Below are 72089 nucleotides of genomic sequence, written 5' to 3' on the forward strand. Positions count from 1 at the left end.
TCCCCTATTTCACTGTTTGACAGTTCTGACCTCTCGTCACTAAAAATTAATTTTCTCATTGTACATATTTCATATGGTGCTTCTGCTTGTTGCTACTGAAAATAGACTCACCAAGAAATCAATATGAGTTAAATTATAACTCATAATTCTTTCTTTACAATTGTTAATGATTTTCTAAATTCAAAATAGTGGACTTCAGAAACCATTCTGGTCCTATCACACTAAAATTCAAATATCTCATAATATAAAATTTCTTTGCCTACAATGTTTCTTTCATATGAAATTAGACTCAATAAGATTTAATTCTATATCTCATTAACTCTATAATTCCATTTCTACTAATTTTGGTGAATTTTCAAAATCACGTCATTGCTGCTGTCCAAAAATTGTACCATTGCAAATTTTTACTCTTTTATTATTTCTTTGTATTAACTATCATTTAGGCATACATAACATCAAACATACTCCTAATTAGCCATTTCAATAGCTAATTGTTATCGAATATTTTCATGTCATTCATTAGCCATAACATAAAGACACACACACAAAATGACTAAGTCCCTATACATGCCATAACTTAAAACGTTTGTCAATGAAAATACCCATTTGGTAACTTGATAGTTGATAGTGTGAAGCGATCTTCCATGACCTCCAACCCGAGCTTGTTTGATAAGACTCTGGAACAAAGGAAAGGAAAGAGTTTAGCTTATAAAGCTTAGTAAGTTCACATGCAAAATAACAATCATTAGTAATGAATTTAGCTTATTACTAAGCTTTCATAATTTGCATAAGTAATGCTAAGTTCAAACTTTCCCATCTTACTCATCGGTAACCTTACCAAAAGCTCAGAAAAAATAAAGCACCTTACTTAATAGATTGCTTACGTACCTGCAACATCTCATTTAACACATTAATACTCTTCCATAATATAAGCATATTGCCAATCGTGTCACAAAGCGTCATAAGTATAACTGAAAACTTATCACTTAATACTTGAATATACTCATTAAAATACTTTTAATATCATCGACTTATATCCTCAATATTATTAAGCCTTATGTACATACCTGTACTCTTTCCCCATGATCTTACCTTGTCATCTCTTTGAATTATTCTTTGGATTACTCAAGTACGTTTCCTTTTGAAACTTACCATTGCCATGTCTTGACATGGTCTTACGTGGTATCCGTGCCTTATGAACTCATCAATGCCATGCCTTGGAATGGTCTTACATGGGATGTTTCCTGTACTGCCAATGCCATATCCCAGATATGGTCTTACATAGGATCACATATTGGTGCCGATGCCATGCCCCAGATGTGGTCTTACACTGACACTCATCTCGAGCAGATGCCATGTCCCAGACATGGTCTTACACTGACTCTTCTCTATCCATGCCGATGCCATGTCCCAGACATGGTCTTACACTAGCACTCCTCGGACTGTGCCGATATCATGTCCCAAACATGGTCTTACACTGGCACACTCACTGCCATGGTCCAACCATGGTCTTTTCCGTCAATTCTTTATTAATTGCCATGTTATAAACATGGACCTTGAGATATCAATGCCTTGACAAATCATCGCTGAAACATACTTGCTCAAATTCTCAAGGTTAGTGACATAACTCAATAATAATAGCAACAATTGCATAATAATAAAATGCTACTCAACTTACATACTTAAATTCTCAATCTCACCATATCCTCAATTTATCTTACTCTCCTAAAATTATGCTATTCAATACTTTCTTGATCTTATACAAAGCCACATTACAACTATGGTCTTATATGTAAACTTATTCGAATTCTCATTTTTAATGTCGAATCATTATCGAACATTTCTCAACTATTATCATTATATTCAAAAATCAATACTAAAGCATTTATAACTAATATATAAATTTAGGATTCAAACATGCTTAATTAAATGCATATTAAACACATTAACTTACCTCGATACTAAAACGGCCATTTGATCAACTTTCTTGATTTTCAGTTTTTCTCTCGTTCTAGGTCTAAATGTCATTTTTCGGGATCTAAAACATCATATTTCACTTATTTAATCAATTTACTAACCATTTCGGACCTAAAACATATTTTGACAAAATTTACATTTTTACCCCTAAACTTTTGCATAATTACGATTTTTCCACTAAGCTTGGAAATTAAACTTTATTCCTTTTTCTTATGTTTTATGACATTATGGACATTTTTACCTTCTATGAAAAAAATCAAATTCTTACTCTAATATGCAATTATGAACAATAATATTTTTTTACCGATTATGCCGTTTCACTTGTTTTCACTGAAAATCGCTTAGCAAAAATCGTTTAACATAATTCTGAGCTTCATATTCTATCATGAAACATAAAAAAAACACTTTTCATCTATGGATAATTTTCCAAATATAAACGTAGCTCGAATTAATGGTAGAATTAGCTTAAGCGAGTTACCGGGATTCTAAAAATCTAAAGAACATGAAAAACGGGGCTAGAATAGACTTACTATGAAGCTTGGAAGATGAAAAAACCCTAGCCATGGTGTTCCCTTACTACATTAGGCCATGGAGAAAAGAAATGAAGAAGATGATAGCTTATTTCATGTTATTTTGTCTTTATTCATTAATTAAGGCATTTTACCAAAATGCCCTTAAATACCTTACTAACCATGTCTATTTTTGTCCATCAAACTTTAATGATCTAATTACTATTGAAGGACCTCTACTTTAAACCCCTATTTCAATTAAGTACTTTGTGAACTAGAACACATATTTTGCAACTTTTGCAAATAATCCCTCATAGACAAATTAAACATGCAATCTATAAAATTTCTTATCGGCAATCTAACACATGCATCCAATCAATCGGTAAATCATGATAATTCATTGTAAGAAACTTTTCTATTTCATATTTATGGTTTCGTAACCACTATTTCATTTAGGCCTTATTTCGGGATGTTACAAGAAGAAGCTACATGAAACCATGAGTACAAGGTTGAACTTCAGTACTGCGCTCCATCCTCAGACGGGCGGTCAGTCAGAGAGGGTGATTCAGATACTGGAGGACATGTTAAGGAGTTGCGTGATTGATCTTCGAGGCAGTTGGGAGGATTACTTGCCGCTAGCAGAATTTACTTATAACAACAGCTATCAGTCTAGCATTCAGATGGCACCTTACGAGGCATTATATGGTCGTAGGTGTCGCACACCTTCATGTTGGACTGAGTTGGGCGAGCGACGTATTCTGGGCCCTGAGCTAGTTTCTGATACCGAAGATAAAGTTAGGTTGATTCAAGACCAACTAAAAGTGGCATCTGATAGACAGAAGTCCTACGCCAACCTGAAATGTCGAGAGATTGAGTTTACAGTGGGAGACTTCATTTTTCTTAAGGTCTCACCGTGGAAGAAGGTACTGAGATTTGGTCGCAAGGGCAAGTTGAGCCCTAGATTTATTGGACCTTACCGTGTGCTTAAACGAGTAGGACCAGTTGCTTACCAGCTGGAATTACCTCTAGAATTGGATCAGATTCATAATGTATTCCACGTCTCTATGTTGAGGCACTGCCGCTCTAATCTCATGCATATTGTTCTTATTGAGAATATCGAGGTTAGACCAAATTTGACCTTTGAGGAGGAGCCAGTTTAGATTTTAGAGGGTGATGTAAAGGTTCTAAGAAGAAATTTCATTCCACTGGTTAAGGTTTTTTGGTGTAATCATAGCTCTGAGGAGGCCACGTGATGCGACAGTAGTATCCTCATCTGTTCTAATCAGGTAAAATTTCGAGGCTAAAAATTTCTTTTAGGGGGTAAAGTTGTAACACCCTAAAAATCCTTTACATATTTATTTTTGTATGTTTGTGACACAAATATCAGTCAGTTTTAGTGGTTATGTGTTCTTGGAGTGTTTGGGAAGTCCCAAGCTCAAGCCTTAGCTTGGGCAAATTTTTGTTTTTAAATGAATAAACCTCTATCTCTAGTCAGTAGGCTTATAAATAAATATTGGTAAAATATGTCAGAATGGGTCTGTTGTCTGGTCGTTAAATGGATTGCAATTGAGTAGGAGGTTTGGAGTTCGACTCCTTGCACAAACATGGGATTTATTTTTACTGCTTGTGCCGTGAAGGTGGTGTAGTTTGATCGAAATTTTGAAGAGTTTGAGTGGGGTTTGAATTTGGTGGTTGAGGGGATTGTGGTGGACAGTTGGGGAGTGAAATTAGGGAAAGGGGAGTTAATTAAGGGATTTACGGGGTAGTGGTGATTGAGTGGAATTCTATGCTTCCCAAATTTTTACTTTTCAGAGAAAAAGGTGAGCAAACGTCCCCCTCCTCCCTTGGCCAAATCTTCTCCCACTTTTCATCTTTCCCCTTCATTTTTTTCTTTACCGATTCTTTTCTCTCCCTTGCAGTCGATTGTTTTTTCTCCTCTATTTTTTTCCTGGCTATTATTCTTTCTGCGAATTGTGCCCTTGGCCTTTCTTTTCTCCTCTTTTTGTTTATTGTCGACTACTACTAAAAATTTCCTTCTCTCCCTACTTTGGTTTTTCTAGTAGTTCATTTCCTTCTCAAATCTTTGTTGCGGCAATTTGTTATCTCCGTTTTGCCTTTGCGCGTTGGTGGTAAGTTTTGTAACTGTGGTGTTATTTGGTTTATGGATTTTTGGTGATACGTCGACTGTTTCTTTGATGAAGGTTAAGGACTAGAACGATTCGATTAGTATTGGAGCGGTGTGGTTCTGCCGTTACTTGTTTAGTACGTAAGGTGATTGTGTTTGGTGAATTAAGGGAAGCTTTTCTATTCTTTTAAGCTTTGAAGATGTGAATTGTTGTCTTATTGGGTCTTTCAGATTTGTCAACAGCAAATTGTGGGAGTGGTGACCTATCTCGTTTGGATCCATAGTTGGGGGTTGCTCGATTTTGAAGGTATGTAACGAATGGATTGAACGAATCATTTTCAATATTTTGGTTTCGATTTAACTATGAATTAGGACTAATTGTGGGGTTTGGTTGTTGACCATAGGTGCTGGGGATCTCGAAAGTGTTTTTACGTCACAAACAAACCAGGTGTGCAAACACAACTCTGAAAACAAAAATCGACGAAAAGCCAAAAAATATGATTGTCGACGCCATACGGGCATGTGGCCGCTCGTATGGTAGGCCGTGTGATCAAACATGGATGTGTGATCTACGAGGCTAGCCATGTACGAATCATGGGCCGGGGCAAATTGGGCTGTGTGGGCCACACATGTGCGTGGGCACCACACAGGTTAACCATACGAGCATGTGAGAATATTGGACCAGACCGTGTGAACCACACGGTCAAAGCCATTTTGGGCACTGTGGGCCTCACGAGCGTGTGGGCCTACTTAGGCTTGCAACATTGGCCTGTGGGCCCATTTTTATTGTTTGACTGCTAATGTTGCACATATCGTCAAAGTCGACTGTGAACCTACTGAAGGGTCAGTAAGTTTACCTACACCCCTAATTGACTGAAATGACTGAAAGACTGTTATATGCCTATATGAGATAGATATGTATGTTTGTACTTTGAGCGTGTTGTATACTCTATACTGTTTATACATTATACCATGACATGACTGTATGATGCATTGCATTGGGTTGGGGATTTATATTGATTGGAGGAAGTGTACTGAAAGGCTTCGAGCCTAACTTACTGGCAACTCAGCTGCAACTACTGTCTAGTGCCGCATTTGGTACTACTTTAGGGTGTAGGGATGGGTGGGTTGATTATATCTCCACATGGAGTGTAGGGTTGGACGGAGTCCGTGTAGGGTTGGATGGAGTTGGAGTGTAATGGTTGGCTGGGTAGGACCTGTATACTGTATAATCTGTTATTGTACTGATTACTGTTATTGTAATGCGCCAAGGCCAAACACATGATTCCTTTTGTGCTGAGATGGGCTAAAGCCCAAACTGGTATTGTCTCTAACACTGAAAAGGGTTAGGCCCAGACTGTGATTGCTTTCTGTCTGTTTGCTTTATTTGTGATTACACATTGAGTTTCATAAACTCACCCTTCTGATTTGACTGTACAGGTAATCCCCAGACATAGGCGGATCGGTGCAACGGAGGACTCAGTGGTGGCCACACGACCTATTTAATTCGACTTAGTACTTAATTATAATTTTGATTTTATTTTAGGGGTATTTTACTGTAATAACAGCCTCTTTGGATTTTTATTTTTAATTTTGGATTTCTATTGCTTTGGTTTATAACTGTCAGTGATAGGAATAATCGAGTTTTCAAAATGAATCAAACGTTTTAACAAAATATACACAAATACGCAAACTGTCTTAAAAGCTTCCGCAGAGATTAAACGTTTTGAAAATTTTTGACTGATTAATTAACTCGACTTTAGAATTAATAAGAAATTCTTAAAAGTTTCTAAGTGGAAATTATTTTAAGCAAAGTTACGGTTTTCCAACATAATCTACAGTTTTCAATCACACTACCATGAGACATCACCAGGTTCGACAATAACGTCCAAGCTGAGTTTGGGGTATTACATTTTTTGGTTGAGATGTCTTATAGACTTCGAAGATCTATGTCTTAACTTCAAAATGCACTTTGAATCACCTGATTTCGAGTTTAGGAGCTCAAGTTATGACCATTTTAATAAAGACTACGCAAGTAGAATTTTTGGACAGGATTATTACGGGAAATTATGCGTTTCGGGCTATAATTTGAGTTTAAATCATATTGGATTCGAGTTTAAGGTCTAATTTTGATTATATTGAGCCCAATATTGTATCCATTAGGTTTTATTATTTATTTATTTCTAATTTTAGGATATTTTTAAGTATTTAAAGTTGTTTAGGAGTTTTATGTTTCTTAGTTAACAAGAAAGTTTAGTTTTACTAAAACTACTTCATGTTTAGATTAATTAGAGTTTCATTATACTTGAAAGTTTTATTTGGATATAATTATTTAATCTATATAAAGGTCTCTTCATTATTCATTAAAGGAAAATTGATTCATTCATTAATAAAATTTTCAACTCTTAGAGATAATTTCTTTCGTGCAAGATTATTCTTGTAATTTTTAGAAGCGATTTTTCTTCTTGATTTTCTTCAAGGAGTCGTGAGATTTTATGTTGGAAAAAATTCAGTTCAAAAATGGTTTTCTTGCACAATAGAAAATAAGGAATTTTGAAAACCAAGCTAATTTGTGATATTTATAGCAATAAGTCCTTTACCAGAATCGCACTTGTGTTTTCGACTAGACGGATGCTTGTCGTTACTAGCTTTCAACCAAACGACCTTCTCAATTATTCTCATACTATGAACAAATTCAAGTGTGGACTCAAATGATTGAAATCAAACATAGAACCATAAATAGTTTTCTTTACTTTTAGTGTGAAAGCAAAACTTCTATTAATAGAAACTGTCAGAATTGTTATTCCAAAATTAATACTTAGAGTTAAACTCTCACTATATTCGGAAGGAATAACAATATTTCAAAGTTTTATATTTGACCCTACCAATGTCATCTATTTATAGGGACAAGAGGTAAAACCCTTATTAAATTGTAGAAGTCCACCTCAATAGAAAAACGAACTCCTAGTCTAACTAGGAGTAGGTAGGGCGGCAACCCTAATTAAACAAACTAGGGTTTTTCGCCCCTCTTTAAACATGAGGGGCTTTTAGGCCTCTCTCATATCGGGTTCAATTACAAGTACTTCTTAGACTTTTAACTTAGTACTTTATAATTTGATCCAACCCAATATTTGTTTTTCTATTTCCAAAAATAAACATCTTAAATTAATTTATTTTCCCAATTAAATAATTTTCTCAACCCAATTCTAATTCTGTTAAAATCATGACAACTTTATCGTAAAAGAATATATGAGAAAATATATTTAATTTTTCTACATTCAACGAATTCACTATGACCAAATAATTTATTTTCATTTTTGAACTTCATCTAATTCAAAAACCATAAACTCATTTCCAAGTCATTTTCATTTTGGAAAAAACCACATTCATTTCCAAATGTTTCTCATTTTTCTATTTTACCATTTATATCCATTTATGTTGATTTAATTCAACATGCAATTCATTTCTGGTTTCAACGAGCTAGCAGAGGGACTGATTGGACATATGTGATTAAGACTCAAATGATTTATAATTAAGTTCTAGCTTTTCTTCTATTAATTATAAACTCATTTAATCATGAAGTCATTCTACTATAGAATCGTGACTGAACTCTCCCCAATGGCATATCATTACGAAAGCAACTCGATTAGTGCTCGTCTAATGACCTTATCATAAGTGTGTTAACCTCATAAGATATCCTTAATCTCTTTGGGATAAATTCGTTCTCCTAATATGATTCTATTTTATCTCATGGTAATTATTACATCTTCCTTCATGAAAAGTTAATTAATATCAAATAGTAATCAAGTCATTCATCACAAAGACAAATGACTTGTGGCATGTAATGTCAATGGGAGGGTATCATTTACCCATTTCTTGGGCTATGAATTCCACTATTGTGAATGATGCTACATATTACAAAAGTCGTATACTCAATGCACTAGCTGTTGTTCATTATATATTTGAACTTAGACTTTTACTTACATTAAAGTATACAAGTCACGCCTAATGCCCTCCACCCGACCCGATCAACTAGATTCATGTATTGGGTGTTACGCCTAAGGACAAACAGAGTACTACGAAATGTACAAAATGTACTAGCTGTTGTTCATTATGTACAAAATGTGTTTGTCTTTACATTTTTAATAATACAGCTATCGTTTTTGCCTTACTGTTGTTAAGTATACAAACAGAGTACTACAACTTATGTGGAGCCTTGATTTCACCTTATAACTTTTTGTACAACTTGTATTTTTATAGCCTTTCTTGGAATAAACTATGACTTCTCATCTTACTCTTTGTGTAGGTTTCTCTCTCATAAACTTCTCTTCTTTATATTCATATCAGCACAAACCGTTGCTCTACTAGTGTAACCTTGGCATCGTCCCTCTGCACGAAATTCTTTGCAACCTAAAATAGGAAATAACTTATGTAAGTTCTTGAGAACTTGGTAAATTTCTATTATATGTTTCATTACTCTGTAGTATGCTAAACACTTTGCGTTTTTTTTGGCCTATGTCCATCTTTAGCGGGTATTTTGCTTTACCATTCTTTATTATACAGTTCAAACAAAATCGACCAAGACTTCCTTAAGAGCGTAATACTTGCACATTCATTACTTCTGCATCTTGTTATCCATATTGAGTCCTTACTCTTTTCGTGTTCGCCACATATTTCATTCTGGCCCCTTTCACATTACTGACCATTTCTCCCTTTCGTTTCTACAGAGTCCGCCTCATTCTTAACATTCAAAACATTTCTAACTTAATTCATTAATACCTTATTTTCCCTAGATCATCACTTTGTCTTTCCTGACACTTGCCATGTTTCTGATACCATATATTTACTTTTCTTTCAGAGAGTCATTTACTAAGACTTTGCCGTGTTGGTATTTTGTTCACAGAGTTCACCATAAAGATTTCCTTTACCAGATGATCACGAAGGCCTGCTCTTCCTTTGACATAGATAACCATAAAAGTCTTCCTTACATAATAGATAGACAGCCACAAAGGCATCCAAACATATACATAAAATAGCCATAGAGGCGCCCATACAGATAAATAACCACAAAGGCATCCAGATACATACAGAAGACTTCACCACGAAGGCGCTTTCAACAGAATCAACCATGAAGGCTCAAATGTAACAGAGAATAGCCACAAAGGCTTTCACATGTGTTAGGTTCCACCATTAGGGCTCACATATAACAGAGAATAGCAACAATGCTTCCACATATAAAAGGATCAACTACAAAGGCATCCAGTTTAACATACTTCGCCACAAAGGCATATTCAAAGAGTCGGCCATGAAGGCTCCATATAACAAATATCGGCGTAAAGGCTTACGTATAACAGAGAATAGCCACAGAGGCTTCCACTTATCAGAGAATAGCCACAAAGGCTTTCACATTTCGGTAAATGGTGTTTTTGACGATAGGGATTTTCCTAAACTCAACGTCTTGAGGTTACCCGTCATCACCTAGTACTCGCCCAACCGTCCTTTACTTTTATCCCCATATGACGTCATAGTCCCAGACTAGGTCTTACACTATGTGGTCTTCATTTCCCCATATGATGTCATAGCCACCATGACTAGGTCTTACACTATATGGTCTTCACTTCCCCATATGGTGTAATAGTCCCAGACTAAGTATTACACTATATGGTCTTCTTGCCATGGCAATGGACTTCTATATCAGAATTTGTGTTTATTGTCCCGACAGACTCACGCACAAGCATACTCTTTATGTGGACTCATACTTAACAAACTTACTCTTTCAAACTTCTTTACACTGATGCATTAAATTTTCAGACACATAACTCATGCAATTGAACTTCATTCAGAGACTTGCTCATGACAGAATCATACTTTCTGACACATCCATGCGTGTAAATACTTTCTTCATAACAGAGACACATTATCTTCAAGCATCACATTTGCATATCTTACGTTTTTTTTTCACATATTAGCCTTGCAAAACAGATAAGACTATCATGCAATATCCAAGTAAGAGTCAGTTCAGAGACTCACCTGTTAGCCTCAAATGTAGCTTAAACTTCAAACTCGGGCTTCCATCAAGTAGATTAGAAGCCCCTAACGATAAAAAAAACTCGTCAAGATCTGTCTACTTAACTTATTCACTTTTAAACACCAGAATCACTAAGTAAAGCTTTACCATACTTGCTTCATCAGGTTAAACAAATATGCTTTTTAGTAGTATAACATGTAAGGTCAGGAAACTTACCTTACAAGTGGCATCTCAGAGATGATTCTCTTATTCTTGGCTCATCCTTATATAGACAGATAATACTTCTCGAGGAAGTAATGAACAGTCCTCAGCACTTACCCGATCAATTAGATAATTTTCTTTGTTTCAGTGGATGTTCGACATGTGTATTAATCCATGTGACCACTAGTTTGATGTATGAAAACTGTAAAGACTTGCATACGAAAACACATACGAGACTCACCCTTGGGTCTCAGCTTGTCCCTTATCATTAGTCATTTCATCAGAGCATATTTGATGGCGTAACAATTCACGCTTTGACGCATCACACCTTCTTCGCGGCGACTCCATTATCTGGGTCTCCTCAATGCCTCGCTAGGTGTTCTCTTCTATATTAGTTATGCATCTACATATATGCTAAGAGCTTTAGTGGGGCGGATAAAATCTTATTACTCAAGGTTCGCCTATATGCCCTGCGTCACCCTACTTTTAACTTTCCTAGAGGAGCTTTCTTATCTTTCCTTGGTTCTGCTCTCCCGAGGAGAGAGATAAGATATCTTTCTTACCTTAAACACTTTGACTTGACCCTTGACTTTATTAAGATTCAATAAACGTATTATCAGTCAATTGGAATTTTTATCCAAATCTTCACAATTCTAAGAATACTAATCAAATGCTTATTGGGAAATGTGCACATATTGTAGTAAACATGTATTTAGCTTGGATCGAATCGACAGAAATCAATCCAGCTCGAGGTGTCGGCCAGTGGCCAAAAAATGATTGGTGGTGGTGGGTCTTCGACGGTTGAGCAGTGGAAGAATTACACTCCTACTGGAACTCTACCGGAGAATTTGATTTCAAATTAACTATTCCAAAAATAATATTATTTTAATAGATTTAATATTAAATTAAATTTAATAATTATATTAATATTTTTTTATTAATTTAATATTAAAGTGATTATCTTAATATTAAATTTAATTATTATTTGTCTTGTAAATAAATAATCTATTAATTTAATATTAAAGTGATTAAGTTTAATCATATTTGAACTCTCTAAATTCTTCCTATAAAAAGAGAACATTGGATCTTTATTTTACATACACTTGAATTCAAGAGAAAGTTGTAGAGAGAAAATTCTTTGAAGAAATTATTTCAGAAAATTTATAGAGATATTTTTCTGATTTACAACTTGACCCAAAAGTTTAGAGAAATTGTGAAATTACCCCATTGGTAATTTTGTGAAAAAAAATTTGATTCAAAACAAGCCCACACTCGGCATACGTGAGCTTGAGGATAGCAAAGAAGACTACTTGATCGAAGCGTGCATCCTATATAAATTGAAAGGGTACAATTTTGATTAAATGTTTATTACTTTAGATATTACAACCAAGTTCTAGTTTTGGGAAAAAAATTTAAAACTCTAGTTTTTCCCCAAATTTATTTTCTGCTGCATTTTCCAAACATGATTTTCCAATAGTGTTTTCTTTTGGTTCTTAACTATTTAGTTCACATTCAGTTAATCCCTAACCATCTTTTCCTCATATCTGAACCGACTCAAGGCCAACGTTACTAGGTGCATTTCTTGCTGACATAAGCTTTCCATCATAAGGTTCTATCTCTTATAACATATTTCACCCAAACTATGCACACAAACCAAAGGCTCCTAGGGCGAATCCTTCCTTATTAGGCTCACTACATGCTTACCCAATGTTCACCAATCTTGAGCATGGGTGTACATAGAAAATTTTGATTCTCACACTTATAGGCTTTTATACTCATCGAATCTCACTTGTTCTTAGGATGATATTCACATACTAAGACTTCATCGGGCAGGATTTTACATACGCATACATTGTCCATCATCCACTCAGGATTAAGGCATGCTACACTATGAATGTCACAAGTGAATAAATCCATAAACAGATTCATGATCTATTATACTTGGGTCATGTTCGATGTACTGTCAATTTAGTCAATCACATTTATGTCTCTATCTTCTGAAAGTCATCCACTCTGAGGCCCAAGACAAAGCATCTACCTAATTGGACTTAATAGACGGCATATTACTCTTTCAATCGGTTTACTTATTCCCAGTTAGATTAAGGACGTGTTGAGGTTCGTCTACTAATATAAGTTGTCTTTCCATATTAAAATCCGACCACGTAATACCGCTTAGTATTAATTTAAACATTAGACAACCAGTAAGCCAATATTTGCTTCTAATTTGCTTTGCATGCAAAAACTATACTACACTTAGGGCACCAAATCCAACAATTCGTTCTTCATCCTTCAAGTTGCCAACGATTATTTCTTAGAGGGTTGATTAGAGCTGCTAATTGAGTTTGTTGGGGGTTTATATCTCAAAAGGGTTCAATTGGACAACTATCTTCTATCAAATCCATTGATTTATCCGAACCATCTTCCATCTTCCACCTTTTAATTTTCATTTTCATTATTTATTTTTTAAATATTTATTTTTTATTATTGAATTTCTTCTTTTAGTTGTTTTTGTTTCCTTTGTTTCTAAATTTTGTTTGTTCATTCTTTCAGGTCAAATTGAATTTTTTTTTAGTCAAACAACCTGAATTTGATCTTAGTCCCCTTATCATTTGGTATCATATTTGGGCAGTTTTGAGTTGTTTCCTTATGCTAAATAAATTGTTTTCACTGATTTTGCTTAAACAGCCTCTAAAAATTGTTTTACCTTAAAATTTTTCAGAAAAATATTGATTTTAATGGGTAAACGAATTCAAATCAATCTAAAATTTTGTATATTATTTCTTAACACTTTGGTACATTGAAAAAATATTTCCCAAAAAAAAAAAGAACAGCAAAAGAATAAAAAAAATCAAGGAAAGATGAAAAGGAGAAAAAATAAAAAAATTTTGGGTTAAATTTCATGCCCAAAATTTTCAAATATGATATTTATCATATAAAAAGGCTCCAATTTAATTTTTCAGGATTTCATCACATCGAGAGCACCTTGAATGAAAAATTCAAGTTGTTTTCCATTGTTTCAGGTTCTTTGCTGGATAGTTTATTTTCTTTGATTCTAGCATTAATTTTTCATTTTTTTAGCTTTTCTTATTCTATTACACATTTTAACACATTTCTGCTTCTTGTGTTAATACATATGAAAAGTGTTGCCTCTCCTTTCTTAGCATAACCTACTTCCTTAGGAGTTGAGTTTTTCTTTGACTTCTTAAAGCCTTAGGGTTAGCTTTGTTAGAGATTTGATCCCACATCTTTTTCGAATATTATTGAGTTTGATTACTCTTTAAAAGTTATAATCAAGAAAATCTTAACTTCTTTTCTTTGCCTCTTAGAGTTGTATATTTTTATTGTGAATGCATAACGGTGAGGTTTGATTTTCTTTTATCAACTTTTCTTGTTCGAGTTTTTTTTTATTTTAGCTTCTAATAATGATACACACATGTAGCCAAGATGAGGAGCATGATACATCTTTGGTTACCATGGACAAACTTACAATAATGTTTGACAAACTTCAAAAAAAATTGATTGAGGTGAAAGAAGGTATGGGAAATAAGTTTTACACAATGCAAGCTTGTGTCCTTCATAGTGAGGTGGTTCAACAAACTTTTAGCCAAAATTTGGCTCGATTGGATGTTAACGATGATGATGATGATGATGATGATGATGAGCACCCTCTTTCCCCTAATGATAAAATTGATGATCATGATGATGGTTATGAGCCGCAATAGCCTTCTGAATGTATTAAACGTGGCTCGTGTACTCGTGATGCAACTTTCAATACTAGTACTCGTGGCCAATTTTTTGTGGCTAAACCAAAATTCAGTGTTCCACAATTTAAAAGCAAGCATGATCCTGATATATATTATGATTGGGAGAATAAAATGGTGTGCACACATAGTATAGAAAAGGAGAATAATAAACCTTTGGCAAAGCATAGATGTTATAGTTGTATAAAAAACTTGTATGAACATGTTGTCCCCAATGCCACCCAATCTTCTATTGTTTATGGGTTTATCAGGAATGATAGTGGTACAAAAGACATAGCAAGCTCTACGAGCTTAAACGACTTCTAAAAAAGCATAAAAAAAAGTTTGGTTATAAGAGAGACCACCAAGACTCAAGTTCATAAGGGTTTCCAATGTTGGATTCACTATCCACCCAGTGATGAAATTTGCGAAGAACGTACATATGACACCAAGCCTATTGACGAGTCTTCTTTTAGTACTACCATTGACTATGATTATATGAATGAGCAAAAAACTTCAAGTGACGCCAATTGTGAAGATAGCAAGTGTGATTTTGTGCCCATTGTTGAGTCTAGATCTAACATTGCATCTTGTTCCAAAGTTGATGTCAAAGAAGTTGATAGTAATAGTTAGAACTGTGATGATAGCGATAGTGCACTTTGTAAATCAGAAAAAGTTAATAGTAAGAATTGTTTCCTAGAGTCTATGAAATTGGATGAGTTAGACCTTTATTTTCCTTCTAAAGAGTTTTATTTTGATGAATTCAATGTTCAAATTTTTTGTGAAAGGTTAAGGGGAAGTGAGGATGATTCATGTAAAAAGACTAAGAGAAAAGAGACCTTAAGCGATAAAAGTCAATTTGATGGTCCAACTTTGATGAATGAAAATTCCTATGAGGTAATTAGAAAGTTCAATTCACACAAAAAAATAAAAGAGAGAAAGAAGCTATACAACGAAGAAGAATGATTATGTTTTCACTAACCTTAACTTGAATTTGTTTAGTGGACTTGTTTATTTCTTTTAGGAATTTGTTGATCCTTGTAGGAAAGCTCTAGTAAATCATTCCACCTATGATAAAGATTTTTTCTTGTTTGGACAAGGATAAGATTTGAGGATGAATCTTTTTGAGGAAATGGAGAATGATACATGCACGAATGGGATGAAATTTATTAAATTCTATTTACTGAAGTTATCAATTTTCAAGTTTGAAAAATTAGTTGACTTGCGATGACTTTTTAGATGGGATCTAGGCATTTTTGGGTTGAGATGTCTATTGGGAAATGTGTCCATATTGTAGTAAACATGTAACTTTTTTCTATTTATTTGAACGATGAATAAATAAATAAATTTAATTTCACAGTTCACTATTATGTTTTTTGTATTTCTGTCTTTTATATTATGCATGCATAGTGAAATTGTGACAAGCCAATATTAGCTCATTGATTGTCTAAGTTCAACCTGAGGATAAGTGGCATTGTAAGAACGTTTACATTGCGAGAAAGACAACTTACTTCAGTAGATAATCTAAATGAGTCCATAATCTCGTAAAAGAATCAAAGTGAGCATTTGATTCAAATGCTAAAAAGGATTATTATGTCGTCTTCAATTCCAATTGGGGAGATGACTAGTCTTGGCTATCGATGTAGTCGACTCCATGGTAGAGAATAGATGTATTCATTGGTAGAATGATACATTGGACTGGACCTAAGATGAATTAATTCTGAATCTGTATGTGAATTAATTCACTTGTGACATTCATGGTGTGATTTACCTAAATCCTAAGTTAGTTACTGACCATGTGTATGCAACTCATGTGCTTTGATATAAGTGGAGGCTTATGATCTAAAGATGATCAAACCCATAGCCGGTATGTTAGGTACATGACTTGTGTATTGCATGATTTTACTAGCAACAGTGGAATTCATAACTCAATTAAAGAGTTAATGATATCCTCTCATTGACATTGTGTGGATTGATAAATATTAAATGTGGCCACAGGTTTCTCATTCTCGAACGAGCAATTTATCACAGTCATTTGTTGACAGTGATCATATTAATCATTAAGAAGACATAATGGTGATAATGAGATGAAATAAGATTGTATTGAATGAACGGATTTAACTCAAATGAATCAAGGATATCATATGAGGGTAACGCACATATGACGAGGTCATTGGACAAAATAGTTGGATGAATTGTTTTCGTAAAGAGTGTATAATAAATAGTTTTGAATCATGGTACTTACTAGAGCCTAATTGTATATGTCCGATTGGTCTCTCTGCTAGCTCAACAAAAACTCGATCGACTGTATTTGGATTAGAAAGAAAATTTACGACTTTGAAAATAATTTAATTGAGTCGATTTATTCGATGTGGAATTAAATTAGGTAGTTGTGAGAATCGTTCAACTAGATAATTTGATTAAAGAATTTTCTTGAAAATTTAATTTGGAAAATCTAAGTGATTTTTGGGAAAATTAATTTGATCAAGTAAAATTAAATTAATCAAATTAATTAAAATTAATATAATACTTTTGGAAATTAATTTTCAAATCAGACAATTGGCCCAATGGGTAATTAAACTTGAAAATTGGACCTAAGATCGTAAATTGAGACTAGGAGCCCAAAATCGAAACCAAGACCCAAAAACTGGTTGGGCTGGGCTGACGGTCAACAGGTGGCTAGATCGAACCGATCAGATTGTCACTAACCCGGATCGACCTGACAGCAATCAAATCGGCTCAGGGTGCCGTAAGGATGTCTCACCTGCATCACCAGACATGGCAGTGCTGGCGGTGTCCTGGTGGTCAGCAGCAGTTGGTCTTTAGTGGTTAAGTAGTGAAAGAGTTACACTGCTACTAGAACTCTACCAGAGAATTTGATTTCAGATTAATTATTTCAAAAATAATATTATTTTAATATTTTAATATTAAATTTAATTTAATATTTATCTTAATAGTATTTTAGTAATTTAATATTAAAGTGATTATCTTAATATTAATTTAATTTAATGTTTATCTTGTAGATAAATATTCTATTATTTTAATAAGATTTAATATTAAATTTAATCTAATACTATATTAATTTAATATTAAAGTGATTAAGTTTAATCATAGTTGAACTCTCTAAACTCTCCCTATATAAAAGGAGCACTGGGTCATTATTTTACACACACTTGAATTCAATAGAAAGTTGTAGAGAGAATATTCTCTGAAGAGATTATTTCAAAAAATTTCTATAGATATTTTTCTGATTTACAACTTGAACCAAAAGTTTAGAAAAATTACGAAATTACCCTACTAGTAATTTTTGTAAAAAATTTTCTAATTCGAAGCGAGCCCACACTTGGTAGACGTGAGCTTGAGGATAGCGGAGAAGACTACTCGATCGAAGTGCTCATCCTAGACGAATCGAAAAGGTACAATTTTGATTAAGTGTTTATTACTTTAGATATGATACCCAAGATCTTATTTTAAAAAAATTTAAAATTTTATTTTCCCTAAATTTATTTTCCATTGCATTTTCAAACTTGTTTTTCCAACAATTGGTATAATAAGCTAGGTTGTGTTCTACCTATAAGTATAAACTGATAATCAAAATAAAATTTTCTTCTTCTTGAATTATTTGATTACCTAGAAAATAACATTCTTTAGATCTTATGCATGTTTTTAGTTATATATGATAATGGATGCGATATTATATATTTGTTATATAATTTTTTTTATTGACGAGGTTGTGGTTCTTAGGAAATAGACCGCAAACTATCATCTCCACGTAGGGTTTTTTTTTAATTCATAGGACTCTTGTGACCCGAAAACGGACGTAGGACTTACATATAATTTTTTCAAAAGGAGTCCATGATGAGGAAAAGATACGATGGCAGTTGAAAACCCAAGGAATACCTTTTGGTGAAATTTTATGTAATTTTATTTTCTTGAAATAGAACTGTGGAAACTTTGGCTGGCAATTTTATTTTAATTATCTATCTCATTATATATTTGTTTTACAATTGTTTATAATATTTATATTATGTAATGTTATAATTGTGATATATAGGAGTGAGCGTTCGATCAAATCGAATGAAAAAATTTCAAGTTAATCGAGTTGACGAATCATATTTTATCATCCTAACTCGATTTGAAATTTTCTTGAATCGAGTCGAGTGAGACGAAATTCGAATCGAATCAAATCGAATATATTTATTCAATTTAAATTTTAAAAAATAACTTTGGGTCCTTGTAACCACTGTCACCCACTATAATCAAATTTGTTATTAACTTTTATCACCTCATAATTTATTTATTAATATCTTATATATGGGTTAGCTTATTTTCTTGCTTAGTTGCTTCAATTATCTTCTGATTCTTATCACTATGTATTTTGAAATTAAAAAGTATATTAAATGTAAAAATTTGATTTTTTTTAATAAAAGTTATTTTAAAGATAAATATGAAATTGATACAAACATAAATTTTTAACATGAATATTTTTTGGCATCATTACTAATTCAATTTTAATATAAAGATTCAATATGATTAAACTATTCAACAATATAAATAGTACAAAATGTGAAATTTAATTTAATAATATAAATAGTAGATATAAATAAATTTATTACTATTTAGGTTTAGAGATTTTTTTGGATGATTTTGATTTTTGATTTGGAGGTAAAGGTGAGAAGTAAAAGTTTAGGAGGAAAATAAAAGGTTTTGGGGGGAAATAAATGGGGGAGTAAAATTTTAGAGGAAAATATTCAAAAAAAATTTAAGGGGGGGAATGGGTTTGAGATAGGTGGGGTGGGATGGGAGAGGAGTAAAAGTTTTGGAGGCAAAGTAGGAGGGAGTAAAAGTTTTAGGGGAAAATAAAAAGTTTTGAGGGTTTTTTTAGAGTAAAATTTTGGGGGAAAGTAATTGGGGGAGTAAAATTTTCGAGAGAAGATATTCAAAAAAAAAATATTTAGGGGGAAATGGGTTTGAGGTAGATGGGGGGTGGGATGGGAATGGAATAAAAGTTTTTGGGAAAAGGTAAAAAGGTTTGGGTTAAAAATGTAAAATATTATAATTTGATATTCGGTTTATTCAAATTATTCAAGTTATTCGAATTCGAAAACTCAACTTGATTCGAACTTGAAATTCGAAAAAAAATTCGAGTTGACTCGAATAACTTGATTCGTTTAACTCGAAAATCAAAAAAAAAATTAGCTTTTTGAGTTGAATTGAGCTTTGCTCATCCCCAGTGATAAATAAATGAGATGATTCATAGCTGATCGTTTAAAAAAATAAGAAGTGTGATAATGAGAAAATAGATGTGTTGTATTTTTTTATTTACTTCTTTAGGTTATTCGATAATTGTGAAAAGTGTGGTAATGAGAAGGTGTATGTCTAGGATTGGCCCTGGTTAGGAAAGACTTGGTTTTTAAGTGGTCAAATTTGACTCACCTCCCTTTCCTGGGACCCTACCTGGTGCACGGTTCACATTCACTTCTTTAGTTTAGAGAAATTACAAAATTACCTTACTAGTAACTTTTGTGAAAATTTTTTGACTCGAAGCGAGCCCACACTCGGTAAATGTGAGCTTGAGGATAGCAGAGAAGACTACTCGGTCGAAGTGCTCATCCTAAACGAATAAAAAAGGTACAATTTTGATTAAGTGTTTATTACTTTTGATATCACAACCAATATCTTGTTTTGGAAAAAAAATTTAAATTCTATTTTCCTTAAATTTATTTTCTGTTGTATTTTTCAAACCCGTTTTGTAACACCCGAACCCGAAACCGACACCGGAGTCGAACACGAGGTGTTAACTGACTTTAACCCCTTATAAAATTTATTTTCCAGACACTGCCCAATCTGTGTACTAGTCGTTTTAAAAATCATATCTTGAGTTTCGTAACTCGAAAATCAGTTTCGTAATTTTTCCCAGAAACTAGACTCATGTGCCCATCTATGTATTTTTTTCTAGAATTTTTGGTCGGGCCAATTAGTACAGTTTATTAGTCAAAGTCTCCCATGTTGCAGGGGTCGACTACACTGACCTTTGCCCATTACGACTTGGATATCTCCCTGCACGGGGCTTCAATACTGATGCCGTTTGTTTCTATGAAAACTAGACTCAGAGAGCAATCTATACATATATGGTACGACCCATAATTATCTCTGGTTAATTTATAATGAATTTCCAAATTCGGAGCAGGGAATCCAGAAACCGTTCTGGCCCTGTCCCACAAAAATCTGATTATCTCTTAATATACTGCCCATATGATCTTTTCGTTACTTCCTCATGAAAACAGACTCATCGAGCTTCGATTACATAATTTATTCATCAATTAATTCCACTCCTACTATTTTTAGTGATTTTTCAATCTCATGACACTGCTGCTGCCAGCATCTGTTACGAAAGTAACTAGGTCCATTTCATCCCTACCCTTGATCCAACTCAATCGAACATTCGTGCCATTTTCGCATGGCTTAAAGTTTACATGCCAAAGTTCAAACACAACGTAATAGCTTATACATGCCAAAATGTTCTTCTAAGCCAACTAAGAAGAAAGTACCAAAACTTGCTATCCGGTGTGATGACTTCGATGACGGCCCGATCACGCAAAAAGAGATGTGTCCAAGAAACCTAGAATAGGTGACAAGGAAACACCGAGTGAGTTTATAACTCAGTAAGTCATAAGCTATGCACTACCATCCATCAATAACATTATCACAAGAGAAAACAAAATGGAACGAGGCTAATTACTCCATCCATTTCGAACCATACCATAGTTCCTCCAACCTATCGATTCAATTTCATATCAATTCATGCATTCACATTCCATATACTCATCAATAGGACATTGAAGCATTTTCATAAATCAATTTATTTTCGTTACAATCAAACGACTAAACGGCCTTTCACCCATCCTACGATAAATTTTATGTACGTGACTTCAAGTATAGTTGTCACATAGGTTCAAACTTACCGAGCTCAACACCAAGTATAAGCATAGCACCTATTAGCCATGTACTCAAGACACTTACCCGATCCGCTGTCCGCGATCGACTCAATAGTGTCGCACACATAGTGTCCATAATGATTCACGAATGTATATTGAGTCCGCACACTCAGTGCTATATAATCAACTCGCACACTTAGTGCTACGTAATCAAATCGCACACTTAGTGCTACATAGTCAAACTCGCACACTTAGTGCCGCATGGTCAATTCGCACACTTAGTGCATCATATTCATTTCGCACACTTAGTGCAACATAGTCAAATCGCACACTTAGTGCTGTACAATTTAATCCCGCGCACTTAGCGCCAATCTCATGGTCATAAATGGTTATACCCGCACGTTTAGTGCCGAGATCAACAACTCAGTACATCTTACCTCTTTTCTTTTCATTCAACAATTTCATCATCACATACGTACATGCATATATATATGTGTATATTTATTCATTCCATTCAGCATCAATACATAAACATTATGACCATTTGAAATAATACCAACTACATGCTTAATGACTTACCTTGTGTTGGGTAAGACGGTTCCAACTCGACTACTCAGTGATCTTTTCTTTGCCTTTATCGGATCTAGTTCCCTTTTGCTCTTGAGCTTAAGTTCAACAAAATTTAAAATAGTCATTAATCGACTATTCAAGTATTACTTTCAGATTAATATATATATTGATTTGACCTTCACACACATAGATTATAGTAAGCTTTATAATAGTCAATAAATAACTCATTGGCAAATTTTCATTAATGTTTACAACAAAATCACATATTTACTACGAGCTGTTTTCCTGAGCAGTAGTCGCTAAATTGTTTATAACTGGAGCTACAAAACTCCAAATCACTAGCCGTTAATTTTCCCTGAATATAGACTCGTATATCTTCCATCCATAAAATTTTCAGAATTTTTGGCTTGGCCAATCAATACCAGATTTTTCTTAAAGTTTCCCCTGTTTCACTGTTTGACTATTCTGACCACTCTTCACTACGAATCAAATTTCTCATTTTACAGAATTCAAAATGTGTTGTATTTGATCTCATTTGAAACTAGACTCATTAAGGAGTCTAAGCATATAAATTTTATCTTATAATCATTTTTGTACAATTTATAATGATTTCCTAAAAACAGAACAGGGAATCTAGTAGTCATTTTGACTCAGCCCCACAATACTTCAAATATCTCAAGATCGGTAACTCTTTTGTTTTTATAGTTTCTTTTGTAAGAAAATAGACTCTTCAAGCTTTAATGGCATAATTCACTCAGCTTCTAATTCAACTCCTACAAATTATGGCGATTTTCCAAAATCACCTTACTGCTGCTGTCCCCAAACAGATTATTACCAAATCAAATACTAACATTAGCATTTCACCTTAATAGCTAGCTTACCAAGCCTTAATTTAACATATTAATCTTTAACATATCTTTCACTTTTCATCAACAACTATCAAAAAGCTCAAGCACTCATCAATGGCAAAACACAAAATCATCATCAATCCACAAAATTGAACCATGGGTTTTTAGAATTCAAGTCAACTACTAAAACATGCATGCATCTCAAGAACAACATCAAACATACCTTAGTCTAGCAAACCACCATAGCCGATTTTCTCAAGCTCTTCCCCTTCCTTTCTTTCCTCTATTCGGCCAAAGGTGTTCAAGAATGAACACATTTTTTTTTTGTTTTCTTTCCTCAACTCACGGCAACAAGGGGGGGTATGGATGAGACCATTTTTTTTTCATCACCCTTCCTTTTCATTGTTTAATTACCATGCTCTTTATTTTATTTTTCTTAGCATACATCACTAGCATAACATGTTGGTGACATGTTTCCACCCATAGCATGGCCAGCCACTATGCTTTAATTTGGCTAATTTGACATGCAAGGACAAACACTTTCCCACATATATTAATGGGCCACTTGAACACTTGCCTAGCATATTTCTAAATTGTCTCGCATAAGTCCCTACTAATAAATTCCACATACACTGACCAAATTAAAGTATGGAACTATCACACAAGCATTTACGCACATCATAAACACAGAATATAATCTTTAATTATTTATAAGACTCGGTTTTGTGGTCCCGAAACCACTTCCCGACTAGGGTCAATTTTGGGCTGTCACACGTTTTTCCAACAATGTCTTCATAAACTTCAAATATCTATATCTTAGCTATGCAACGCACTTTAAATCACTCGATTTCAAGTCCGGAAGCTCAAGTTATGACCATTTTAATGAAGACTACATGAGTAGAATTTTTTGACGGGATTGTTACGAGAAATTATGAGTTTGAGGCTTTAATTCGAGCTTAAACCATATTAGGTTCGATTTTAAGGCCTAAGTTTGATTACATATGAGCCCAATATTGTATCTATTAGGTTTTATTATTTATTTATACTGAATTTTAGAATATTTTTAAGTAATTAAAGTTGTTTAGGAGTTTTATATTTCTTAGTCATAAGAAAGTTTAGTTATACAAAAACTAATTCTTATTTAGATTAATTAGAGTTTCATTATACTTAACTGTTTTATTTGGATGTAATTAGCTAGTCTATATAAAGGTTTCTTCATTATTCATTAAAGGAAAATTGATACATTTATTAATAAAGTTTTCAACTATTGGAGTTAATTTCTTTCGTACAATATTGATTTCTTGTAATTTTTAGAAGCGGTTTTTCTTCTTGATTTTTTTTCAAGGAGTCATGGAAACCCATTCTTCATCCTTCAAATTGACAAGGATTATTTCTTGGAGGGTTTATTAGATCCATTAATTGAATTTATGGGGGTTTATATCTAAAAGGGTTCAGTTGGACAATTATTTTCTATCCATATCTATCAATTTATTGGATCCATCTTCCACCTTTTAATTTTCATTTTCTTTATTTATGTTCTAAATTTTTTTATTCTTGAATTCTTCTTTTAGTTGTTTTAATTTTCTTTGTTTCTTCTTTCAGGTCAGTTTCAAATCTTTTTTTCGAGTCAAACAACTTGAATTTCAATCTTGGTCCCCCCTGTCATGTAACTTTTGGTTTGGGAGTCTTTGCACTACTAACATCAACAATAGAAGGCTCCCAACTAGTCAGCAATGCTTTCTAGGCTTTCTCGTCCAACAAATTGATAAACATCCTCATCCTCATCTTCATCCCAATTGTTAGTGTTAAGTTGCTTGTTAGTTGTATGTTAAGTTGCAACTAAAGGAACAACTAAAAGAGTAAATAGTAGAGATGGACATACGACTTGGTTACTTAGTTTGGAACCCTTTCCTACGTTTGTCAAGCTTTGTCAAGAAAGTAATCTACCATGAATCAACAACAAAAGATGTTATTTAAGTTCAACTCACTCACCAAGTTACAACTTCTCTACTGCACATCAACTAAGATCACTTTTCCCACTAAGACTCTTTTCTTAAAATCTTAGCTACAAACTGAAAATGAAAAAGTTTATTTACGAGTATTCTTGTACTAAAAAAAGTTCAGCTTAATGACCAAAATTGGTGCTTTCTAATTTGCTCATAACACAATAGACAAGTGTTCTTTAAATGGGCCTTGTAGACTTGTAATCTTTAGTTAGTGTGAATGAGATATGTTGTTGGAATGGTGCTCTAATCGATCCTCTATATGGCATCAAATAAGTAGTGATCTTATGCATTTGAGCTTTTATAGATTCTGGATTTTCTTAAATATGGTAACATTATCACATTTAAATTATTCAATTTAAAGTCATTGCTTAATTAATATTCAACACGATGAAATCCTTATAATTGCTGCTCAAAATCCTTAAAAATATAAAAGAAAAACAATCACACAATTTATATTAAAATATACCAACAAGTTGCACAGTGAAACAAAAATGAGCAACTTACACCAGCAAACATGGTGTATTTCATTTAACATAATTATACTTAATATACAAAGAAGAGACTAAAAGTTTAAATCTCATCGCTTATAAAAATAATTTTAAAATAATCAAAAATTACAGAAGACTGATTTTTTACCTATTTAATTTTGATTTTGTAACAATTGAAAGTATTTTCTATTGATTCGTTGATTTCTCAATTGGTATGATATCGAATGGGCTACCGATTTCCAGAACTTAATCACTTATGCGGATGATATGGGAAAAATGAATGGGCTACCGATATTATATTCAGGATTGCATTTTAGCCTTTCTATTGAAAACTTGGACAAATTAGCCCCTCTATGTTATATGAGTGAACAAAACAACCCTTCCGTTAAAATCGCACTGTTAAATGTTTGTTTTGGTGTTTATATGTAAGGCATAATAATAAATTTAACTCTCAATCTTTACATATTTATTCAATTTGATCCCTACTTTTTTATTGGAAGTAAATTAAAAAATTTTTAAACTAATAAGGCTAAAGGGTAAAAATGGCCTTAGTAACAATTTTTTTTAAAAAAATCCCTTTTAAAATTTAAAAATTATTAAAAAGTATAAAATCATAAACAAAAATTATTTATTAAAAAATAAAAATACTGGCCCATTAAAATCTAAAAGTTATAAGATTTAAAAAGAAATTGACCCCTACTCTTTTAATGGATCGGTATTGTTATTTTTTTAATAAAAATGTAATATTTTTTTTATAATTTTTAAAATCTAGAAGGGTTTAATTGATTTTTTTTTAATTTGTTACTAAGGTTTTTTTGACCCTTTAGCCTTATTAGTTTCAAATATTTTTAATTTACTTCTAATAAAAAAATAGTGGCCAAATTAAATAAATGATTAAAAGTTGAGGGCTAAATTTATTACTATACCTTATATATAAATACCAAATTTTATTGGATAGGTTATTTTGCTCACTCATCTAATATATATGGACTAATTTACTTATTTTTTTCAAATAAAAAAAACTAAAATGTAAGTGTATAATAAGAATTTTAACAAAAGTGAAGCTTTCCATTCCCTATCAAATTCACATAATTTTTTAATTATATATATTTAGTTATTGAGATTTCTTTAGTACAACTGCTCTTGTTGATTCCAATTGTCTGGCTGCTTTAAGAGTTTCCGAGAACCAGTCAAGAATAAAAAAAGTGATCCTCAAAAATAAAACAATATTAAAAAATTATATTATATTAAAATAATTCTAAAATTTTAGTACATGAGTGTACAATAAATTTTTTATGTATTTAAAAATTCATTACATGACTGTATTTAATTGATGCCTTCAAATTAAAATTTTTAATATATCCTAATATAATTTTTTTTAAAAGAAAATTGCAAGTTTCCCGAACTAAACTTCAAATCGTAGTAAAGCTAAAATTTGTGGTTATGGTCATACTACGTTAAAATTTCATTATTTTTTTCCTGATAACAAACTTAATTATGAATTGCAAATTGGATTATGAGTATGTCATAACAATAGTCATAATATATATATATAAGACAAAGATGCTTGCTGTATTCATGCATGGCCCATAATTATTTATTTGTTAAGTAATAAAATCCCCATGGATTAATGATAGACATAGACAATTGATAATGTCCAAACTTGGGGGGGGGGGGAAGACTCGGTCTTCAGGCCATTGGCAATGACCATGATGAACTCCAAGAGTTGTTGGTTGATTGAAAATAAAATGATCGTAGCCTTCCCTAACAAAATCTCTTTTTTTTGTTTGTTTGTTTGGAGCTTGTCGTCGAAGCTAATCTATCTCTATAAAAATGAGTGTAATGCACCAAACAATCTTTGTGTTGTTACAAAGAGCTGTCTGTTAGTTGGTGCAAATCGTCTCTCCCATTTTTCATTAATCATATATAATAAAATTTCTTCCCCCCTTTTTCCTCACTCTGCCTGTCTTAATTTTTCAGAATCTCAGAGTTGTGTTGGGCTTTTTTGTCTTCACAGTTTTCCGATAAAACATGGGATCCGATACTTCCGAAGTTGCTCTTGATTTGTTTCCTTACCTTAAAGTCTACAAAGATGGAACCCTGGAGAGGATAGCAGGAGTAGAAGTAGTTCCCCCAGGGCTTGATCCCCAAACCAACGTTTTATCCAAAGATATCCTTGTCGTACCCCAAACTGGCGTCTCAGCACGGATTTACCGACCCAACTTTGTTATTAAAGATCAAAAGCTACCCTTTGTAGTGTACTTTCATGGCGGAGCCTTCTGCGTAGCTTCGCCCGCTTTTCCAAACTATCATAACAGCCTCAACAAGCTGGTTGCCGAGGCCAATATAGTAGCTCTTTCTGTCGACTATAGGTTAGTCCCTGAGCACCCTCTTCCTACCGCATATCAAGATTCATGGGCTGCACTTCAATGGGTGGCTTCCCATAAGGAAGAAGATGGCCACCACCATGAGGGTTGGATCAAGGACTATGTGGACCTTGACCAGGTGTTTTTGGTTGGTGACAGTGCTGGTGCAAACATTGCACACCACTTAGCTTTTCGGATCAAGGAATCGGATCTGGGTCAAAGCTTCAAGATTCTTGGCATTGGAATGATTCATCCTTACTTTTGGGGAACCAACCCGATTGGATCAGAGACTGCTGACGGGTTGAGGAAAGAACTGGTAGATAAGTGGTGGTTATACGTTTGTCCATCTGATAAAGGGTGTGATGATCCGTTTATCAACCCGTTTGTAGATGGATCCCCGGATCTTGCAGGGTTGGCATGCCATGGAATCCTTGTTATTGTTGCAGAGAAGGATATATTGAGAGATAGAGGGAGGTTTTATTATGATAAGTTGGTGAAATCAGGCTGGAGAGGGAAGGCAGAGATAATGGAGAATGAAGGTGAGGATCATGTGTTCCATATATTTAACCCTGATTGTGACAAGGCCCAGAGCTTGATGAAACGCTTGGCAGCTTTCCTCAACCAAGGTTCAGGGAAGGGCATTGTAGAGTGAAAAACTATGGGGTTGTTTTGTAATAAAATAATTTCATTTTCCATCCCAAATGTATCATGTGTTTGTCAAAGATTTCTTTTCCATTTTACCTTTTCTTAAAACCCTTTGTTCGCTTTATTCAATGTGGTTCTACTTCTTTTTTTTCTTTTTGTTGTAATGTGATCACTCTAACCTAAAACTGTTCAATGGCACTTTGGCTCTCTGCAAAAAAAATCCAGCTTAATTTGACAAAATTATTAAATAATGTGACTTCTTAAATCAATTCCTATAATTATAATTTTTGTGTGAACTTTCTTTTTTGGTTGTTAATATCTAAAAGTTGTGTACTCGTTAATTTATTAGGTTTCTCTGCTTTCTTATAATATTATTTTTTAACATAAAGCATTCAGAAAAACAAAAATACTGAATCTAAAATTTAACACATTTTAATGCAGTTAATTCAAGTAAAAATATCATAGAGATTGTTATATTAAGAATTGGTTTGCATTTGACTTTTTTACTTAAAAATGAGTAAATTAGTTCCTAGACATTAGATAAAAGAGTAAATTATTTTTTCTATAAAAAATTACATCTATTTCTACGGTTAAAAACTAGCGCGATTGATAGAATAACCAAACAATTACGTCACGTATATCTCAATCCAACATATATGGACCAATTTTTAATAGTAAAAATTGATGAAATTTTAACAGAACATGATTGCTCTTTCATCTAATGTACATTGACTAATTTGTCCATTTTTTTAGTAAAGAAGACAACATGCAATCCAACTTCTAGTATAAACACTCCTTGATACTTTTAGATAAATATGTAGACATCAAATATGTTTGTTATAGATTCATCACTCCATCTATTCTCATGTGTATTTATTTTTTAGATAAATATCAAAATTATAAATAAATTTTGATTCAATTTACAATGTCATTCATGAATTTTAGGTTAATACGATTTTACATGAAATTTTAACTTAATTCAATTTTCAAAAATCACTAATATTTTTAAATTAGTATCATTTTACTTTAATTTATTGCATACCAAACAACTATATTAAATTATTATAAAAATAAATTTATATATACTCATTTATTTAAATATGTACAATTGAATCCAAATTTCATGTATACATATCAACTACAATTCAAGTTTAATGTGTACAAATACACCAAATCAAAATTCATGTATCAAATTACACATTAAATCAAAATTCATATATAAATTTAATATTTGTCCTTTTTTTATTTCTTATTTCCAAGCTGCCATTTCACCTGAAGAATCTCATAACAGGGAAAATAAGTACGAACACATTAAACATGCCTAACTGCCAAATGAAACATCCTTCCACACCTACGTACACAGGGCGAATGAGAGGCATCTCGAATTTAACAAGGCAACTTGATAATCACTTGGCGCTTGACCGACAATTTGTCCTATGATATCAACATGGATGCAATTCCTGAACTTGGAAAGTGTTCAAGGAGCTAAGAGTCTAGAACACGACTGTGTCGAGCATAGTTCCCAAAGTTTGAACATGGTTCGAGGACATCAAGTTCGAAACATGTTCCTCTAAATGCTTCTTGGCATCTTGCCTCCCAACATTTGCGATTGCCAACTTCTCAGGAGGCAATTCATCTTCCTCTTGGACAGCCTTACTGTATTTTATAGCTAAATTTAGCATTTCCTGCACATCATAAATTAAATCAACATCATAAACTACCTTATGGAATATAATTTTAATATATTAAGGATATAAATTTCCCATTCATATTTGAACTCTTTGAGAAACATAAAATCATAGCCCACATACATGAGACCGCGGCTCCTTTTTATGGGCATTACTAAAATTGACACAGCAAGGGATTATTAATGGTTTTCTTCCCTTTCAAACCAAGGGTCCTCATCAAGCACCTCGCATCACTAAGGGACAACATGAAGATATGCAACACGCATCAACAGTTTAAAATCAGATGAGACATTCCCCATATAAAAGAAGCTATTCGATAAATGATAACAGCCAGAGTGCACTTTTGGCACTTACTTGGATAGAAGGCTTATTAAGATGCCCAAGATTGGATGTTGTCTGGCGTGGTTCTTGGCCAAGCATCATGGTTTGTGGGTTGATCAAACGGAATGCATCGATCACCAACTTCCCTTTAACACTCTGAATTGGGTCCACCACCACTGCTACAGCCCTTTGATTCAAAGCTTCAAAACTCTGCAAGCAGTAACAGATTTTAACAACAGATAGACTAGCTTTCATTCATCAAAACAGTTAAAAGGAAAACAAAAACCATAAATGATCTTCACTTAGAACATCAAAAAGGAAAAGATAAACTAATTGACAGAGGACAGAAAAAAAAAAAGCATCAAAAGTTTTCCGGGAAGAAGAAGAGAGGTAGGTTATAAAAGAACATTAATTACACATTAATACGGCACATTATTCAAACTCACGTCAGTCCTCTCCTATACATTACAAGACTGGAACCATTGTGCCCTAATAGTAGTAACAATTAAGGATATGATTGTCAAGTAATCACCAACCCTTGATAGACAGAGAAATAATTGAAAAGTACATAAACAAGAATCATAAGCAATAGTAATGAGTTGAATATTTCTTTGTCAGAAAAGAATGATCTGACTAATGAGTTGTATATTAAGGACTAGTTCTTCATTGCTTTTGAAAAGTGCTTTTGAGAACTGCTGTGAAAAAATACTTTTGAGAAATGCTTTTAAAAAATTTAATTTAAAATTTGAGTGCTTAGCATTGCTGTCAAAAAGTGCTTTTGAGAAAAAAAATTGTTCATTTTAAACATGTTATTATCAAGTAAAAAATATGCATTTAAATAATATTTAAATTAGTTAATATTATTATATTTTAGTAAGAATATAAAAAAAAATTATAACTTGTTGTTAATATTTTAATATATGAAATATAAATTTTAAATATTTTTAAGCAATAAATATTAATTATTTATAAAATTTAATTAAAATATATAAACTATATTTTAAATATTTAAATATAACCATTAAATATTTGTAATTAGTATTTTAAAAAAATATTTTTTATTTTTAATTAATGATTTTAACACAATTGTAATTAAGCACAAAAAAAAATAAAAATACCACGTTATTGGAGGGGTGAAAAAGTAATTAAGCACCAAAAGTGCTTTTGGAAAAAGAAAAACTAAAATTTTTATTTTCTCCTTTTCAAAAGTGCTTTTCAAAAGCAGTTCTGAAAAGCTAAAAGTTTTAGCCAAAAACAACTTGTTCTTCACAGCTTTTCTTTCAAAAGTGTTTTTTTAAGCAATAAAGAAATGGCCCTAACACCATCAGAAGGAGAAATTATAAGGTGGGCCCTTCCTACTTTATCAACCATGGTCTCCTCCAATAATATAATGCCACGCAAAGATATTCTACATGCCATTTTTACTAATAACTTCTCTCAAAATTCAAAAATTTTACTTCCAAACCCCTCTGCAATATTACAAAAAAAAAAATTAACTGCATTTTTGAAAAACCCAACCTCAATTAACTTTTCACTTCTATAATTTATCACTGCATCTCTACACCCTTACCCATCAAATGCTTAAAATGAAGAGAAATTGGCAAAGTGTAATGGACAACAACTTACCATAAAGCACGGATAAAGGAATTCATCCATTTTTTTTTCCAGTTTGGACTAAAGGAGCTCATCCCAACCTTCAAAGTATATCAAAACAAAGCAACAAATACCCATTTATCCTTCATATCCCTAAACATTAAAAACTAAAACTCTGGCAATCTGTTCTCAGTGTGCTTCTTTAACAAAAAACAAAAAAGAGAAAATTAAAAACCAAAGAGAACCCTGGTAATCTGCTCTTGGTATCTTTCTTTAACAAAAACCAAAAGAGAGAGAGAGAGAGAGAATGAAAAACCAAAGAGAACCCATAAAAGGAAAAGAGATTTAAGGAGAGAAAATGTTGTAGGTGCAGTAAAATTAGTATCAAAATCAATGGATGGAATTCATCGTCCATTAGTTCTTGCCAATTCTTCATCAATTTAAGAATTGATTTTGTGCATTATGTATGGAGAAATGGATGATTGATGGGTAATGTGTTATAAAAAAATGCAGTGATTTTTTTAAAAATTGCATAGGGGTTTGGTAGCATAGCAAGGTCAGAGAGAAGGGAAGCTCATAGGTAGGAATATGCAAAATTTCTGAATTTTGAGAGAAATTATTAGTAAATAAATTACATGTAAAAATAACCTTACTTGGCATTATATTATTGGAAGGAACCATGGCTGACATGGTAAGAAGGGCCTAACTAATAATTTCTCCAACAAAAGACATAAAGCTCATGACTGATAAGAATATATTCTAAGTTATAGTAACATAGCAAGTTGGTAGTACGTTTATGCTTTACACTATGCAAAAAGGTTATGCACCACCTGTTGTGTGTTTATGTCTACACCAGAAAGCCAACAGCCAAATCCAGGATGTGAATGGTACCAACCCACCACCATCTCTGGCCTGCAAAACCAAACAGCAGCTCACAATCTGGAGATAGTGGTCATCAAGAAGCGCAAAACCATCTAAACTTGCCATACAAATGCTCTCTCTTCAATGCTTGAGTTTTTCCACGAACTAAAATGAGTTAAATGAATAAACTAGAGAACAATTAATACCTTCCTGTTTGTTTGAGCATGTCAAGCATATTTGTTTGAAAAACATGATCCACTGCTTCCACACTTACACCTGTACCGCTCTGTGGCATTGCAAAGACGTCAACAACACGCACAGTGTACCCATCGACGAACTCTCCCAACATCAAACCCATAACTTCCATGGGAACTCCAGCTCTTCCTATAAAATATTCACATTAACCAAAAACAGAAACATGACTACAATTTTAAACTCTACATCCCAAAATTTGAAATTGAAAAACAGCTCATGTGTTCCAATAGGCAAGTAAAGGAAAGCAGATCGGAATATTAATTTTTTATTATTAAACCCTAAACAGAAAAACCAAAGTAAAATAAATCCATCGATTGTTTGTTATATTTCTAGACGAAACTACAAGGCAGCGAATCCCTAATCAGCTAAGCAAATGAAAAAAAAATAGTTTAAAAAAGCAGAAGTTGAGAAGAGGAGAGAGAAATTCACCGTGCTTGAGCATTTTGAGGAGGGCGAGAGAGGTATGTAGACTTGCTCCGAGGAGTCGAGAGTCGGGGAATCCGGTGGCGGGTGACCCAACGCGCCTCCTGCACCAGCGAACATCCTCTGTAATCTGTCCATGCTTGACATTGTAAATCGGACTTTTGGGAACCTTTACTTGGTAGCAGGACAAGGACCTCTAAATCTTTTGTTTCTTTTTCCTTGGCTGATTCTCAGCTTATCGGATATTTTTGTAATACTTGAATTTAAATTCATAAAATTGTGTATAAAAAAATGATAAAGGTTTCAATTCGAGAACTAAAGATAAAACTGTTGGGAGATATACTTTCGATCTATAACCCCAAATCCGCTTAAGTAATCCTCTTCATTATTAAAATAATATAATAAGATAATTAATGGTGAAATTTTAAATTAGTTCTTAAACTTTAAAATATTTTAATTAAATCTTTAAATTATCATCTTGTTTCAATCAAGCACTTTAGTTAACTTTTGGTTTTTCTTTATTGTTTCATTCTCTCTTTTAACTTTTTGTTATATGTTCATCGGGGACATGTATCACTATCGAATTGCTGACACATGTTACTTTTTCATTTTTTTTATTTTGCATGATAAGTGAGACACTGATAAAGAATGATGTGGATGAATGTGGAAGCGGATCGTAAAATTTGTCAAAGTCACAAATTTATCTTAGATCTCTAGACGAACGTAAACTGAAATGAGAAATAACGAAAACAGATTAGTTGTCACAAAAGAGAGTCAAACGAAATTAAAACAAAAGAAAGATGAACCGACTGGTAGAGAGTCCAAAAGAGAACGAATTAAGGTTTCTTGGATGGAAAGAAATCATTTTTAGACCTCAAGAAAATGCCCCAACCAGATCTGGAAAAATAAAACACAAACAGATTTGTAAGAAGTGATTTTAAAGACAAAAGCAAATTGTTTTGTGCAAAAATGCTTGAAACAATAAGAAAAGATTTAAACTCCTAATTTTGATTTGTTTCTTGATGGAACAAGATAGGAGAACGTCTTTCTTGAAGCAACTTTAACCTAGAACAAAAATAAATAAAAGCAGCAAGCCAAAACAGTAAGAACTAACTTAAATAAGCAAGAAACAATAAATTAAGGATAGAAAAGAGAATATGACATCCTAAGAAGCCTTGGAAACAATAAGAATCCACAACTCCTTTCAATGGCTCTAATTCCCCCTCCAAGAAAGAGATCTTGGCAAGAAAAAGCTTGAAGATGATTACCACAACCTGAAAAATTGTTAAAACAGCTTCTAAAAGAAACTCAACAACAATTCTTGAAGAAAAACTCAAAGAAAATTATTATTAACTCAAAAAAAACATAAATCAATTGTATGTGTGTAAGGGTGAACGTCCATGCTACTTATAAGCCCGCAAAATAAGTTGTAACAGTCCAGTTTTAGTTTAATCGGAACAGTGGTTTCGGGACCACAAATCCGAGTAAAAAAAATTTAATATTATTTTTGGTGTCTACAACATGTTAATTTATATGTGTGAAAATTTCATGAATTAATTTTATCGTTTGTGTGCCGATTTGTGAAAAAGAATTTAATTGTAGAAAATGCAAAAGTTATGTGCCACTTGTTAAAGTGCGGAATTGACATGGCTTTTTAAGTATGAGGTCCTTATGATGCAATTGGACCATGGAATTAATGCATGGACAAGTAAGGACATTAGTTAGTGCGATTTTAATGTTATATGGCTAAGGCTAAATTGGTAATTGTTGTATTAATATGTATTAAATAAAAGAAAACATGAAAATGGCCATGCATGTTATTTATTTTTGGCCGAATGTTGAGAAAGAAAATAAGCTTTTGAGCTTTTAGGTATTCGGCACTTTGGAGCTCAAAATTAGGTATGTTTCTTGTTCGGTTTTTGATAATTTTTACGTTTTTGAGATCGTTGCTTTGTATATTACCTGGCCCATGTTTTATTTTTTGGAATTGATGATGATTTTGAGAAGTGCCATTGTTGATAATGTGATGAAATTGTTGTTTGATAATGAAAAATAAATTTTTGATGTTAGATTATTATGTTTAATTAAGTGATTTTTAGTAAAAAAATGTGTACTAAGGATTTAATTGTGACTTTTGTATTGGCTCAACATGTGAAATAAAATGATAGAAATGGGTGGCTAGGGACCTTGGGTAGATTCGGCCTAACTAGAGTGGGTTGAAATTTTGAATATTTTGAGTTGTTTTGAAATAAGGACTAAATTGAAAAAAATGTGAAATGTTAGGGGCTAAAATGCAAATTTCTCATTTATGTGTTTTTGGAATAAATTTGAATAAAATGTGTTATTAAATAGCTAAATTTGACTTTATTTAGATCAAGAACAAAAGAAAACGGAATTAGATCGGGAGAAGTCGAAAGTGGTCGAGTAGTATTTCCATCCACTTGTCTTCGTCCGAGGTAAGTTCGTAAGTAAATTATTGAAGTTAAATTTACTGTATTTATTTTATGTATAGTCGAATCTAAATGTGTATCTGTACCCTATTATGTTGAATTGTATTTGACAAATGATGATTAATTATGAGTTTTAATTGGTTGATTTACGATATCCGAAAGTCATACGAACTACAGAAATGCTGAAATGTGACATCGTGTAAGACCATATCTGGGACGTTGGCCTCGATTTGATATTTACGTGTAAGACCATGTATGGGACATTGACGTCGTATATGATTACGTTTAAGACCCTGTCTGGGACAGTGGCATCGTTGTTTGATTACATGAAAGACCACGTCTGGGACGTTGGCATTGTACGAGCTTTTTAAGCCGATCGAGTATCTTTTCTTTGAATCCGCAAGGTATAACGGGAAATCATATGGTAAACCTGAATGTGAGTTTGAATTAAATGATTCAGGAACGTTTAAGTTATATGAAATTAGAAGTAAAGGTAAGTAATATGTATAATATGAAAGATGAATTAAGTGTATAAATATGATTATATATGTATGTGTACATGATTAGTTGATTTCGGCCTACTGGTGTAATTTTTATGAGTTCTTTGAAAATTATATACTTACAACTTACTAAGCTATTTAAGCTTACTATGTGTTTGTTCATTCATTTCTTTTTTAGATTTTTGGAAGCTAGTTACGAGCTCGGGGATCTTCAAGGAAGTCCGTCACACTATCAACCTCTATCTCGGTATTTTAAAAGCTTGAAATTTTGAACATATGGCATGTATAGGCTAGCATTTGTTTTGGTTGGTCTTGAATATTGTAGATATTTAGCCATGCGAAAATGGCTTGGTTTAATGCTAATATGCTAATGTTTAAGAAATTTTGGAACATGGAATATTTGTGTGGTATATACTTAGTATATGAATTTGGTATGATGCAAAGATATATATATGGTATGATTAGTTCATGTTGGTAAGCTTTTGTAGGGATGAATGATTTATTTTGGTTGTGTTTTGTTAATGATGTTACGATAATGTATAATCGGCCATGAAGTAACTCATTTTAGAGGTATGATTTGTAGCATATTTGTGTGATGATTGATTATATAATTTGGCTTAATTGATGTAAAAATTGTTGATTAAATGCTGTCCAAATATGGATTGAATGTTGTCCAATTGTTGATTAAATGTTGTCCAAATGTTGATTGAATGTTGTCCAATTGTTGATTAAATGTTGTCCAAATATTGATTGAATGCTGTCCAATTGTTGATTAAATGTTGTCCAAATGTTGAATTAATGTTGTACAATTGTTGATTAAATGTTGTCCAAATATTGATTGAATGTTGTCCAATTGTTGATTAAATACTGTCCAAATGTTGATTTAATGCTGTCCAATTGTTGATTAAATGTTGTCTAAATGTTGATTGATTGATGTCCAATTGTTGATTAAATGTTGTCTGAATGCTGGATAATTGTTATCCGTTTTTGAGCATATTAATGTTGTCTGAATTAATGCTCATATGCTGTTTAATTTTTGTACAAATCAAAATTGCCCAAAACGTGGAAGGTCACCTATGTTTTGTCTTAAATTACCCATATGCATAACGTATAAATTACTATTTTTATAAACTATTATTGTATTGGGTTAGCCATGATCTGGTATTCGAATTTAGAATTGGCTTTGTTTTAGAATGTTATGCACATGTATATATCTTATAAAATGATATGCTTGATAATTAGTTAAATATATGGATTGTTCTTACTTAGTATGCATATGTGCATAGTTTTTTTTTATAATGGCATGGCTAGAAGTTTGCTACTTAAATAAATATATACAATGGATGATTTGACATAAGCTTAGTGAATATGATGTAATGATATAAGCTTGAATATATATATTGAATATTCGAATGGTATGAATATAATAGTGGATAGGTTCGAACTATTGGCTTGTAAAACATGATTAGTTTTAATTGATTAAGTAATGTATAGGTGCGAATGTGATTTATATGATTGGGCTATTAATTACTATTCGAGTTTCTTTTAAAAAAAAATTCATGATTGAGTTAGTCAAATTTGTGCATAATTTATAATGAAAGATTGTTCTGAGTTGTGTTTTGATCGGTAATGCCTCGTAACCCTAATTCGGCGATATACACGGGTTCGGGGTGTTACGTAAGTTTTCCTAACCCTAAGGGAGTAACTAACATGACAACTCATCAAATAAAAAAAAACAAAATAATTCTAAGTGTGGATTTTTAATAGGAATTCAGCCAAATAAATTAAATAGGCTCTTTGGGTTGAATTCTTACATGATGATCCACCTATTAAAATAAAATTGGACCTATACTTTAAATATTTTACAATTTGGGTCACTTTGATAATTTGACCTGATATTCAATTAAATTACTTTCCAAACATCAAGATGGGCTTGGAGACATCTTAATGGGCCATTTTTCAAGAACTTGGTCTTGTAATCTGTTTGCTCTCGAAATTGGCTTGTTCAAGCTTATACATGAAATCCGATGCGTCTTGGCTACAAGATTCGGTTTCTTGGACCAAGATTTCCAAGATTTGAAATCTTTATTTTCTTGATTCTTGAAATTGTCCGAAACAACAAAATTGGACCAAGATTCAGTTTCTTGATTTTCTTGAAAATAAGAAAGTGAATCTCGATTTTCATTTTCAGTCGTGTGCGCATCTAAGGTCTTGGTAACGAAGTCTTAGATGGTCCCGTTCAATCTTGCTCGAATTTGCTTGGCCTTCGACCTCGTTATTAGGCCATGAGAAAATTTGAGCCCATCACGTTCATAAGCCTTATTTTGGTCCTTGAGACTCGCATCATTCCCTTCTTCCTCAAAAATTTTAATCCTCGAATTGAGCAGATCTATTTGATAGGCGTTGTCATTGATCTGCTTGAGTACTTGGAAATGCCTATCTCTATTATGGCCTTTGAATTGGACCGAGCTACTCGTATTATTCCCCCTTCCTCACGAAGATTAGTCCCTGAATCTTTAACTACACAAAAATAAAAAGGATTAGAATAAATAATGAAAAAAATGAAAAAAATACTTACCTAAGCTTTCTTGTGTGCAAAAACTATCTCCAGGATCAAAGACATTATTTTGATCTTGCAAATCAACTTCGATCATGTATGTCTCTTTTAAAAACAAGGTATCAACACTAAACAAAGAAGTGTTAGGTACATGAGTCTTCAAGTAAAAAATAACCTATAACTTTCTTTTAATATACACGGTCATCCATAAGAATTTCCAATGATGAGTTAAGAATTTCACATAATTATAAAAATAAAGAAGTTTAATATTGTTATGTAAAAATTCATCGTTAAAGGTCAAGATAAAAAATTTTGTTGCAAGAGAAAATGTTTAAAATGGTTTAAGGAAACTTATTCACGGTCATCCATAAGAATTTCCAACGATGAGTTAAGAATTTCACATAATTATAAAAATCAAGAAGTTTAATCTTATTATGTAAAAATTCATCGTTAAAGGTCAAGATAGAAAATTTTGTTGCAAGAGAAAATATGTAAAATACTTTAAAAAAACTTATTTAATGCAACAAAATTATTATTTTTAACATTTACAAATTTAGATAAACCCATAAAATCAGTTGAACTGTCAAACCAATGTTTAATAAAATTTGACCAACGAGAAAGCATGTTGTAAGGAAATATTTTACAAACAAAACTAGTAGCATATTTATAAAAAAAATTCAAGGTATGTCTTCTTAAATCAATTTCTAATGTTTCTCTACCTTTTCTTACCTTGTAGCACTTGTGGGGAATTATCAATATTCAACTTACCTCTTTCCCAAAAGTAAAATCATCTATCGGTGGTAGAGTAATATAACTGAGAGTTCATCAATGGATCCATGAAGTCCTGCAATAAAGAAACACCACTAAACCCTAAACCCTAAAACCTTAAACCCTAAACCCTAAAACCCTAAACCCTAGGGTAAGTTAAAACATAATCATTCCTCACTTTTGTATAGGTATTTTCTTTCTTTTCATATTCTTTTTCCTAGTGAGAACTCTTCAATTTTACCTCATATGGATTTTCACTCACCAAATTTGGACCATCAAGTAGACTTTTATCACTCAAGGTCTCTTTTCTCTCGGTCTTTTCACATGATTTTTCTTCATTTCCCATATCCCCCTCACAAGTAATATGAATATTCAATTCAATACAATACATCTCAGTAGGAGAACATGACGTTTCTATCTCATCTAACTCCATAGATTTGAGGAAAAAATTCTCACTATCATCTTTTTTTAGTTCACAAAGTTCGCCATCACATATCTCTTTTCCACTAAAGTAATAATCAACAAAAGACACAAAGTCATACTTACTTACTTTCTTCTCTTTTTGGATATTTAATTAGACATTGGAAACTCTATGATCTTTTGAACTACACCAATAACATTGCACAAAAAGTGATAGCTCAATCTTATTCTCTCTATTTGGATATTTAATTAGATATCGGTAACCCTCATGATCTTTTAAACTACACCAATAGCATTTCACAATAGGTGAGAGACCAATCATACTCCTCTTTTCATTTGACCATCTCCTATTGTCTAATAGTTCCTCTATTTGCCTTTACAACTTCCCAATCATAGTATCCCGAATCATTATGAAAGCTTGAAAAGAACACAATACTCAAGAAAAGAAAAATTAAACAAACCTCACTGTTATGCACTCAGAAATAAAAATCAAATTCTCAATGAGGTAAGAATTAATCTTGTGAGTCTTTTAAAAAGTGTCTATATCAATCAATCAGAATGTATTAGAATCAAACTAATAAAGCAAACATAATAGCAATATTATGAGTCTAAAACCGGTTAGACATCAAAGAATTTTGTTGCACGTGCTTTAACCTACTAACACAAGAAACAATAAAGTGTTAGAATGTATAAAGGAACAATAAAAAGCAAAAAAAAAACAAATGAAAAACTAAGGCTAAAAGTCAATGAAAATTGCTGAAACCCGAAAACCCGAAAAATTACAAAACAACTTGACAAACTTTGTTCGAGGTGTTCTCTGATTTCCAAAAATCACGAAATTTAAACTGGAGCCTCCTCAAATAATGTAGATCTAATGTGGAAAGTTTTGGCACAAAATTCAACCCACATAATATTTTTTATTTTTTTCGTATTTTCTTTTTTTGTACCTTTTTGATCATTTTTTTGTGAGAAATATTTTTTAGTACTCTAAAATAGTGCCAAGAAATTGTATGTAAAATTTCAGATCATTTGAAAATCGTTTACCCATTGAAAAATATTTTTTTCCGAAAATTGTCGAGGTAAAAAATTTGTTTTGAGGCTATATTGCTAGAAATCGGTTTATAAAACAAAAAGAACACCTAAAATGCTCAAATCTAATACCAAATGATAAAGAATGATGTGGATAAATGCGGAAGTGGATCGTAAAGTTTGTCAAACTCGCGGATTTGACTTAGGGCTCTAGACGTTTAGAAAGAAACTTAGATTTTGACACAACTTGAAATGAAATTGAATCCAAGTCAAATAAAACAATTAAAATAAATAACTAAAATAAAATAATAAATCAAATATTAGAATAATAAGGAAGCGAATAAAGAAGATAAATGGAAAGATAGAACATGGTATGTAGAAGTCCTAAAAAGCCTTAGAAACACAAAGAATCCACAACCCCTTTTAGGCGGCTCTAATTTCCCATCCAAGAAAGAAAACTTGGCAAGAAAAAGTTTGAAGATGATCCTTACAATCTGAAAAGATTGTTAAAAATCTTTTAAAAGAAACTCAAGATAAATTCTTAAAAAGAAAACTCAAAGAGAATTTATAAACTCAAAAGAGAAGTTAAATAATTAATGAATTGTATACAATGCAAAGGCTTATATATAGGCTAGCAAAATAGATCTAAATAAAACTCTTAAGTATACTAGAACTCTAATTTAATCTAAACAAGAAGTAGTTTTAAACTAAACTTTCTTATCAACATAAAATTTCTAAATAACTTAAAATACTTAATAATTATCAAAAATTTAGAATAAAATAATAATAAAATAATAAGAGATGATAAATACAATATTGGGCTCATATATAATAAAAATTAAGCCTAAAAGCCGAAGCCAATATGATTTAAACTCCAATTAAAAGCCCAAAATTCGTAATTCTCGTCATAATCTCGTTCAGAAATTCTGCTCACGCATTCTTCACTAAAACGGTCATAACTTGAGCTCCAGAACTCAGAATCAAGTGACTCAAAATGTGTTTTAAAGCTAAGAGATAGATCTTCAAATGCCATGTAGACATCTCAACCCAGAAATACTAAGATCCCATCCAAAAAGTTGTGGCAAGTATGTTGATTTCCCAAGCTTGAAAATTGACAGCTTTGGTGATTGGAATTTAATAATTTTCACCCCATCCGTGCATGTATCATTCCCTCTTTCCTCGAAAAGATTTTTCCTCGAATCTTGTCTTTGATCGAATCCTGATTTGTTTTGCTTAGCCTTTGACATTGTTGTTGGGCCTTGAGGTAGCGTGAGCCCATCAAGTTCATGAGCCTTATTTTGGGCCTTGAGACTCGCATCAGACACCAATGTTTAAGATCATATTTCAACATACTAATAAAAGAAAATCATTAGTGAAATAGCAATTTTCGTGATTCACCATCTCAACAAAACTTTTAAGAGGTTCTTCGAGCAAAATTAGCTAACCACAGCTACCAATAGTTAATTTCACAACATTATAAACTTCTAAGAGGTATTTGGACTTTTTATTCATTTGGGCTTTATTTATTATTTGTATTTGGTCTTGGGCCTGGGCAAAATTAGGCCATTACATTATTAACTTGCAAATACTTATATTCATGATGTTACTAGTTCATTAGTATATAAATTACAACCTTAATTAGGTAAGAAATAATTGTAAAGTACTTATAAATTTAGCTAAATTAGACTTATTCAAGCTTTTTCTACTTGTTTCCCCTTGTGTACACCTCGTCCATCTGCTTCCTTGTCTTATTCTTCAATTTACATCAACATGATAATCATTAGATTTGATACACATCACATTTTATACTCAAATATATGAAATAAACATGATACTAGTACTAAATCATGAAATCTTACCTTAGATCTTTAGTTTCTCACATAGTCTAGATTTTCATTCTCTTCAAATATGAACCCACCACTTTTATTCAAAAATCTAAGTTGGTTAGGTTGTGTTGGAAAATCAGGTTTGAAAAAAGCAACGGAAAATAATTTAAGGAAAAACCAAAGTTTTTAAAAAAGTTTCCAAAACAATAACTTGATTGTGATATCTAAAGTAATAAATACTTAATCAAAATTGTACCTTTTTTATTTATTTAGGATGAATGCTTCGACCGAGTAGTCTTCTCCACTATCCTTAAGCTCATGTCTACCGTGTGTGGGCTCGCTTCGAATTAGAAAAACTTTCAAAAAAATTACTAATGGGGTAATTTCGCAATTTATCTAAATTTTTAGGTCAAGTTGTAAATAAAAAAAATATCTCTAGAAATTTTCTGAAATAATTTCTTCAGGAAACTTTCTCTCTACAACTTTTCTTTTGAATTCAAGTGTGTGTAAATAATGACCTAATGCTCTTTTTATATAGGGAGAGTTTAGAAAGTTCAAATATGATTAAACTTAATCACTTTAATATTAAATTAATATAATACTTATCAAGATAAATATTAGATTAAATTTAATATTAAATCTTATTAAATTAATAGAATATTAATCTACAAGATAAACATTAAATTAAATTAAATATTAAGATAATCACTTTAATATTAAATTAATAAAATAATATTAAGATAATTATTAAATTAAATTAAATATTAAATCTATTAAAATAATATTATATTTGGAATAATTATTTTGAAATCAAATTCTCTAGTAGAGACCTAATACGAATGTAATTCTTCCACTGCTCAACCACTGAAATCCCACCGCTATCGACCATTTGCTACCACTGGAATGTCGTCGTCGCAACTGCCAACACCCTGAGCTAGTTCGATTTCTATCATTTCGGTTGGGACTAGTGATGACTTGATCAATCTGATCTAGCCACCAATTGGACTATCAGTCCGATTTCACATACTAGACTTGGTTAGGCCAATTTTTGGGTCTTGGTCTCGATTTTGGGCTCCCAGGCCCAATTTACGATTTCAGGTCCTACTTTCAAATTCAATTACCCATTGGGCTAATTGTTTGACTTGAAAATTAATTTTCAAAAATATCATATTAATTTTAATTAATTTGATTAATTTAATTTTACTTGATCAAAATTAATTTTCTCAAAAATCACTTAGATTTTTTAAATTAGTTTTTCAAGAAAATTCTTTAATCAAAATCTCTAGTTGAACAATTCTTATGACCGTCCAATTTAATTCCGCATCAAACAAATTGACTCAATTAAATTATTTTCAAAGTTGTAGAATTTTTTTAAAATTCAAATGCAGTCCGATCAAGCTTTTGTTGAGCTAGCGGAGGGACCTATCAGACATATACAATTAGGCTTTAGTAATTGCAATTATATCTAGAAGTATCATTCTGATAATTCACAATTACTTAATCATGGAGTCAGTCCACAATAAGTACCATGATTGAAAACTCCATATTGTATACTATTTACGAAAGCAAGTCATTCAACTACTTTGTCCAATGACCTTGTCATGTGTGTATTACCCTCATATGATATCCTTGATTCATTTGAGTTAAATCCGTTCGCTCAATACAATCTTATTTTATCTCATTGTCGCCATTGTGTCTTCTTAATGATTAATATAATCATTGCCAACAAATGACTATGATAAATTGCTCGTTCGAGAACAAGCAACCCATGACCACGTTCTATATTTATCAATCCACACAATGTCAATGAAAGGATATCGTTAACTCTTTAATTGAGCTATGAATTCCACTGTTGCTAGTAAAGCCATGCCATACACAAGTCATGCACCAAACATACCGGCTATCAGCTCGATCATCTTTAAAGCATAAGCCTCCACTTATATAAAAGTACATGAGTTACATACGCATGATTAGTGACTAACCTAGAGATTTAGGTCAATCACACCATGAATGTCACAAGTGAACTAATTCACAAAAAAATTCAGAATTAACTCATATTGAGTCTAGTCTAATGTACCATTCTGCCAATGAATACATTTATATCTCTACCCGTAGAGTCAATTACTCCGATAGCCAAGATTAGCCGAGATAACAGATTCGTTTAGATTATCTACTAAAGCAAGTTATTTTTCTCGCAATGTAAACGTTATTACAATCCCACTTATAATTAGTTTGAACTTAGACAATCAATGAGCTAATATTTGCTTATCATAATTTCGCTATCACAATTTCACTATGAATGCAAAATATAAAAGCCAGAAATATAAAAGATATAACAGTGAAATGTGAAATTTATTTATTCATCGTTCAAATAAATATAAAATAGTTACATGTTTACTACAATATGGACACATTTCCCAACAGATTGTGGGTAACTTGATTTGGCTAAGATTTTTAAAAAAATTTGTTGATTTTAAGCTTGGAAATGCCCTAAATGAATATGGAGGACCAAATTATAGTAGAAAGAAAATTTTTTCCTCTTCCTTAAGGTGGTGACGTGAAAGATGTAAAAATAGAATATCGGTTATGACAACATATCACAAAGAAAATAGAAATAAAAATAGAAATAAAAATAAAGAACACACAGATTTTACGTGGAAACCCTTTCGGGGAAAAACCACGGGCAGAGGAGAAGGAAACTCACTATGTCGAATTCGAATTATTACAAGAGGAGTAGACTATGTCTATTTATAGGCTTGTAAAACCATATTATAATAGGAGTGAAACACCTTATTCTAATCAATATAAAAAATATGGAGTTTAATAAGGTTTAAAAACCTTATTCTAAAATAAAATAAAAGAAATTTAATTCTATAAGGATTTTACTATAATTCTATGGGAATTTTACTTTTATTTTATTTTATTTTACCAAAGTAATTTATTTAAATAAGGATTCGGGTCACTTAATTCTAACAATCTCCACCTTTACATGAATTCTTAATGAACAAGTTCTTCATCGCGAACTCTCAACGAACAAGTTCTCCACCACTTCCATAAAACCCCTTAAGGATTTATCTTCAACAATGAACACCAACCAAGTCTAAGCAATGCTCAAACTTGGTTATAGGAAGTGACTTAGTCATCATATCTGCAGGATTTTCATGAGTACTAATTTTGCTCACAACAATATCATCACGAGCAATAATATCACGAACAAAATGATTCTGAACATTAATGTGTTTTGTTCTCTCATGAAACATTTGATCTTTTGTATGAAAGATGGCACTCTGACTACCATAAAATATTGTATTGATTTGAAGGTCTTCATTGAGTTCACTAAAGAGTCCCTTCAACCAAATAGCTCCTTTACAAGCCTTAATAATCGCCATGTACTCAGCTTCAGTGGTAGACAAAGCGACTGTAGTTTGCAAAGTGGCTTTCCAACTGATTGCACAACCTCCGATTGCAAATACATAACTTGTGAGAGATCTTCTTCTATCGAGGTCTCCGGCAAAATCAGCATCAACATACCCAATGACTCTATCTCTAGTTCTTCCAAACTGTAAGTAAACATCGGTAGTACCTCGTAAGTATCTTAAAACCAGCTGAACTACTTTCTAATGTTCTTTATCGGGATTCTCCATCTATTTGCTAACCATAGCATACATGAGAGATCCCACTGCACTCGAGTATGAAACATGTGACATGTACTCAATCTCATCATCTGATTGTGGAGACAAAGCCAATGAAAGTCTGAAATGGGCTACTAAAGGAGTACCAATAGGCTTAGCATTCTGCATATTGAATCTGCAAAGAACTTTCTCAATGTACCTCTTCTGACTTAGGTACAATTTACTTGCTTTTTTATCTCTGAGAATCTCCAAACCAAGTATCTTCTTTGCTGGTCCCAAATCTTTCATCTCAAATTCTTCACTTAGTTGGGCTTTGATATTTCTTATCTCTCCTTTATCTTTTGCTACTATCAGCATGTCATCAACATAAATGAGTAGATACACAAAAGAACCATCATTGTTTTTCTTAAAGTAAACACAACTGTCAAAGATACTTCTTTTAAAATCATGAGAAGTCATAAAAGAATCAAACCTCTTATACCACTGTCTTGGTGACTGTTTCAAACCGTAAATGGACTTTTTTAGCAAGCAAACATAGTCCTCTTTTTCTGAGACTGTAAAACCCTCTAGCTGTTGCATGTAAATATCCTCCTTAAGTTCTCCATGCAAAAATACAGTTTTTACATCTAATTGCTGAAGCTCCAAATCATGCATGGCCATAATACCAAGCAAAGCTCGAATCGAACTATGCTTCACAACTGGAGAGAACACATCTGTGAAGCCCACTCCTGGAATTTGACTGTAACCCTTTCCAACAAGCCTTGCTTTATATCTGGGTTCTTCAACTCTTGAAGCCCCCTATTTCTTCTTAAACACTCATTTACAATGAATAACCTTTTAACCTTTAGGAAGTTTCATTAAATCCCATGTTTTATTTTTGTGTAATGATTTCATCTCCTCTTGCATAACAAACATCCACTTTTCTGAGTCTTCACAACTAACCGCCTCAAAATATTTAGATGGCTCTTGGTTTGCATCTATATCTTCAGCCACATTTAAAGTATAAGCAACTAGATCAGCCTCGGCATACTTCTTTGGAGGTTTAATTTCTCTTCTATTTTTGTTTTTGGCGATAGAGTATCCCGGTGAAGAAGCAACTCTATTTTGAATTTTTGTACTAGCTTCAGTAGTCGACTCTGTTGTAGATCTGTATTAATCTAATGTCCCACCTGCTTTTTATTTTCTTTATTGGAAAAGTCTTTAAAAGATAAGTTAGGTAGCATAGCAGTTTCATCAAAAACATCTCTGCTAATCACAACTTTTCTATATTCAGGACACCATAACTTATACCCTTTTACACCAGCTTTATAACCAAGAAAAACACATTTAATGGTTCTCGGTTCCAATTTTCCATTATCAACATGAGCATACCAAGGACAACCAAAGATCTTTAAATCAGAATAGTTAGCAGGATTACCAGACCATACCTCTTATGGAGTCTTTTTCTCAATGGCAACGGATGGAGATCGATCGATCAAAAAATATGCAGTAGAGGCTGCTTCGGCCCAAAATGACTTCGGTAAGTTGGCATTTGACAACGTAAATTGAACCTTCTCCATGATCATTTTGTTCATTCGTTCTGCAATACCGTTTTGCTGTGGAGTATGACGAACTGTCAAGTGTCTCACAATCCCCTCTGACTTGCACAGTTTATTAAACTCATCAGAACAGAACTCTAAACCATTGTCTGTGCAGAGATAATTTATTTACTTTCCTGTCTATTTTTCAATCATGGTTTTCCAAGACTTCAATACGGAAAACACATCACTTTTCTGCTTCAGGAAGAACACCCACACTTTTCGAGAAAAATTATCAATAAAAGTTAGCATATTAATAGCTCCACCTCTCGAAGGCACTGTGGATGGCCCCCACAGATCAGAATGAAGATACTCCAACATTCTTTTCGTGTTATGGGTTCCTCTGGTCAATCAAAATCTCTTTTCCTTCCCAAAAACACAGTGCTCACAGAACTTCAGTTTGTAAATTCCTTGCCCGTCAAGAAATCCTCTTTTGCTCAATTCTATCATGCCATTCTCACTCATATTCCCTAGGCACATATGCCAAAGTTTAGTAATATCATTATCTGACAAGGAAGAGGATGCGACAGCTACATCACCAGTAACAGCAGAACCCTGCAAAACATATAACTTGGCAATCTTTCTCCGCCTTTCATCACAACGAGGGAACCTTTGGAAATATTCAAAACCGCACTTTCAGCTGTGTAATTGTACCCTTTTGAATCAATATTACTCAACGAAATTAAATTTCTCTTCAATTCTGGAACATGTCGTACGTCACTAAGTGTTCTGAGAACTCCATCAAACATTTTAACTTTAATTTTTCCAACACCTGCAATTCTACATGAAACATTATTTCCCATTAAAACAATACCTTCAGACACTGTTTTGTAAGTTGTAAACCAATCCCGATTGGGACTCATGTGAATGGTACAACCCGAATCAAGGATCTACTCCTCACTCCTTTTACAATTGTTGACAGAAGCGACTAGAAGTTCACCATCGTTGTAGTCTTCTACAACATCAGCTTTACCGAAATTTTCTAGCTGTTTTCCATTTTGATTTGCAGCCTCCCTTTTGATCTTGTTCTGTAGCTTATACCACTTAGATTTAATGTGCCCTTTCTTCTTGCAGAAGTTACAAGTTTTACTTCTGTTTGAAGACTTCGATGTACCTTTAGATTTACTGCGAGGATTCCGTTCCTGTGTCCTTCCACGATCATCACCAGCATATCGATCTTGTCTCCCACGAACAATAAGACCTTTTCCTTGAAGTCAGTTTTAAGCTCAAGATGCTTCATTTTATCATACGATGTTAAAGAATCACAAACCTCATCAACTGTGAGAGACTCGCGGCTATATAAAATCGTATCTCTAAGGGTTGAATAAGACGGGGGAAACAAACAAAGGAGAATCAACCCTAGATCTTCCTTATCATACTAAACCTCCATGGCCTTCAAGTTTGAGAGAATTTCTTTAAACACTGTTAAGCGTTTGTGTACAGATGCACCTTCCTCCAAACGATGAGCATAAAGACGATGCTTCATATGCAGCTTGCTAGTTAGATTTTTCGACATACATATTTTTTTCAACCTCTTCCATAATCCAACGGCGGTCTTCTCCTTTATCACATCCTGTAAAATTTCGTTAGACAAATGCAGATGCAACTGTGTTAACGCCTTTCGATCCTTGCGCTTATTCTCTTCCTCCGTCAACGTTGAAGGCATCTTATCTACCCCTAACAGGGCTTCCTCTAAGTCAATCTGTGCAAGAACTGCCTGCATCTTTATCTGTCACAACGCGAATCTAGTGTTGCGATCCAATAGTGAAATTTCATACTTCAAAGACGTCATTATCGAGATTGAGATGAACAACCCGGAAGCTCTGATACCAATTTGTAAAAATAGAATATCGGTAATGACAATATATCGCAAATAAAATAGAAATAGAAATAAAAATAAAGAACACAAAAATTTGACGTGGAAACCCTTTCGAGAAAAAACCACGGGCAGAGGAGAAGAAAATTCACTATGTCGAATTCGAATTATTACAAGAAGAGTAGACTATATCTATTTATAGGCTTGTAAAACCATATTCTAATAGGAGTAAAACACCTTATTCTAATCAATATCAAATAGATGGAGTTTAATAAGGTTTAAAAAACCTTATTCTAAAATAAAATAAAAGAAGTATAATTCTATAGGGATTTTACTTTTATTTTATTTTACCACAGTATTTTATTTAAATAAGGGTTCGGGTCACTTAATTCTAACAAAAGAGAAAAAAGAATGAAAAATTTTCTTCATCCTTTTACTTAAAATATCTCAAATGTTATAATAATATAATATAATATAATATAATATAATATAATATAATATAATATAATATAATGTGATAATGATGTAAAATAAAATATTTAAAATATTATAACTTATTCATAAAAAAAATCTACCTATCATCCTTACATGCTAACTCTTGATAAAATTGCTCTTCATGTTCTCACATATTTCATCGTTAATTCAATTTAATCTTTTTTACTTTTAATTTCTCACTCTGACACCAACACTTTGTAAAATCTTATAATTTAGTCTATACCCTAGGTTAGTATCTCCCAATACATTAGTCTTTAAAATTTTCTCAAGTCTCCTACTACCTGTTCCATTAACACTTATAAATCAAAATTTATTTATTTTGAAAAATTCGACTTCTAATTATTCAAAAATTATATAGTTACAACCAAGGGGTTTTAGAGAATGTTACAAATTCTAACTAAATGAGATGAAAAGAAAGTAAATGAATAGGTAAGCCAATAAGAATTCAATATGATAATTTGCTCTAAAAGTGTGTGGTCTAACTTACCTTAGGTGATATTGAGTAAATTGATGATCCAACCATATCCTAGTTAAAATGAAAATATATGGATCAAATATAGAACAAAGGCCATCATTGAGAATTATGTATGTATGCATGTATGGAAATGTTAAGATACTATGATTTTAAAACTTTGGAGGGCAAGAAATCTCTATATGAACTTTCCTTAAAATTTTTAAACAATGAACTTCATAAGTTATTGACTATTGAACCTTTACTATGTTTGTTTCACTGAAAACAGCTTCCAAAAAATGATTTTCGAAAAATGTGTTGATTTTTTAGAAAATTTGATATTTTCTAGTGTTTGGATGATTCTATGTATACCATTTTTTGTTGTTTGGAAAATATTTCTAGAATTAAGGTCTGTTTGATTCACAAAAAAACTATCTTCAAAAAATATTTTTCTAGAAATAGTATGAATTCTAAAAAATGTGATATTTTCTGATGTTTGAATGATTATAAGTTAATTGTTTCCCGTTGTTTAACAATTTTTTTAATCTCATTTTCTAGAAATTGATTTAAGTGAAACAATACTGAAATATTTCACAGCAGAAAAGGTAATTCTTTTCATAATTAATCTAAATATTAAATTCGATTGTTAATCAATTCAATAAGCACATTAACTGTAAATGTTTATTTTCATAATTTTAATCTAATAGTTTAATTAATAATGCGTTTTATGGTTTGAGCTTTGGCAATAACATTGTTGTAAATATGGAAAACATAATAGGAAGTAAAAGATAATGCAAATTAAGAATATGAAAGCTTGAGGTCTAAAATTTGGACGACAATCTTAGAGGAAGAATCTAGAGATGGGTTCACCAGTATCGTCGATATTTTACCGAGGGTCATCGTCGCGGTGGGAGAGAGGAGAGAAGTAGGGAGAAAGAAAATATTTTTTAAGCTTGAAGAAAACAGAAGTTTACTTACAAAAAAATTGGAGGTAGAAAAAAAAAACACTCCCCTTACTGATAGAATTTTCCATTGACTTATTTTCCCATGCTTTATCAAACACAAGAAAATGTGGAAAATGTGTTCTTGAAAATTTTTTGCTCCTAAACAGTCATACCCTAAAATGTAAGTTGAGTCACATAATCTAATTAATTTAAATGAATCGGTTTATAACATTATAATGTGGCTTAAGTGAACTATATATGGCATGCTTATAAGGAGATCAACATTCTTAAGGAATAGGATAAGTAGGTTTATACTAGGATACTTACCGAGAAGCTATGATGTCGGCTTGGGAACATAAACTTTAGGGTATACTACATCATTAGTCACTAAATTATGGACAAGTTTTTGTTTTGGTCACTTAACTAAAAAAGTTACAATTTGATCATTGAATTGTTTGAAAATTTTCATTGAAGTCACTAAACTATTCAAAAGTTTTATTTAAATAATTGGGCTGTTAAGTTTTTTTTTTAAATTCCACTAACAAGCTCCAAGCGACGATTCAATGATCGGTATAGTGGATTGGTACTCATTGATGAGCAAAAAAACATAACTTAAATCTAAGTTGATCTATCTATTAGTATTAGGGATCGATGAACAAAGTTGTTTGAATTTTGGTTTGCGGATTCGTGACATTCAAAGTTGTTCCATGAAAAAAATTAAACTATAGAAAAGAAGGGGAAATAGAACTTTTGATTGGTCCAAACAGTGTGAACAAATTAAGAAAGCCATATAACATCAATTTTAATAGTCCAGTGACTTCAATAAAATTTTTTAAATAGTTCAACAAAAAATTGTAACTTTTTTTTAGTTAAGTGATCAAAACGAGAGCTTACCCATAATCTAGTGACTAATGATATAGTTTACACTAAATTTTAAATATATAAAGATTGAAGCTTAAAATAATAAAACCAATGTTTTAAAATAAACACAAATCTAGTGTTGGTAGTGAGAAACTAAGAATTAATAAAATATGAGAAATGTGAAAAATATAATGTCGGTAATGACAATATATCGCAAAGAAAAAATAGAAATAGAAATATAAAGAACACACAGATTTTACGTGGAAACCCTTTCGAGAAAAAAATCTCGGGCAGAGGTGAATAAAATTCATTATGTCAAATTCGAATTAATTACAAGAGGAGTAGACTATGCCTATTTATAGGCTTGTAAACCTTATTCTAATAGGAGTGAAACTCCTTATTCTAATAATATCAAATAGATGGAGTTTAATAAGGTTTAAAAAACCTTATTCTAAAATAAAATAAAAGAAGTATAATTCTATAGGGATTTTACTTTTATTTTATTTTACCACAATATTTTATTTAAATAAGGATTTGGGTCACTTAATTCTAACAATCACCACCTTGACACAAATTCTTAATGAACAATTTCTTCATTGCGAACTCTCAATGAACAAGTTTCTCCACCTCTTCCATAAAACCCCTTAAGGTTTTATCTTAAACAATGAACACCAACCAAGTCTAAGCAGTGTTCAAACTTGGTTATAGGAAGTGACTTAGTCATCATATCTGCAGGATTTTCATGAGTACTAATTTTGCTCACAACAATATTAGCACGAGCAATAATATCACGAACAAAATGATACCGAACATCAATGTGTTTTGTTCTCTCATGAAACATTTGATCTTTTGTAAGAAAGATGACACTTTGACTGTCACAAAATACTGTATTGATTTGAAGGTCTTCATTTGAGTTGACTAAAGAGTCCCTTCAACCAAATAGCTTCTTTACAAGCCTCAGTAATCGCCATGTACTCAGCTTTAGTGGTAGACAAAGCGACTGTAGTTTGCAAAGTGGCTTTCCAACTGATTGCATAACCTCCGATTGTAAATACATAAACTGTGAGAGATATTCTTCTATCGAGTTCTCCAGCAAAATCAGCATCAACATACCCAATGACTCCATCTCTAGTTCTTCCAAACTGTAAGCAAACATCGGTAGTACCTCGTAAGTATCTTAAAACCCACTGAACTACTCTCCAATATTCTTTACCCAGATTCGCCTTGTATCTGATAATTGCACTAACTGCATATGATAAATCTGGACGAGAACAAACCATGTCATACATGAGAGATCCTACTGCACTAGAGTATTGAACATATGACATGTACTCAATCTAATCATCTGATTGTGGAGACAAAGCCGATGAAAGTTTGAAATGGACTGCTAAAGGAGTACTAACAGGCTTAGCATTTTGCATATTGAATCTGCAAAGAACTTTCTCAATGTACCCCTTCTGACTTAGGTACAATTTACTTTTTTTTCTATCTTTAAGAATCTCCATACCAAGTATCTTCTTTGCTGGTCCCAAGTCTTTCATCTCAAATTCTTCATTTAGTTGGACTTTGACCTTTCTTATCTCTCATTTATCTTTCGCTGCTATCAACATGTCATCAACATAAAGGAGTAGATACACAAAAGAACCATCACTGTTTTTCTTAAAGTAAACACAACTGTTAAAGCTACTTCTTTTAAAATCATGAGAAGTCATAAAGGAATCAAACCTCTTATACCACTGTCTTGGAGACTGTTTCAAACCGTAAAAGGGATTTTTTCAGCAAGCAAACATAGTCCTCTTTTTCTAAGACTGTAAAAGCCTCTAGTTGTTGCATGTAAATATCCTCCTCAAGTTCTCCATGCAAAAATGCAGTTTTTACATCTAACTACTCAAGCTCCAAATCATGCATGGCCACAATACCAAGCAAAGCTCGAATCGAACTATGCTTCACAACTGGAGAGAACACATCTGTGAAGTCCACTCCTGGAATTTGACTGTAACCCTTTGCAACAAGCCTTGCTTTATATCTGGGTTCTTCAACTCTTGGAGTTCCTTCTTTCTTCTTAAACACCCATTTACAACGAACAACCGTTTTACCTTTAGGAAGTTTCACAAGATCCCATGTTTTATTTTTGTGTAGTGATTCCATCTTCTCTTGCATAGCAAACATCCACTTTTCTGAGTCTTCACAACTAATCACCTCAGAATAATTAGATGGCTCTTAGTTTGCATCTGTATCTTCAGCCACATTTAAAGCATAAGCAACTAGATCAACCTCGACATACTTCTTTGGAGGTTTAATTTCTTTTCTAGTTCTATTTTTGACGATAGAGTATTATGGTGAAGAAGCAACTCTATTTTGAATTTTTGTACTGCCTTTAGTAGTCGACTCTGTTGTAGATTCTAGATTAATCTAATGCTTCACCTGCTTTTAATTTTCTTTATTGGAAGAGTCTTTAAGAGATAAGTTAGGTAGCATAATATTTTCATCAAAAACAACATCTCTGCTAATCACAACTTTTCTATTTTCAGGACACCATAACTTGTACCCTTTTACACCAGCTTTATAACCAAGAAAAACACATTTAATAGATCTCGGTTCCAATTTTCCATTATCAACATGAGCATACGTAGGACAACCAAAAATCTTTAAATCAAAATAATCAGCAGGATTACCAGACCATACCTCTTGTGGAGTCTTTTTCTCAATGGCAACGGATGAAGATCGATTGATCAAAAAACATGTAGTAGAGACTACTTCGGCCCAAAATGACTTCGATAAGTTGGCATTTGACAACATACATCGAACCTTCTCCATGATCGTTCTGTTCATTCGTTCTGCAACACCGTTTTGCTGTGGAGTATGACGAACTGTCAAATGTCTCATGATCCCTTCTGACTTGCACAATTTTTTAAACTCATCAGAACAAAACTCTAAGCCATTGTCTCTGTGGAGGTATTTTATTTGCTTTCCCGTCTATTTTTCAATCATGGTTTTCCAAGACTTAAATACGGAAAACACATCACTTTTTCGCTTCAGGAAAAATGCCCACACTTTTCTGGAAAAATATCGATTAAAGTTAGCATATAATTAGCTCCACCTCTCGAAGGCACTGTAGATGGCCCTCACAGATCAAATGAATATACTCCAACGTTCCCTTCGTGTTTTGGATTCCTCTGGTGAATCGAACTCTCTTTTGCTTTCCAAAAATGCAGTGCTCACAGAACTTCAGTTTACAAATTCCTTGCCCATCAAGAAGTCCTCTTTTGCTCAATTCTGCCATGCCATTCTCACTTATATGCCCTAGGCGCATATGCCAAAGTTTAGTAATATCATCATCTGACAAGAAAGAGGATAAGACAGCTGCATCACCAGTAACAGTAGAACCCTACAAAACATATAACTTGGCAGTCTTTCTCTGACCTTTCATCACAATGAGGGAACCTTTAGAAATATTCAAAACCCCACTTTCAGCTGTGTATTTGTACCCTTTTGAATCAAGAGTACTCAACGAAATTAAATTTCTCTTTAATTCTGGAACATGTCGTACGTCGCTGAATGTTTTGACAACTCCATCAAACATCTTAACTCTAATTGTTCCAACACCTGCAATTCTACATGAAACATTATTTCCCATCAACACAATATCTTCATACACTATTTCGTAAGTTGTAAACCAATCCCAATTGGGACTCATGTGGAAGGTGCAACCTGAATCAAGGATCCACTTATCGCTAGCTTTAGAATTGTTGACAGAAGTGACTAGAAGTTCACTATCGCTGTAGTATTCTACAACATCAGCTTTACCGGAATTTTCTAGTTGTTTTCCATTTTGATTCGTAACCTCCCTTTTGATCTTATTCTGTAGCTTATAGCACTCAGATTTAATGTGCCCTTTCTTTTTGCAGAAGTTACAAGTTTTACCTCTGTTTGAATACTTCGATCTACCCTTAGATTTACTACGAGGATACCGTTCATGTGTCCTTCCATGATCATCATCAACATTTCGATCCCTGAGAGTCAGTTTTAACCACAAGATGCTTCATCTTATCATATGAGGTTAACGAATCATAAATCTCATCAACTGTGAGAGACTCGCGGCTATATAAAATCGTATCTCTAAAAGTTGAGTAAGACGGGGGAAACGAACAAAGTAGAATCAACCCTAGATCTTCTTATCATACTGAACCTCCATGACCTCCAAGTTTGAGAGAATTTCTTTAAACACTATTAAGTGTTTGTGCACAGATGCACCTTCCTCCAAACGATGAGCATAAAGACGCTGCTTCATATGCAGCTTGCTAGTTAGAGTTTTCGACATACATATTTGTTCCAACCTCTTCCATAATCCAGCGCCGGTCTTCTCACTCATCACATCCTGCAAAATTTCGTTAGACAAATGCAGATGTAACTGTGTTACCGCCTTTCGATCCTTGCGCTTCTTCTCTTCCTCTGTCAATGTTGAAGGCATCTTATCTACCCCTAACATGGCTTCCTCTAAGTCCATCTGTGCAAGAACTACCCGCATCTTTATCTGCCACAACGTAAATCTGGTGTTGCGATCCAACAGCGGAATGTCATACTTCAAAGACGTCATTACTGTGATTTGAGATGAACAACCCGGAAGCTCGGATACCAATTTGTGAAAAATATAATGTCGGTAATGACAATATATCGCAAAGAAAAAATAGAAATAGAAAAATAAAAAACACATAGATTTTACGTGGAAACCCTTTCGGGAAAAAAACCACGGGCAGAGGAGAAGAAAATTCACTATGTCGAATTCGAATTAATTACAAAAGGAGTAGACTATGCCTATTTATAGGCTTGTAAACCTTATTCTAATAGGAGTGAAACTCCTTATTCTAATAATATCAAATAGATGAAGTTTAATAAGGTTTAAAAAACCTTATTCTAAAATAAAATAAAAGAAGTATAATTCTATAAGGATTTTACTTTTATTTTATTTTACCATAGTATTTTATTTAAATAAGGATTTGGGTCACTTAATTCTAACAGGAAATCATAGTTAAATTGGTTGTGTTTAAGAGAAAAGTAAAGATGCTTGCTGAAGAAAAAATTGGAGCTTGGAGAGGAGGAAAAAAATGGTAAAAGCTAAGAAGAAAGTAATGATTCCGTGGATGATAATGTCGGAATAAGTTAGATGGAAATAGAAAGAAAAAAACTGTGACGAAAAGTTGGATTAATCAATGTTGGGATTGATGACAGTGATCTTAGATGGTGAAATGGTTGGTAGTGGGTATTTTTAATTGAATTATAAACCTATATTAAGCTGTAAAAATTAGGTTAAATCAGGATGGTGAAATGGAGTGGGATTAGTCAGTATTTATAATTTAATGTTATTGTTTTTAATATATAAGTTTAATTTTAAAACCATAATATGATATTAGACTAAATTTAAATAAAAAACATTTTCAAATTATTTTTAAAATATAAATATTTTAATCTATTTTAATTTTATATTTAATTTGTAAAAAATAGTAATAAACTTAAAATGATTCTTTTAAAAGATTTTAAAATTACAGTGACTTATTATGTGAAATTGTAAGTTGAATTATTGTATAGAAATAAATTGGGGCTTTTTTACATATATAATATAAAAAATATAAAAATATCTAAAATGGTACACCATCCCGATTAATTACGGGAATGGGGTGTTTGAGTGGGTGCATAGGCGATACCACCCTTAAGTTCTAACACAAACAGCTAACAATTTAAAACAAAAACAAAAACAAAACAATTTTTTAATGGTGTAGCCTTGTTAATAGGCGACGGTTCTAATACATGAGTTAAATATGGGTTTAGGTGATGGTGTCCATGGAAAAGGTGGCACCAATAGGTTTGAGAAAGGCAGCACCAATTGTTATGCTATTGAATCCATGTTTCTTGAATGCAGTGCTAAAAAGCGTGGAGCAATGCTTTGAGGAGCTTGCATTGAAGGTAATTTGTTTCTATATGTATGTAAACAGCAGTTTTGTTCTTCAAATTTCCAGTAATATATACAACAATATTAGATGCTATTTGCGTGAGGGTCAGTTCAAAAACTTTAACTATACACGAGGTTATGTTATATATACATCAATAATTAAGAATTCTAGTTTTTTAACTTTTGAACAGACACAATGATACTTCATGAATTATGATGATATCAATGATTATATAAATTTGGATAATTGGTTATTATGTGAATTATTCAAATCTTTCCAAACAATAGGATAACAATTAATGGTACCGCTTTTCTCGTAGGTACCACCACCCAGATTCATTGGTGCAACCTTTTCCATGGGCACCATCACCCAAACCAGTATTTAACCCATGTATTGGAACCGTATAGGAAAAATACTTTGGTATCGCCTATCAACAAGGCTACACCATTAAACAATTATTTTTTTTAACTATCAGCTGTTTGTGTCAGAACTTAGAGGTAGTGCGGCCTATACACCACCTTCCACCACTCCAAACATCCCATTCTCATAATTAATCGGGGTGATATACCATTTTAGATGTTTTTATATTCTATATATAAAAAGGTCACAAATTGGAAACACCAATTACTCAAATATAACTTGTAGAGCACCATTAAAAATTAAACAAAAAAAAGGAGAAAAGGTTTATGTTGCAATTTTCCCCTCATAAACACTTACTTTTTTCCTTGCCACATGTCAAAATTTTAAATTTTGAACACGCTAAAAACCTAAAACCCTTGCAATATTATATTATATGATATAGATTATAAAATTACCTTTAAATTAAAATCAATTAGAGAGGAATTGCTATTATATTATTTTATAGAAATTCGATAATTCTATACTTTTCAAAAATAAAATAATGTTAAATCATCTAAAATTGTATTTTTAATAACATAAAATCATTTAATTAATCAGCGCTAATTTATTTTTGGAATTAAGGTTTTACCAATGTCTGTCTCACCATGCATAAAGATTAATCATTTTGTCATTTATAGTTGTTTCTCTCAATAATGTTATTTTTAAAGTTTGAATTTTAATTTTCTCTTTATAAGTATAATGTGTTTTACTATTACACTCAATACTTATTGATTATATAAATTTTTGGAGATAAAATTTGAAAACATAATCTTTTTATTCCCATAGACTTTTGAAAAAATGCAAGGAAAATTTCGTAAACCGTAGCCAATTGGTTTATTTCCGAAGCATCCATCAAATATGTGCTGGGGGGGGGCGAAGCAAGAAAACTGAATTAGGGGCAAAAAATAATAAAAAATATGGGGCTCAAAATGCAATTATTTCCCTGGACTAAAACAATTTTTCTTTTTTTCTTTTGGAGGGAGGCAAGGCCATAGTCTACCCCTCTCTCTGCCCCGTTCGAGTCATGGAGTCATAACTGTAGAAAAAACTTAATCTAAATATTATTTCTAACACAGAGAAATTTAATTTTATACTGTAAAATGGATGAAAATGCTTTGGATTATAAAAAAAAGATGCTAAGTTTCTATGAGTATGTCCTTATATTAATAAATTACAAATATTTTCTAATTTGGAATATACTTTTCTCTCAATTCTAGACACGCTTCATTTGTGGCAACAGAAGTAAAATGCAAGTCTTGGGAAGTTTCTTATTTCCAGGATTGTTTGACATTGCAACAATTTAAATTTATTGCTATATTAGTGCTGTGTCGTCTTTGAAATATAAAGTGAATATCCATCGATGACTTTAATTTCCTTGGGAAAACTTTCGTTTTCTATGCATAGTACCTTGAGAATTGCTTACTCGTTCTTCCTGATCTTCAAACTTCATGGATTCACCGCTTCAATTATAATATTAGCTGTTGGTTGAGTTGATGTTATGGATTAATTAGGTATCAATTCAATTAGGAAATGATTAATATATCTTTTTATTAAATGACTACTATTATAATTTTGATGACCCTTTTGTATTTTTTATATTTTCTTATGTAATTTTAAATAAAAATAAAATAAAATTTAACATGTTTAGGGATTGAACTTATTTTTAATAAATTTATAAACAAATTCTTTATCACTACATCAATAATAATTCTTGAGTAAACTTAAAAAAAATTAACTTTTAACATAAAATGTTTTCTCTCACTATTAATAAAACCTCTAATTGAGTCGGTGATACATGTTAACTAGGGACCAACTCAGTTAAAAAATGACTAATTTACCATTTTATTAAGTGACTAATATTATTAGTTTCATTATTTATTATAGGGTAAATTGCACCAATAGTCACTCACTTTGGGGTAGCTGACAAAACAGTCACCTAGGTTTCATTTCAATTACTCAACTTTTGAAAAATGATAAAGCAGTCCTTTTTGCCATTTTCCGTTACAGAAGTAACGACAAAGTGACATGGTAGATGACGACTTGCTTGGTGTCATTAACCGTCTAGCTGGTCGGTTAACACCAATTTAAATAGCCATATCAGTAACTATTTAAGGTTTGAGCTGTAGAAGAAGAAGAGGAGGAGGAGGAGAAAAAGAAGGAGAAGAAAAAAATAGAGATGCCTGGAGTGATCTCGGTGTGCTATTGTGGAAACCCATCCAAATTAAACACGTCTTGGTCAAATGACAACCCAGGTAGGAGGTTTTTTGGGTGTAAGAAATTTGGGAGTGGGTTTCGAAAACTATGTCATTTTTTCACCTGATTTGATCCACCATTGACACCCCATTTCACAAATTGTGTTGTTGGGTCTTTTGAAAAAAATGAGGACATTGGAAGATGTAAGAAGAAGGCAGAGAAAAACATGGTTTTTGTTGCTTGTATTTGTAACTGTGTTGTTTTTTAAACCCTAAATCAGTTTATATTGATGTTTTTAGCATTGAGACACATCAGTTTCAGGCATTTCTTCTTCACTTTCATTAAAATTGTCATCAATTAAACTTTCCAAACAAATTAATCATCAATAAAGGTAGACAAAAACCAAACCATTTAATACAAGACAATAACCAAACCATTTAATACAACATAGGCAAACACTTTAACCATTTCTGTCAGGCAATAACCAATACAAAAATAATTTAATACAAACACAGCCATTTCTGTCATGCACATGTCAGACAATAACCAAATACCTTAACCCTAAACCTAGGCAATGACAAACAATAACCAATACAATATAGAAGGTAAATAACAAATTTGATGTTTCTATTCATACAATATAGTAGCTAGGATACAAACAATAAACATCAGTTTGATAATGTCATTCATACAATGGTTGATACAAACAATAAACATCAGTTTCATAATGCCATTCATACAATGACAGATACAAACAATAAACATCAGTTTGATACAAACAATAAACATCATGCACATGGCATACCATACACATTATCTGCCATTCACTTTAATAACCAAACCCTAATCTGTTATGCACATTAATAAAAAATAAAACCAAAATTGAAATAACCCTAAATCCAAAATCAAAATCGAAATCGAAATAACCCAAAATAACTCTAAATCCAAAAAAAAATAAAAAAAACTAAATATAGAAACTTATCCGTTACAGTAGATGTAACAACATTGGCAGCTTCTCTTCTATTGATCATTGTTGCTGAGAACCAAAAACACTGATAGGTTTCTAGTTTTGTCTTTTTTTCTCCCCAAACGAAAAAGATCAATCGATTTCTAACCCTATACCATGTTAATCGATTATTGAATCGATATTCTAACCCTAAACCAACTTTGTTAATCGATTCCTGAATCAATTTCTAACCCAAACCAACCCAAGTCACAATCAATTTTTCTCAAATCGATTTTCTTTTCACCCTCCCTTTAATCACAATCAGTTTCTAATTTTTTTCCGTAAACCAACTTCACCCTTCAATTTTTTCCCTGAACCCGCCCCAAACCAAAGACCCATCAGCTGCTTCACCAATGTGGCAAGTTAACTGACCACATCAACTAGTTAACTTGCCACATCAGTGGTCCCATTAAGACACTAACGGAAACTGCTAATCAGTTACTATTTTGTCACTTTTTTATAACGTCAGTGACTGTTTTATCATTTTCCAAAAGTTGAGTGACTGAAATGAAATCTAGGTCACTGTTTTGTTAGCTACTCAAAAGTTGAGTGGCTATTAGAGTAATTTACCCTTTATTATATATTATTTTCAAACACACATCTATGTTCTAAATACGTGATTTTCAAATTGATACAAATACGATAAATAATAAAAGGATAAGAATAAATCGAATTTGAAGTTTTATTTAAATTCCCGGCAGGTTGTCCATGAACATGGAAACAAAAATACTACTAATGAGCAGTAATTTGCCACGTCTCCCATTGAAGATTCAAACTTAGGAAAAGCAAGATTCTTGAAGAGTAAATTTATGGTCATTACTGGCTAATATGAGTCTAGGGTTTTACTTTTCCAGACTAATACATCCCACCCAAGTCGTCTAAAACTTGGAATTTTCAATCAGTTTGGACACGGTTTCGTAGCACAGTTAGGCTGGCTATAGCCAAGTGCTGTATGTATCGAAATTTCAGTCCCAGCTTCGCCGAGCTATCCTAGAAACTGCGAGTAATAAATGTATAATAAACTGTATTTAGTTTTTCGTCAAAATAAAATTGAGAAAAACTATCATTTGTTGTTTTAATCCATTTGTAAGGATAGATATGTATTCTAGGCATGGGAGGTGATTGAGATGGTAAATTAATTTTAATCCTTTCATTTTATAGGATTTTCATTTTCGAAAATTTAGTTTGCACATAATTTTCAATTAATAATATTTCAGTTCGGGATTCATCAAAGTACTCTCTTTTTATTTCATAGTTATTTTTTATATTTTTAATTATAATTTTTTTATGACATTTAATAATATTTGAAATATTTTTATATATTTTAATTAGATTATTTTAAAATTTTTAATATATTTTATTTAATTTTTAAAAAATAATATAATATAAAAAATTAAATATATAATAGTTCCAAGTTGAGTGAGGTTGGAATTAGATAATTTTTTTAAAAATTAGTTGAGTGTTAAAATTTTAAATATAAGTTGGTTTGGGACACAGTTGGAACTAAAATTCTTATAATTACACGTATATTTGTGCATAATAGATCTTGAACCTCGATACTCAAAACAGCCTCCCTCATTGTCAATTTAGCCAAGCCCTTATTGACCTTGTTATCCATTTTAAATTTGATTCAGGTTTATATATTATATCAATTAAAAAATATATAGTAATTTTTAATATTTTCTAATAAAATATTTTATTGTAGTAATTAAGAAAGTTAGGCAGCATTAAAATATGGTTTGGGACCAGATTAAAAGCGTAGTTGAGAAGAGAAATGGAAAAGCCTATAAATATCCAGGACAGGCATCGGTCGAGGGCATCAAACGTTACCTAGGATTGGACACATCTTAATCTAGTTTTGGAATCGAACTCTCTTGCTAATAAGTTAAGATCCTCAAACCATTCCTCATCATAATCCAAGTATCCCACCACCACAATTTTGGTATGGCAAGTCCAAAATCTCCCCTTCAACCTCCCACCTATGGCAACTTAATTACTGTTCTTAGTATTGATGGAGGAGGAATTAGGGGGCTTATTCCCGGAACTATTCTTGCCTTTTTAGAGTCTCAGCTTCAGGTATCCAAGCACTTAAAAATATATAGTATATACTGTTGTTCACATTTTGTAACGATACACTTATAATTACAGAAGCTGGATGGTGAAGGGGCAAGACTGGCAGATTACTTTGATGTCATTGCTGGGACTAGCACCGGCGGCCTTGTCACTGCCATGCTAACTGCACCACACCCGAATGAGGGCCATCGTCCTCTTTTTGCTGCCAAAGATATCAATGATTTCTACCTTCAGCACTGCCCAAAAATCTTCCCTCAAGATGGGTAATTAATCTCTGGAGCTTGTTCATTTGTAGTTTAAAACGGAACAGAAGCTTCTTGTAATTACAGCTGATCCTTGTTGTGTTTGTAATTATATAACAGCTCTCCGTTTGCACCGGTTGCAAATTTGGTCAAATCTCTAACTGGTCCGAAATATGATGGTGAATATCTGCACAATATTGTGAGGGAAAAGCTGGGAGAAACCAGATTGGACCAAACATTGACAAACGTTGTCATCCCAACATTTGACATCAAACAACTCCAACCAAGAATTTTCTCCTCCTATGAGGTCTCATTTCTCATCAAATAATATATATATTTAAATTTCTTTACTTTGTCATTATTTGATGTGAGATACTACCATTGTGCAGGTTCAGTACAATCCTTTCCAAAATGCATTGCTCTCTGATATATGCATTGGAACTTCTGCTGCGCCAACTTATCTTCCTGCACATCAATTTGAAATAAAAAATTCCACCGGCGAAGTCAAAGAGTTCCATCTTATAGATGGCGGTGTTGCTGCAAATAATCCCGTATGTATATATATAAAGATAGATAGATAGATGTTTTTAACGTAAAGGAAATTCTCGGCGCTGCAAGTTAATAATATATGGTTTTAATCGATTCTTATAACAGACTTTAGTAGCCATGAGCGAAGTGGCAAAGGAAATCAATCGCGAAAGCAGTGATTTCTTCCATATAAAGCCAAACGACTACGCTCGTTTCCAGGTCTTATCCTTGGGCACTGGTTCGCAAAATCCTGAAGAGAAGTACCCAGCTCACAAGGCAGCAAAATGGGGTGTCTTGGGTTGGTTGACTTCTGAACATTCATCTCCATTTATTGACGTGTTTATGCAAGCAACCAGTGATATGGTCGACTTTCATCTCGCTACTGTTTTCCGAGCACTTCATAGTGAACACAGTTATCTCCGTATTCAGGTATATAGATACATTCATTGAAATGTGTATTATATACACTTGAATCTAATGTGACTTAAAAAGAAAAGAAAATTGCAGGATGATACACTATCTGGAGCGGTGACATCAGTGGATATTTCTACCAAAGAAAACTTGGAGAATCTTGTAAAACTTGGGGAAGAATTGTTGAAAAAACCAGTTTCCAGGGTGAATTTGGAGACTGGTAAATTCGAGCCTGTTGATCAGGGTACAAATGAAGAGGCTCTCATCAGGTATACATTATATACACACACAAGTATATTAAAAATTTTGATATATTTAAATGATGTTATTCTGTATCCATGTGTAAGAAATGTTGGATTTTTTATTTTTTATTTTTTGAAAAAACAAGGGATATCAAGATGTAGTATTATTGTGTCATAAATTCATTATATGATCCTTATAAATTTGGGGTTACTTTTGCTTCTGATCATTTGCAGATTAGCTGAAGTGCTATCTGAGGAGAAGCGGCTTCGTGAAATGAGATCACCGCATGGAAGCTTCAACGAAGAACATAAATGATCATTTGGAACGAAGCTAAAATATACGCCGCTAAATTCAATTTACCACCTAATGAATTCTAATGTTGTTATTTATTTTCCATGTAATTTGTGTTTTTGTCAAAATTTATTTATTCCTTTTTCCTTTATTAAGTTACTATAGTATGTTTTCTCCCACACTTTCTGTTGGGATAATTATTTATTTTTTAATTAAATAATAAAGAAAAAAATTGAAGGTTACATTTACTCAATGTTTTTGTATTCTTCGCATAGGATGAATTTAATCTTCATATTTTTATTTTCAGAAATTCGATTTCTTTACTTTTTGAATTTAAAAATTTAGGTTAATTTGTTAACATTGTTACTTTTTTTTATTAAATTTGTTGGTGCTAACAATTCGTACAAATTTACATATCATTTACATTAGAGTAAACTATTTAAACTATCTAAAGATATTATAAAGTCAAAATTAAAGTATATAAATTATATGTCAAATTTAAGCAAAATGTAAAAATCAAATTAAAATTTAACCATTTCTATAATTAAAAAAAATAAAGAGTTTAAATTGAAATTTTCCCATTATGCTCTCATGTTAAAAAAGGAAAACAAAAACCATAGGGCCTTCCTTGTATATATATGTATGCTAGAAAATCAGTTGGATGGATTCGAAAAATAGAAACATATGACAGCTTATTACTTCAATTTTCACGTATTGTAATTAGTGGATCCAATTAAATTGAGTGTAATTAAAGTAATTATTGTGGATAATTATACCCAAATTCAATTACTTTATAGTTTTTCAAACACTCATACATGATTTAACTTTAAGAAATTATTTTTATACAAGTTTAATTATAAAAATTATTTTATAAGCATGAACATGTACGACAGCTTGTGACGATTATGACAAAAACTTTTTCTAAAGTTGTATTATAAGTCTTAAAAAATTTATATTATAAAAAAACTATGTTCATTTTATAAATTTATAACAAAAAATATATTATTTAAATTAAAAAAATTCTAAAGTTATGACCAAAAGGTATATTGTAAAAAATAATGTGTGCAATAAAAGTGTTGAAAAAGTGTTAAAATATACTTATTTATAAAAAGTTATGACAAAAATGAATGGACATAACTATCCATGCTATATTATAAAAATTAATATATTTATTTATTAAAAAAATGTTATAGACATATCAAAACAAAATTTAAAGTTATGACAAAAAAGTATATTATTTATAGGAAATGTTATTAAAATTATTGGACACTTTATAAAACATTTTTTTAAAAGTCATGTATATCATACTTCATATATATCGCCTAATTTACATATTATAAAAAGGGTTGTAACCTAGCACAAGTTTTACTCCAAATTAGGTTTATATAAGTTTTTATAATTAAAACTATAATATAATTTTTATAATTAAACTTGTATAAAAAATTTCTTAAAGTTATGCAAATATTATGTGGTAGATGCTTAGTTATGCAAATACAAAAGGTTTTCTTACATCATATCATTGATATGATACTATTTGTGAGAATGGAGCATAACCAAGCACCAGAGACATATTGCAAACTCTTTAATTTAAGACATTCCAAGCTTCAATGTCACATCCCAAATTTTTATTGTTAATTTTGCATGGTTTTGTAGCAAAAATAACTTATTAGTCTAATGGTTAAGTATTAGTGTATCTATCCTAAAGACCCGAGTTTAATTCCCCTCTCCTATATAAGTTTTATTTGTTGTATTTTTGCCCAAAAACCTAATTGTGTCATCCCTACCTAGAAACCCTAGGTATAAATGGTATTTTTCGCTTTTCTATCAACCTCATTTGCTCATTTTGCACACCATCACCCTCTCTTCTTCTTCACTTTTCTCTCATATCTTCCTTTTTCAACTGTGCTGCCACCTCCCTCCCCCCTTTTTTTTATTGTTGTTGTTCTTTACATCGTTGCTGTACCCTTGCTGTCATTTTCCACCCTTATCATCACCCTTTTGTTTCGCTTCTGTTTTTTTCTCTATTTGTCTCACATTGTTTTGTTGCCGAAACCACCATACATCATTGGTGTAATACCCAATTTGCCCGGCCCAATTTTAAATAAAAATAGAACCAATTTTAAATAGGCCACAGTTTAAATTTCAATGGGCTCAAGTGGCTCAAACACTAAACCCAATTAGCCTAAACCTAAGCCCAATACCCTGGCCCGACTAGCCTAAACCATAAGTCAGAAACCCTAACAGCTCCAGCGCCGCAGCCACCAGAGCTTTCCCTCGGCCTCACGCGCGCCTCCGTACGTGCCACGTCCACCCTCCGTACGCTGTACCTGCAAGAAGGACAAACAAATGCAAGCAGCAAAACGGACCAACAGCACACAAATAAGCAAAAAAAAAAGAAGAAGAAGAAAACAAAAGAGAATGACAGATTTTGATTTTTCTTTTTTTTGATGATTTTTATTTTGTATCTTTTGGGGTATATAAACCGATGTCAAATAGAACAGAAAGGGGGGGATTGTATCAAAAACAAAAAAGAAAAAAGAAAAAGAGAAAGCAATAGAAAACAATTTTTAAAGGAGATTCGAGTTATTTTTCTTCCTTCCTCGGTTGCGTTTTGTTTTATTTTTACTTTTTTTGATCGATTGATAATAAAAAAAGAGATAAAAAAGGGGCTTAGGGATCATACCGGGGGTCGGTACGTCGCCGAATCCCTCATTCATTCAGGTCGAGGTTGAATGGGAGGGGAGGGACCTTCAATTTTGAAGTGACGCTGAAAGGAGGTTAAAGGGTTGATTTCTATCTTGCTTTGAAACTGATTTGGGGATCTGATTTAGGGTTCTTTAGGGACTTTTGTTAGGAGTGTAAAACGGCACCGTTTAGGGCCTATTTCAGTGGCACTAAAACGGTGCTCGTATTGAGCCATGACCCGATGACCCGATCCGATTGCAGCTTGACCCGCGTGTTTTGGTATGGGGAGGGTTATTTGCGCTCCAAGTCCTCTTGTTTGTGTTTGGTTTCAATCTAGTTTTTGCTGCTTCTTTAAATTGGGCTGCATAATTTGTTGCTGACTCCATTTTGATCCATTTGCTGCGCGGCGTTTTACTGGGCAAGGAATATTTCCTATTTTAGTCCCCATGTTATTCGCGCTTTGTAATTTGGTTCTTTCATTTTATTTATTTCAGATTTACCCGTGAATTTCTATTTTAGTTCCAAATCAGCCCATTGTCTTATTAATTAGTTTAATATTAATTTATTATTATTTTTTTTATTTTTATTGACATTATTGTTATATTTGGTTACATTTTCGGTTACTTATTGTTTTTACATATATATTACTTTATTATGCACTATTATTTTTAAATTCTTTTATTTTATTACTATCATACATTATTATTTTAACTTTGTGATGAATTACTTTTTTATTAATCCAATATAATATATTTTTAATAACTTTTATTTTATAATATACTTTTAAAAGCCATTTTTATATATTTCATCTTTAAAGATTTATATGATAATATCCCTATTTAATATTTTTTATGTATACAACTTATATTAAATTATTTTTATTATACATATGTATGTACATAAAATACTATTGATTCAAATGATTTGTTTTTAACTATATTTTTGGTTTATTTCTAACTTTCATGTATATATATTATTTTAAACTTATTTTAATATATAATTTCCCTTCTTTCATGTTACTTTTTTTTTGTTATTTAAAAACTTGTTACATTTTATTTAATTCGCTTGTTATTTTTTAAAGATTAACCTTTTAATTCATTTTGCTTGCTAATATGGATGTTAGTATTTGCATAATGTAAGATGTAAAATTGTTGCTCTTATGTATAAGATATTGTTTATTCGTATATATTGAACCTTTGTTATTCATTAGTGTATGCTCTAGTTTATGAATTATCATTTCACGTTGTACATTATTATTCAATCGTTTTTATTCATTCAAAAGATTACAAATGACAAAGTTATTTCATACAAAAGTTTTCAAAGATAACGCAAAGTTCGGTATTTGGGATCTTCGAAAGAATTGAGCCCTAACGTATTGGGTTCAAATTTTCCTCGTCGAATCTAAATAATCGAAAATTTGCCTTAATCAAAACACATAAATAAAAACTCATTCTTGGGAATTTGATACATCGTGTCCTAATGTATTGGATGTGACATGTCGTTTTCTCGAAATGAAAATTTTAAAAAAATAATAAGGGTTATATTCAATGCTAGGAATTTTGAGAAATTGTGCCCTAACGTATTGGGTTTCAATTTTTCATCTGACTTAAATTAATTGAATATCCCTTTTTAACTTCACCGCAAGGGTTTTGAAAATTAAAAGACAAGCTTATTCTCGAGGACTAAAAATGTCGTGTCCTAATGTATTGGGCATGACATTTTATCACTCTGAGAAGAGAAGGTCTTTAGAATTCGCCTCGATTTATCCAAGCATCTTTTATAAAATTAATATTAATAAAAAAGGAAGGATCGTATTTTAAAATCTTTTCAAAATTTCAAAACTAAGACATTAAACAATCAATTTGGTACCAATTTTGGGCGTCACGAGGGTGCTAACCCTTCCTCGTGAGTAACCGACTCTCGAACCTTTTTTTCTCAAAATTTGCAGACCTAAAATTATTTTCAAGGTGATCCGATCACACCTCAATAAAAGATCGGTGGCGGCTCCAATTTTCGTTTTTAAAGTCGACGACTATTTTTTGTTTTTAAAAAGATGGTTTCGACAATTGGTGAATCTTCTTTGGCCCTGTGCTAGTGAACATTCATTTTTATGTGTTGATCTGTTACCATAAATCTGAATTCGGGAAGTGTAAGTTGTTATCGGTCAGATCTGATCTTGTAATTTCTTCTTATTTTCTCTAATGGTCGATTCTCACAAGTACTCTTTTTTGTGATTTTGTTGATTGAAGGTTCATATCTAAATCGCTCGAATCAGTAGTAGTATCAAAAGTAGGTCGCATTCCCGTTTAAGCCGAAAAAGTGTAAATAGAGGTATCAGAAACCATATCTAAAAAGCCACTCTCTTTGTTTCTTATGGCTGAACCATATAGGGTGATTAAGGGCTGATTTTTAACAATTATTCTCTATGTTAGGTACAGATCTAAACTAGATCTATCAGATCTGAGTCTTAGAAACTGCGAAGTTAAGTTTAGTGCTGCGGATTTGCATAAATCAGGTGTGGGTCCTAAATTTTTGTGTTAATGATTGTTGTAAGCATGCACAAGTGTTAAATTGATGATTGGTCGAATATCCTTGTGGCTGAAGTGCTAGGGTTGAATGTTTTAGAGACTTATAACATGACCAATCGATTGAGTAAGTGTTATAACGGCAAAGTCGATTGTATGGCTGCTGAAATTGGTTGTTTTGTATTATTACTACTTGGCTTGTATAGCATGATATTGACTATTACATTGAATATTACTATCATGTCAGCATGCCATTAATACTGTTTACTGAATGTATGCAAGGCATACCATTTATTTTGTTTTACTAAATGTATGTTTAGCATGCCACTGTATTGAAATTGTTATTGATAAAGCATGATGTGCTTTATTGTTACATGTCATATTACATTGCATTGATTTTGGGATTTGATGGGTGGAACGACGGAAATGTGCAGTGTATACAATCGCAACAAATAATAAAGTGACAAGTAAATGTCGAGTTATCGTACCCACAGGGACTGTGAAAAGAATTATTTATGATTGCTATTTAAAACACTTTGGTGAAGAAAAATATTTTGTTTGAAGAGGGTGATTAAAACAAAGATTTTAAACTAAGTGAACTAAATAAATAAATCTCAAATGCACGATTTCAAAATAC

At 32.3% G+C, this 72089-nt stretch overlaps 2 protein-coding genes and 1 pseudogene across 3 annotated transcripts; 2 read left to right on the forward strand and 1 right to left on the reverse strand.

Annotated features, from left to right (window-relative positions):
- Window positions 1-27140: 27140 nt before the first annotated feature.
- LOC107910737 (probable carboxylesterase 2) lies at window positions 27141-28689 on the forward strand. The gene has a single exon (XM_016838705.2). The coding sequence runs from the start codon at window positions 27462-27464 to the stop codon at window positions 28446-28448; it is 987 nt and encodes a 328-aa protein (XP_016694194.1). The 5' UTR covers window positions 27141-27461; the 3' UTR covers window positions 28449-28689.
- Window positions 28690-29585: 896 nt separating this feature from the next.
- Window positions 29586-33931, reverse strand: LOC107910736 (26S proteasome non-ATPase regulatory subunit 14 homolog; annotated as a pseudogene).
- A 30337-nt stretch (window positions 33932-64268) lies between these two features.
- Window positions 64269-66484, forward strand: LOC107910735 (patatin-like protein 2). 2 transcript variants are annotated; one of them, XM_016838703.2, is made up of 7 exons: window positions 64269-64530; window positions 64603-64790; window positions 64890-65076; window positions 65159-65320; window positions 65424-65726; window positions 65805-65977; window positions 66185-66484. In XM_016838703.2, the coding sequence occupies exons 1-7, from the start codon at window positions 64399-64401 to the stop codon at window positions 66264-66266; spliced, it is 1227 nt and encodes a 408-aa protein (XP_016694192.1). In that variant the 5' UTR covers window positions 64269-64398; the 3' UTR covers window positions 66267-66484. The 2 variants fall into 2 exon arrangements, with proteins under 2 accessions (XP_016694192.1, XP_016694193.1); XM_016838704.2 differs by lacking the exon at window positions 66185-66484 and having other exon boundaries at window positions 64290-64530; window positions 65795-65977.
- Window positions 66485-72089: the final 5605 nt, after the last annotated feature.

Source organism: Gossypium hirsutum, chromosome D02, assembly GCF_007990345.1.
Source record: "Gossypium hirsutum isolate 1008001.06 chromosome D02, Gossypium_hirsutum_v2.1, whole genome shotgun sequence".
In the NCBI taxonomy this organism is placed as follows: domain Eukaryota; kingdom Viridiplantae; phylum Streptophyta; class Magnoliopsida; order Malvales; family Malvaceae; genus Gossypium; species Gossypium hirsutum.

Coding starts and splice junctions, on each gene's coding strand:
- LOC107910737 (XM_016838705.2), top strand. CDS start 27,462: ATGGGATCCGATACTTCCGAAGTTGCTCTTGATTTGTTTCCTTACCTT.
- LOC107910735 (XM_016838703.2), top strand. CDS start 64,399: ATGGCAAGTCCAAAATCTCCCCTTCAACCTCCCACCTATGGCAACTTA. Junction 64,531..64,602: donor TTTTAGAGTCTCAGCTTCAG/GTATCCAAGCAC, acceptor TTATAATTACAG/AAGCTGGATGGTGAAGGGGC. Junction 65,727..65,804: donor ACAGTTATCTCCGTATTCAG/GTATATAGATAC, acceptor AGAAAATTGCAG/GATGATACACTATCTGGAGC.